This window comes from Lolium rigidum, chromosome 3 (assembly GCF_022539505.1).
Source record: "Lolium rigidum isolate FL_2022 chromosome 3, APGP_CSIRO_Lrig_0.1, whole genome shotgun sequence".
In the NCBI taxonomy this organism is placed as follows: domain Eukaryota; kingdom Viridiplantae; phylum Streptophyta; class Magnoliopsida; order Poales; family Poaceae; genus Lolium; species Lolium rigidum.
Window position 1 is genome coordinate 279,862,120 of NC_061510.1, and position 72,089 is coordinate 279,934,208.

The following is a 72,089-nucleotide window of genomic DNA, read 5'->3' on the forward strand; positions in this document are numbered from 1 at the left end:
AGTACTCTATGCAGTTGACTATGTCAAGCGGCAGCGCGCTCGGCGTAACCATCGGAGCATGCTCACGCAAAGACCTCGCCCACGCGCAGCGACGGGAATGATCAGGGGAGTCGACGGCAATGAGAACCCGGCCGATGAGGGCACTTTTCTGATGGAGAAGTCTTAAGACACCAAAAGTTATGTGCGAGGATGAGCTTTTTCAGTAGATTGGCACAGAACGATACTCTGCATGTTTTCCTTAAAAGCCAAAATCAGTGGATGTTCTCTTCATTTTTATTTGCCATCCTAGAACTGTTCTTATTGCGTCCAGTTTATGCTGATGGAAATATATGCTTATAGATATCCTACAAAATCAGTGGAGCACAATATATGATGTAGCTGTAGTTACAACAAATCTTCTTTTTATTATTCCTTTCCTTTAGTCTTAGCAACCCAAATTATGTATACACCATTCAACAAAAATTTGTAATACCATCTTGTTACTTTATTGCAAAACCTTATACTCCCTCGTTGCCACAATGTAGTGCATATAAGACTTTTAAAAAGTTAAACAATGTTAAGTTTGACCAAGTTTTTTGAGAAAATTATCTAAATCTACCATACCCAATATATATACCATATAAAAATATACATTGTGATGAATCTAATGGTATTAATTTGGTATTCTAGATGTTGATACTTTTTCCTAAATACATGGTCAAACTTTATATCGTTTGACTTTTTAAAATTCTTATATGCACTACTACATTTTGGTATGGAAGGAGTATAATTTAAAACGCATAACATGCTTTCAAACTGCTATTGAATAGTAACTGTGAGAAACAACTTGCTACATGCCACAGACACATGCCCAACTCCACCTCGCAGCAACCCGGCCATCCACCACTTCCCACTCTTTGTCAACCAAAAAGAGGCGATGTTTTCTCTATCTCTACTACTTAAAAAGACTAAACATAATCCTTATTCTGCCCATCCTTAATACGTCAAGCGCTTCCGTCGTACCTTTTCTCCCTACCCACCGGTACGTCAACCCTTTCGTCGTCATGGTCGATTTCTTGGTCGCGCCCGTTCGCCCCACGCCAATTCCGATTAATTCGCTTCAGTGGACGCCCACGGGTAAGCGCAAAAAGTCTACGGACTATCACGGTGCGCCCGCTACTGCCGCCGCGCCGCCGCATCAAGAGCAGCCATGGCTGGGGGCGCCTTCACCGCATGAATTATCCCGCCACTGCAGCTCCGTTACCCCTCTCCCCATTATTTGCCCTGCCCGGACCGCCTCTATCACCTCCGGCGAGGTCCATGGAGCGCTGCAACCTTCTTCAGCGACTTGGTCTCCCAAGCAGCAGAGGTCCATCGAGATCCGGGGGAAGGAGTCGGCGGGCGACGAGGTCCTTGGGGATTCGCACGCATCCGGCGAGGACGTGAGGAGCCCCGCGCATCCGGCGAGGTCCAGCGCGAGGCAGGAGAAGGGATGGGCGCCGATGCTGGGGAGGGGCTTCGGAGGCGACGGCCCCGTCGTTCGCGGCCGGGCTCGCCCCGCGCGCCGCGGTGCTGCTGCTGAAGCGTCTACTTGTTGGGTGCGGTCGTGAACGTAATCGCGTGGTGGCCGTCTCGCCGGAGAGCAAGCAGCAGTTCGTCTTGACTTTTTCAACAGCAACAGCGGGATGCAGGTCCTTCTTTGGCAAGCTGACGGACGCCGCTACATTAGAGCGGGATTTAGTGAGCATAATCCATACTTCCGTTTGATCAATCGGGCTCAAGCGGCAAGCCCAAGGACAGCCGTGGGTCTGTCCACTTACAGGCTTAGGTGGTAGGAGATGGCACAACCTGGAACGGTCGACGGAGGGCCAGCGGTACAACGTCTTTCCAGACCATCCTCCGCCGCCGCCCGGCGTCACCCCATTGGCCTCTCCCTCAATCATCTACCTCCCCGTCTTCGAGTCCTGCCCTCGACGAACCATCCACTGAGCCGCCGTTCTCCAACGTCTCCCTCGAGGCGTCGTGCGCCGGCGAGCGGCGGCGAGCGTTGTTCCCCTGCGGCCACGCGTTCCACGCCGCCTGCATCGACAATTCACCGCCAAGTCACGCGTGTACCCTGTCTGTAGAGTGATCAGCAATGAGGTTCGGCCTGACAAGTTCATCTTACCTTTGCAACTGCCAACTACCCTAAATAGTTTAGCTGAACAGTTTACTGGTCCTAGGCAATGTGAGTACACTACACTCTAGAGAAGTTGGTTTTTGCTCTTCCATCTCAGTTCTGGCCATGTCTCGGGAGCAGAATTGTCTTCAAGGTTTTCAGCGTTTCACTTGACACTGACTTCGTATGTCTGAAATTTTCAGCAGAAGGTACAGTTTATGGGATTGTATGGTCACGCATGGTTTGAAGTACTTGCCACAGAGATCTCCAACCCAGGGACACACGGAATTAACATAGTGAACAAAATCTCTGCTCCTTGGGATAAAAAGAGAAGAACATCACAGCGAAAGCAATCTCCATGGGCAGGCTGATGCACTCACTGAGCTTCAAAGAATGGCAAAGAGGAGTGGAAGCCACAGGTTCAGTGGAGCTTAAGAGCATGCCGACTGCGATAAGCATTGTCGATGACCGGAGAAATTCAGATCTTTCCATGGCGTCGAGCCCCAATGTTTCATCCAGCCCAAAGTGTGAACTTGATGCCGCGTCTGTGAAGGTTCAGAAGGTTTACAAGAGTTACCGCACCACGCGAAACCTCGCTGATTGCGCGGTCGTTGTAGAAGAGCTATGGTACGCGTCTATTTTCTTTAGTTGTTGAGCATTGGAACTGTAAGCTAGCCTTGGTGTTGAATGATTCAGTAACTTTTGTTTCAGAAAAGAAAGAATCAGAAACTATGTTTTGACTCATTTCAGGTGGAAAGTACTGAACTTTGCATCACTTAAGCACAGCTCGATATCATTCTTCAACGGCGAAATATTGTTTAGTGATGTTACCTTTATACATTTGACATATATATCTGAGGCATCCATATGAGCACAATTTGCATATCTATTATGATGTATGGTCCATGAGTGAGAGTACAGAACCATTTTTCTATTGACCTTATTATACCTATTTTATAGGCTTTAAATTAGTGGTAATTTAAGAACCTATAACTAATGATGTGTTATTATCTAACATAATCAACAGGTTATACATTGGGGAGATGCAAACAAATAAATCTTGAGAAGTGCCCCAGGAGTAAACTTCATAGCCAGTGCATCAAGTACCTTGGACCAGTATGTTCCTCAACTCTAATATGAAAAAAAAGAGTTCTTAGCACAAGTTTATTCAAAACATCATCTGATCATTACTTATGTGTCTCCTGTACTGAATTACAGAAAGAAAGGCAACTGTATGAAGTAGTTGTGGAGAGTGGTAAACTTGTCTTCAAACAAACTGGCGTTCTTGCGCACAGTTAAGATGACTCCAAGTGGATTTTTGTCCTCAGCACCACCAAGGCATTCTATGTTGGCTAGGTAGGTATTTTTTTCTTTTCACTATCTTGAAATCTATAGTACCAACTGGAGATTGATGCGCATGACGTTTATTCAACGGTCGATACAGTTCTCTTCCTTCGTTCTGAAGTTTTCGTGTCTGCTTTGACCATGCAGAAGAAGAAAGGATCGTTTCAACACTCCAGTTTTCTAGCTGGTGGAGCAATAACGGCTGCTGGAAGATTAATGGTCAAAGACGGAATTTTAAAGGTATGTTCATATCGAGAAAAATAATGCATCTGGTTTTTTATAGTACCATAACAAGCAACATTAGGGGTGGACCGACTTTTGCCAGGTGTAACTGATACCTGATGATGTCCTATTTCTTCAGGCAATATGGCCATACAGTGGCCACTACCTTCCGATGGAAGAGAACTTCGGAGACTTCGTCCGCTACCTTCAGGAGAACAACGTCGAGCTCACTGATGTCAAGGTAAAATGCAAGGCCATGCCCAAGTCACTAGCTACATAGTTCGCCTGGTTGGCCTCTACAACGCCGTCTCCAGTCTCAAGGCCCTGTCTGAGCTGGAGCTGCTCGCCCGCGTCAAGCATCTCCCGGCTGTCCGCACCAAGACAAGGCAGGTCGAGGCTGGACCACCCCTCGCCGGGAGATCAACTCCCACCTCGCCATGGAGGGCACTGAATCTGGGCCTACAGATTGTTTGGCACCTTGAGTCAGGTAAGAGTATGGTAAAGGGGATGCCCAAGTCAAGACCAACGAAGTGGCAGGCTGGCAGCCAAGGTTGTCTTGGACCCTTCGGTCTCTGGCACCGTAGACCCCGCTGCGCCGAGGCGCTCTCATTGACCAGCGAGTACCACCAATTCATGGTTTGTCCTCGTGTATCCTCGCAGCTTCTTTGAGAATTTTGTGGAGCACGTATGTTCTAAGGCATCCTCTGGTCCTAATTTTTTTATCTTTTCCACATCTAGGGATAGAGTCTTTCAAATATGTACAACAAGCCAGCTATGGAGAAATTCACTAACATGTCAAGGTCTACGCGCCTGACATTGATATTGAGAAGTTGTTGAAAGATGCCGATCTATTTAGTAATTATTTTATACTGCATTCTAGGGCGTTGTTACCATGTTCCAATTGTCAGTATTGAGGTATCTTTCTTTCTACTAAATCCATTGACTTGATTTTGAGAATTTGGCATAGGATACTTTGTCAAAGAGCAGATTTTGCTTTGGCGTACAGCTATATGATGATTCAATGGTGAATACTATGCAACTCAATCTGTCGTAGTTGTGAAGCAAAAGCCTAGCTACTCCCGCGAATTTCCTAAGACACTATCTTGTGGAGTTTGGTTGGAGGAAAGCATAGTTAGATAATTTCAGAATGCAATTCTTTTCACTAGATGTGTCTACACGTTGTAGAAACATTGTTGCATTTTGTTGCATTTTATATTTTGGGTTTGAAGAACAGCAAATTTGTTTCTGAAATGATTTTGAACTAAATTTGTTTTCTTGTAGATGCTTCAGAAGTAATATAATTGTGACCTCAAATAATTGAGCTTCTTTAACTTATGGTTTCTTATTATTTACCATTTTATCTGTAGATTTTTTTCTTTACAAATGTAAGTTCCTCTATCAATGTACACAAAAAATTTCATTTCGAGTTTTTATTCAGGTACATTCACTTTGTGTTGTTTTTCAGGTGCCTCTACATGGAGGGACCAGAAGCAAATATAGAATTCCGAAGTAGTTGAACCGGATGGAAAGGTAATCCTTGTTTCTTTCTTTTATTGTATATCGTGGCATGAAACTTTGCATCATCTCCGCATCTTTCATTTGTCTGCAATAGGCCATCAAGAAGCAGCATACACCGTTATCAAAAGGGAGCAAAATTAAATTGAAGAGGTATGGCACTTAATCACTACAATCTTGGGTACCTTTGGTATTTCTCAAGTTAAATGCAATATATGATGGATGTTGAGGATTTTAACTGTCCTGGATATGACATATGGTGCAATCAATTTTGGAAAATTATACGATGGAGGAAGCTGCTCGTGATGAGGACAGACATGCGGTCACGACATAATTGGGCTGTTTAGGTTGACCATTTGGTTGCGTATGCTTGCCATTAATCAGATTAGTACATGGCCAGTGGAGAAGAACATCACAATGGAGAAAAACTTAGCTCGTTGCTTCTGTACAGTGATGCCAAACAAATAATGCACAGCTGCTGCTCATTTCTCTTACTATTAACTCAAATCCTCGCAGAATTAGTTCAGATGCAATTGAGAAATCATTATCTGTTTATACTATTGTTCTATTGCCGGAAAACATACTTATTCCACTGCGAGAAATTTTGATGATGAGTTCTCCTGATATAGGGTGACGGGACACCTCGAAGAAGAAGCCGTTCTCTGCACGCCTTAAGCAACTTACGCCATGAAGTTTGTGGGGATATCCAACTCTATGTTCCTAATACCACCCGGCAGGAGCTACGCCATGCTATTTCACAATTTTTCTTCATGGATGGATACGGATGGGTTGTACCTGTGTTTTCACTGATTGGTTATTCATAGATATGTATTGGTTGTCAATGGATCCAGGACGTGCTGCAACTCAACTGAATCCAACACCTGCTCATTTTCTTCTTCTGAATTTTTTCCCCCATTCCTGATTGTGATCCATTTTCTGAACGAATTACTAAAAAAATGAGCAGAATTGCACATATTTCTAAAAAGTCCCCATTTTCTTTGTAAAGATAGGAAATTAAGCTAAATACAGCTGTAGTTTTCCCTCTTGTTACCAGAAATGATTCCCTTATTGTATTTAGATATTTAAAAGGGTGCGGAGCATATGGGAGTGCGGAGGCAGCATCTACTTGTGTCAAGGGGGCGTAGAGAGGAGGCTTCCTCTGGGGAACGTGGGAACATGATTATATGTTTGGGGTGATGCATGCTCAGAATTGCCCTGACGATGGCAAATTGGCTTGGAATTCCTGAACTTTGGTATTGATTGATGTTCGAATAGTGCTCGAAAGAAAGCACTAAATTGTATGGAACCACATGGAGGGCAAAAGTTTATTGTATGGAACCACATGGAGGGCAAAAGTTTATTGACTTATACATATGGTTATCGTGCTTTTTTTTTCTCAGAATAGTGAATTATATATGTGTGAAATGAAATTTGAGGACCCGTAGCAACGCACGGGCATTTGTGCTAGTTCAACTAAAAGCTAATTTAACTCCTGATCATCATTTTCAATCAATAAATTTGTCACGGAACAAAATATGTAGATCAAACAACGGTATTGTGCACCAGCATGAAAAGTCCAGAATCAAAATATGGGGATAGAGCATGAACCAAATTAAAATTACATATCATGTTTGACATGAACAAGAGAAACCATAATCGATTGTCCCACAAAGCAGAAGCGTCATCACGGATGATGGGTTTGAGCATTTTATACGTTTGTCCCGGTGCAACGCACGGGTATTTTTCCTAGTCCTATCCAAAGTCAAATTCTCATGAGACATCCATACATAGGTAGCTCACTCTGAGTCCTGGTGCTTCACATATTTTTCTCATGGACCGTGAAATGTGAGAAATGGAATCAGGTGCATGCTTGAATTGTTCATAAAGAAGTATGGTTTGCGGCCTGGTTGAATGGAATCACTACGGGAACGCGTCGCGGTGCCGACGGCCAGACCATGTGCCGACGGCAAAATATCGAGGCTGTTGGCACAAGGCTCGTTCCGGCCAGGCCAGCAGGTAAACCGTCGGCACAGGAAAACCGTCAGCACAGGAAGTTTTGTGCCGATGACAACCGTCGGCATAGTTTCGGCCGTCGGCACAGCCTCTTCGCCGTGACGGCGAGGTAACAGTGTCAGGCATGTGCCGACGGCTTCGGCACATATTTTAGCCCTGTGCCGACAGCAAAGCTGTCGGCATAGCTATTTTCCATTTTACCATATTAATCTTCAAAAAATCATAACTAAATCGTTATAATTCAGAAAATACAAATATTATATCAAAATTTATAGAAAAATAAGATCTATCTTGAAAAAATTATCAAACTTGGAATATTACAAATATCTCAAAAAAACTTCTAAAATATGAGTTATCATGTCCGATGTTTCATGGCTTTCACGCCGAACAACCAATGTATGGCTAAAATTGTCGCATAGTTTGTGGTAATGTGCCCATATTGTGCACACATGTGCATCTTGAGATGTCTTACGATGTTGCAGGAGAAAGTTTTCCATTTCATTGCACGAAAAACTATTTTCTATTTTTGAGGTGCAAAAAACGGGGTGTTTTATGAAGTAACCACCAAATTAAAGTTTCACATTGGTACCAACACATTTTTAAAAAATACTAGACCACCTAATATGGACAATTTCTCAACCGGCGTATCTGGAACCTTTCCGTCCACCCCTCATAAAAAAGACAAATTCCTGCCGAATCGGTAGGAGGCCGACCAGATTTGAACTACAGGTACATGATATAATGCTCAAGATTTTTTGTAAAAATCATTTTTAGGTTCATAACATGCTATTTCATCAGAGATCCAGTTCAAGTTTAGCGAGCCTCAGCCCTGGACAAAAGATCTTCATGCCCGCCGTTTTGACTATAGTTTAAAACGGGCATAACAAATTCAGAAACAATCCAAACAATGTGAAACCTTCGAGTTGTGTCAAATTATGTGTCATAGTTGGAAGGAAAAATATTAAAATTCGAAAATTGCAAACATCGCAAGAAATCCTTCATAAAATGAGCTATCACGTTCGAGGTTTCATGATATTTAGGTCAAACGACCAATGTTATGGATAGAATCGCGGCATAGTTTGTGATGATGTGTCCATATTATGCACACATGTATATCTTTGGATGTCTTACGATGTTACAGGAGGAAGTTTTCCTTTTTCATCGCACGAAAAGCTATTTTCCATTTTTGAGGTGGCGAAAACGGGGTGTTTTATGAAGCAACCACCAAATTAAAGTTTCACATTGGTAGCAACATATTTTTCAAAAATACTAGACCAACTAAGATGAACAATTTCTCAACCGGTGTATCTGGAACCTTTCCATCCACCCCTCATGAAAAAGATAAATTCCTGCTGAATCGGTAGGAGGCCGACCAGAATTGAACCACAGGTACATGATATAATGCTCAAGATTTTTTTGGTAAAATTCATTTTTAGGTTCACAACATGATGTTTCATCAGAGGTCCAGTGCAAGTTTAGAGAGCTTTTGCCCCGGGCAAAGGATTTTCATGCCCGCCGTTTTGAATATAGTTTGAAACGGGCATAACAAAATAAAAAACGATCCAAACAATGTGAAACCTTCACGTGATGTCATATTATGCGTCATAGTTGCAAGGAAAAATATTAAAGTTAGAAAATTGCAAACATCACAAAAGTCCTTCACATAAATAGCTATCACGTTCGAGGTTTTATGACATTTAGGTCAAACGACCAATGTTATGGATAGAATCACGGCATAATTTGTGATAATGTGCCCATATTATGCACATATGTGCATCTTGGGATGTCTTACGATGTTGCGGAGGAAGTTTTCCCTTTTCATTGCACGAAAAAGCCATTCTTCATTTTTGAGGTGTCGAAAATAGGGTGTTTTATGAAGCAACCACCAAATTAAAATTTCACATTGATAGCAACATATTTTTCAAAAATAGTAGACCACCTAAGATGGACTATTTCTCAATCGGTGTATCTAGAACCTTTCCGTCCATCCCTCGTGAAAAAAACAAATTCTTGCTGAATCGGTAGGAGGCCGAACAGATTTGAACTACATGTACATGATATAATGCTCAAAATTTTTTGTAAAAATTATTTTCAGGTACACAACATGCTATTTCATAAGATATCCAGTACAAGTTTAGCGAGCTTCAGCCCCGGGGCAAAGGATCTTCATGCCCGTCGTTTTGAATATAGTTTGAAACGGGGATAATAAATTCAGAAATGATCCTAACAATGTGAAACCTTTGCGTGGTGTCATATTATGTGTCATAGTTGCAAGGAAAAATATTAAAGTTGGAAAATTGCAAACATCACAAAAAATCCTTCACAAAATGAGCTATCACGTTCGAGATTTCATGACATTTAGGTCAAACGACCAATGTTATGTATAGAATCGCGGCATAGTTTGTGATAATGTTCTCATATTGTGCACACATGTGCTTCTTGGGATGTCTTACGATGTTGCAAGAGGAAGTTTTCATTTTCATCGCACGAAAAGCCATTTTTTATTTTTGAGGTGGCGAAAACGAGGTGCTTTGTGAAGCAACCACGAAATTAAAGTTTCACATTGGTACCAACGTATTTTTTAAAAAATACTAGACAACCTAAGATGGACAATTTCTCAACCGTTGTATCTGAAACCTTTCCGTATACCTCTCATGAAAAAGATAAATTCATGCCGAAACAGTAGGAGGCCGGCTAGATTTGAACTACAGGTACATGATCTAATGCTCATGATTTTTTGCAAAAATCTTTTTTAGGTTCAAAATATGATATAGATGTCATATTTGGATTCCTCTCATTTTTCTGATCGATTTAGACATGTTATTTGTCAAATTATGATTTACAGATTTAAAGATATTAATTATTCCATATTAAATAGAAAAGAAAAAAATAAAATCATTTATTGTCCATTTGAATTCAAGATTAATATAATTATTCATTGTAGTTTATGTAGGTAATTGTTGGAATTCAAAAATAGAAAGATGTGCAACATCAAGAAATAGGTGTTAATAAGATTGATGTGGTAGTATTATCAACAAGTTGTCATTTCTTTCATGAAAACTAGGTTAGAAGGAATAGAGAAGTTAAACGTGCTAGGGGTGGAGTAGTGTGAGGATGGGTGACCGGCCGGAAATTTTGAGCACGAGTGGAATTTGACGTAATATTGTAGTTAGAGTTAAAATGGTCCACGTGAGAGATTTTTATTTTTATTTTTTTTAAATTCGAGCCAGAATTGCCATCCTTCCGTTTTTCTATGCCGACGGCAACTTGATCTGTGCCGAGGCATTATTGTGCCTACGGCCGCCGGCCATCATCACCTTAACTGGTTCCCGTAGTGAATGACCTGACAGCCAGAACATGTTGGCTGGATCACTTGTTGTTTCTGTACCATCTGTTTTCTGGAATGGCCTTGCAGCCACAGTGTGTCGGCTATATATCTTTATCGCAATAAATCAGGTGGGTGCATTGAGAGACGACAGTCTCTTTTGCTTTGGGTGGTTATATTTGTTTGACGGGTTCTGTCAGTTGTGAGATCTCAGCCAAAAAATTGGAATTAGTTACAGATGCACTTACGTATAATAGTGATCTCTTTATGTCTAGGAAATTCAATGATTTGACATTTGAGATTCTTCTGAAACAATATAATATACTCGTACTTATTAAGATTGAAGGCAAATCATCCACTTTAATCTTTATACATAGATTTTCTGTTTAGCTTTCATAGATGGGTAGCCCACCCACCTCCGGCTTAGACATTATGTCTGTTTTGTATTTTCACTTTCGTGTGCACTTTTTAGTTTGTGATTGTAATAACTGTACTGTTACGGCTGCGTGCATGCTAGCTATACAGATGCTGGATTTTTTAAACTAATAAAGTGCCATTTATCAAAAACAAAAGATGGGTAGCCCACCCACCCCTTAAAAAACTATCTCAATCGTTGTAGCGGGACTGTAAAATGGAAGGGACTGTAAGATGGAAGCAGAAATACTACAGTTTACCAGTACGTTGGCGGAAGATATTGAGATGGCAGTCCTACTAGCGATCTGGCTCACTCCAACACAAAGGAAGGGAAGAATCAAGCAAACACGGAGACCAAGTTCCCGTTCGGCGCGAGAACCTCCCTTGTCCCTGTGACTTCAGGAGCGTGACGAATTTGGTAATTTGCCTTCGAACTTGAGTTTTGTTTGCTTAGACCACATTGAAATCAAGATAAGATTACTACTCAACCAATCGATCAAAGCCCGTTTGCGGTGAAAGTGTGAAACATGGCGCTTGTTGACCACACGTTCAAGCATGCTCCGATGATGTTCTCTGTTATATTGTGATTTAAATTCATTTTAAAGGAAGGCTAACTTCTGACGAGCAGAGCGAGGCCCGTCGTCGATAGGCTTGGGCCGAAACATAGGGTGTATCATATTATAAGATAACCCACAATGTTTGTAAACACTCTCCAATGTAGTGAAATTTTGCTGGCTGGCGCCCGTGATTTTTTCCTCTCTGCGTTGGAGGGACAATGCAATAACGCCCTTTTTTTTTTCCTTTATACCATATCACGCATACCATACGTATGTGTATGGATACCGGCTCATGTGTTTCCTTTATTCTAGTTTGGCCTATATCAACATGCAACCAATGCTAGGTCACTCACCGTTCCAGTCTAGAACTTCAATATTTTTATCAGTGCTCTCCCTTCTGAGACCTAGTTGCCGTACATAGAAATCCGCCGCTGCCTCCACTGACAAGACGCCGCCGCATGTTCTCTGCCGCAGCCGCCCCAAAACGCCCAACCAAAATCTTCCGGCACCGCTGTTGTTAAGCCGCCGCCGCAGCTTCTCTGCTCTTTCTGTATATCGTGTATGGAGCTTATGGGAGCTAGATGCCAAGAACACGTTTCTTCATGGCGTTCTGGAAGAGGAACTAGTAGAAAATGAGGCTTCCATCCACCCCATTAGTCCCCAAATCTTTCGAACCGCGACTAAAGGGGTCTTTAGTTGCGGTTCGGGAGGCGACCCGCGACCAAAGGTCTGGGCCCAGCGGGCTCGGTCAACAGCTGGGGGACGGGAGGGGCTTTAGTCGCGGTTGGCCAGGCCAACCGCGACTAAAGCTGCCCGAACGCCTTTAGTCGCGGTTGGCCAGGCCAACCGGGACTAAAGGTCCATCCCTATAAAAGGCAGCTCAGCTCACTTCACTTAGCCATTTGGTGCCACTTCTCTTCACAATCTTCACAAGGGGTGGTGGATTTGCTTTTGGTTCCTCTTATGCACACAAGATGTTCGATGAAATGCCCGAGAGCATGAAACAAACATGATATGAAGTGTCCGAGCCACACTTGAGCTTTCTCATTTATTTTTCCTCCTCGATCGCGGTTAGCAACTTGAACCTTTCATGTGTCATTGATAAAATATGCATGTGTGTAGTTCATTGTTTAATTTCTATTATTTCTAGCTACTTAATTAGTTTAACTAATGCATGATGGTTAATTATATACTTTATATAATAATAATGCAGATGAATCGGCAATGGATGTACGGTAACCGACTCTCCGGCGAGTTCACTACGGGTTTGAAAGATTTCCTCGTAGTGGCTAATGCGAACAAGCAGGGGGGTTTTGTTATCTGTCCATGTGTTGGCTGTAAGAATCAGAAGGGTTACTCTTCCACAAGAGAAGTTCATCTACACCTGCTTCGGCACGGTTTCATGCCAAGCTATAATTGTTGGACCAAGCATGGAGAAAAAGGGGTTATAATGGAAGAAGATGAAGAAGGGGATGATATCATCGATGACAACTATCCTGATCATTTCGGTGATACTTTCATGGAGGATGCAGAAGGTGGGGAAGGTGAAGGGGAAAGTCAAGGGGAAGGTGAAGAAGAGGCACGTGATCAGCCCGCTGATGATCTTGGTCGGACCATTGCTGATGCACGAAGACGCTGCGAAACTGAAAAGGAGAGGGAGAATTTGGATCGCATGTTAGAGGATCAAAAAAGTCGTTGTACCCAGGATGCGATAATGGTCTGAAAAAGCTGGGCTGCACACTGGATTTGCTGAAATGGAAGGCACGGGAAGGTGTAGCTGACTCAGGATTTGAAAACTTGCTGAAAATGTTGAAGAATATGTTTCCAAAGAATAACGAGTTGCCCGCCGATACGTACGAAGCAAAGAAGGTCGTCTGCCCTCTAGGTTTAGAGGTTCTGAAGATACATGCATGCATTAACGACTGCATCCTCTACCGCGGTGAATACGAGAATTTGAATGAATGCCCGGTATGCACTACATTGCGTTATAAGATAAGAGGCGATGACCCTGGTGACGATGTTGAGGGCGAGAAACCCAGGAAGAGGGTTCCCGCCAAGGTGATGTGGTATGCTCCTATAATACCACGGTTGAAACGTCTGTTCAGGAACAAAGAGCATGCCAAGTTGTTGCGGTGGCACTGATACGTCTCCAACGTATCTATAATTTCTTATGTTCCATGCTAGTTTTATGACAATACCTACATGTTTTATATGCACTTTATATCATATTATGGCATTTATTGGACTAACCTATTAACAAGATGCCGCAGTGCCAGTTTCTGTTTATTATGTCTGTTTAATGCAGAAAAGGCCCGAAAACCAAAGTGCTCGGAAAAAATCCAGAAAAATTACAGAAATTCTATTTCGCCAGAAGACCCACGGAGCCAGAAGGGCTAGGCCAGAGGAGGCCCACGACCTCCTCCCCATCCACTGGCGCGACCAGGAGGGGGGCGGCGCCGCCCTATGGGGTGGGCCCCTCGGGCACCCTATCACGCTGCCCCTTCGCCTATATATTGCCCCAGATGCGAAAACCCTAAAAAAGCCACTCATATTCCACCAAGGGTTCCGCAGCGCCGCCGCCATCGACGACAAGTTTCGGGGGACAGAATCTCTGTTCCGGCACGCCGCCGGGACGGGGAATTGCCCCCGGAGTCATCTCCATCGACACCACCGCCATCTTTATCGCCGCTGCTTGACTCCCATGATGAGGAGGGAGTAGTTCTCCCCGAGGCTGAGGGCTCTACCGGTAGCTATGTGGTTCATCTCTCTCTCCCATGGTGTGATCTTTATGTGATCATGAGCTTTGTAATCTAGTTGAATATGTAGATGTTACTCTTGTCTATTATGCACTCTAGAGGTTACTTTAATATGAACTCCGGAGTCACTCTCCACGGTGTGATGGTGACGAGTGTGCGCATCGTGTGTGATTCCTTTATGACGTTGTGGAGCTTGTTTACTCCGGCTTGAGGTGTGCTTTTGCAGCCCTACACAATGAATGGTGTTTGTTATCCAACAAGAGAGTATTTGAGAGTAGCATTTATTTATTCAATTATGTGATCATTGTTGAGAGTGTCCACTAGTGAAAGTATGATCCCTAGGCGTTGTTTCTAAGCATTGAAACACCGTTTCCAACAAGTTCTGCTACATGTTCCCTTGCTGCCATTTTTATTTCAGATTGCAATTGCTACTTATAATCATCCATATTACTTGTATTTCACTATCTCTTCGCCGAACTAGTTCACCTATACATCTGACAAGTGTATTAGGTGTGTTGGGACACAAGAGACTTCTTGTATCTTAATTGCAGGGTTGCTTGAGAGGGATATCTTTGACCTCTACCTCCCTGAGTTCGATAAACCTTGGGTGATTCACTTAAGGGAAACTTGCTGCTGTTCTACGAACCTCTGCTCTTGGAGGCCCAACACTATCTACAGGAATAGAAGCGTGCGTAGACATCAAGCTATTTTCTGGCGCCGTTGCCGGGGAGGTAAGGTAAAAGGTATTCACATCCTTCGACTACTAAGCTATTTCCTAGCACTGTTGCCGGTTGTAAGGGTATTTTACCCTTATCCATTATTTTGGTAACAATGACACCGTGCTAGAGTATTTGGCCTAATATGTTTATAAGGATAATCTCAGGTATTAGGCAAAGAGGCATAAATGGTGTATCAAAGGAACAAGAAGGCTAAAGGAGAACCCCCACTTCAACAACAATCGAAAAGGGGTCTACAGCAGAAATCCGGTCTGCAGCCCGGCTGGACCGGCCCACAGACCGGCAACCCCGGCGCGCTGCCCGGTCGACCGGTCGCCAACCGGTCGCCAACCGGGCGCCAACCGGCTCCTGGACGACGCAAAGATGGTCCGGCCTACCGCCCGGTCAGCCGGCCTACAGACCGGCGGGTCCGGCGCACAGCCCGGTCGGCCGGTCGCCAACCGGGCGCCAACCGGGCGCCAACCGGAGGAGCCCCTGGACGACGAAAAGAAGCTCCGGTCACTGGTCCGGTCCGACCGGCCTCTGCACCGGGCAGTCCGGTCCCTGGTCCGGTTGACCGGTTTTGTCGAAGAAAAGCTGAGGTGGCAAGTGGCCAACGGCCATATTTCGAAGAACACTATAAATAGCCCTTCTCCTACCTCTAGACAGTCAGGCACTACACTACAAGCTGTTCTTGAGCTCCTTCTCTCCTACTCCATTATTAGAAACACCAAAAGCCTCAGATCTCCCTCCTCCTCCACCCAAACTCAAATCCCTCTGGGGAATCGTTAGAGGAGGACCCGATCTACCGTTCTACCAAGCCAAATCTCATTCCCCTTTGTATTCATCAAGAAGCTTGCTTCCTAGGGTTCCTTGGAAACCTTAGGTGGGTAAGAGGAGTCCGGAAGCATCCGGGCTGTGGATTTGCTCCGGGCAAGATTGTGAAGGTTTGGAGGCTACCTCAAAGTCTACCACAAGTGAGAGAGCTATTCCTTCGTGGGATAGGCTCCGGAGAATAGGGTGAGCCTTCGTGGCGCGGGGAATCCTTCGTGGGACCTCCACTCCTCCAAACGTGACGTACCTTGTTGGAAAGCAAGGGAACACGGGAATACATCCTCGTCTCCGCGTGCTATCGGTTATCTCTAACCGAACTCCTTACTTGTGATTTAAGCAGCTTGTGAGAGCCTTCGTGCTCGAGTTAGTTGTATCCTCATATAGGTTGCTTCACCTAGTTTGCATTAGGCTCACCTTTATATTCCGCAAAGCCTAATATTGCAAAGAAAGAATTAAAATCTTTAGAAACCTATTCACCCCCCTCTAGGTTTACCATCTCTATACTTTCAATTGGTATCAGAGCCTGGACTCTTTTTAAGGGCTTCACCGCCTTAAGAGTGAGATGGAAAAACTATTCGAGGGTCTAGATGATGACTCTAACCTTTCGGTTAAAGAAATGAAATCTAGATTCTTGGCATATGATGTCGAGAAGAAGAAAAAGGAGGATGAACTACAAAGCCAAATGGCAGAAATGTCTGCCATGCTTAAGAACCTAACTGCTAGTGGAGCTCCTAGTGGGGCTTCGGGCTCTAAGGAAACTTACAATGAAGTTAACCATGACTATCCTAGAAACACCTCACCCATGCCTCATATAAACCATAGTGGGACCGTTCCCCATTTTGATGGAACTCACTTTCCACATTGGAAATCTTCTATGGAATCTCATATTCGCAGGCATGCGGTGTGGAGCTATGGGAGATCATTCTTCATGGATACCGGGAGCCACAAGATCCCGTTCGGTTGACCTCCACCGAGTTCTACAACCGGCAACTCAATGCCTCCGCACGTGACAAGATTAGAAGTGGCATCAATCGCAAGCTCCTTGATCAAGTCAATGACATCGGCTCCGCTAAAGAGTTGTGGGATCGAATCGTAGTACTCCAAGAGGGAACCGATTTGATCCAATCAGCTCTTTATGAGACCGCAAAGCAAGAGGCCCACCGGTTCATGATTCGTGAAGGAGAATCCGTGGCCGATGCCTATGCAAGGCTTGGTGCTCTTAGAGTAAGGATCGAGGGACTTGGTGTTGAGAAGTATGATGACAGTTTCGAGATGAATGAAGGATTCATAAAGTCCAAGGTCATTGCTATGATTGCTGTCAAGCAAGAAGACACCAACCTTGCACTCAACTTGCAAATCATGACCAAGAGTGCCGATCTGAACTCCGATGATCTAGTCTCCTATGTGGCCGCCAATGAAAACATGGCCAAGGCAGGAAAGAGGCTCATGGCAATGAACCGTGTTGATGAAGCCTCATACAATCATGAAGCATCACACAACCTTGCTCTCAAGGCTAGAGCTGACCATGGAGGAGAAGAAGAATATGAAATTGAAGAAGATGAGGAGATGACTTCAACTAGTGACATTGCTACCGACTTTGCCTTCTTTGCCAAGAAGTACAAGGGAAAGTTGCCTATTCTCCTCAATGACAAGAAGAAGAAGAGAACTTGCTACAATTGTGATGAAGAGAGCCACTTTGCAAATGAGTGCCCTTATGAGAAAAGGGTAGACAAGCCAAAGTTCATCAAAGGGGTCAAGCCAAGATTGAAGCCAAACCCAATCAACGATCGATACAAGAGGAACAAGGGAAGAGCCTTTGTTGGGGCCGAGTACTTGTCCGATGAAGAAGAGGAAGATGAGGAGAAGGAGGCCGGAGTGGCCGGCTTGGCTTTCTCTAAGCCCGGGTCACTCTTCACATATGACTACTCCAAGGATTACTCCACAGAGAATGATGTTGGTTCTTCCTTCATGGCAAGAACAACTCAAGATGATGACTCCGATGACTCTACCTCATCTACAATCGTTGGCTCTTGTCTTATGGCAAGAGAAACCAAGGTAATGGACCCCCCACCTTCTTTATCTAGTGTCCTTGATGATGAAGCTAAAAATCAAGAAGAATTAACTGTGCTTAAGGAACTTTACAATGTTAGATGCACCCTTCATGGTGAAGCTCTTGTCAATTTTGATTTCTTGATGGACTCTCTCAAAGAAAAGGATGAGTCCATTGAGGAATTAGAATATCATTTGAATGATAAGGAAAGGAGATTCAATCTCCTAAGCCAAGAGCTAAAAACCGAAAGGTGCATATCTCAAGGTCTTAAGCAACAAATTGAAACTTATGAACTAGATAAAGTTAAGGATCTTGAAACTATTGAAAGGGCTCAATCATTGACCCAAGAGCTTAATGCCTCAAAGGAGGAGCTTGAAGTTGCTCATGCTTCTCTCACTAGGGATCTTGACCACCTTGAAAGAGCTAACAAGCTTGTCAAGGATGAGCTCAAGAAACTTGGAAAGAACCATGACCTACTCCAAGAAACCTACTCTAAAGCTCTTGAATCAATGAATGATTCTATTGTTGATAAAAATGTTGCTAGTTCCTCCACCACCTTTACTAATGAGCATGCTAAGCTTGTTGCGGAACATGTTCGTTTACAAGAGGAACTATCTTTGCATGTTGAGACTGATACGTCTCCAACGTATCGATAATTTCTTATGTTCCATGCTAATTTATTGATGATATCTACATGTTTTATGCACACTTTATGTCATATTCGTGCATTTTCTGGAACTAACCTATTAACAAGATGCCGAAGTGCCAGTTCCTGTTTTCTGCTGTTTTTGGTTTCGGAAATCCTAGTAACGAAATATTCTCGGAATTGGACGAAATCAATGCCCAGGTTCCTATTTTGCCCGGAAGCATCCAGAACACACGAGAACCGCCAGAGAGGGGGCACAGGCCCACCTAACCACAGGCCGGCGGGGCCAGGGGGGGCCCGCGCCACCCTATGGTGTGGGCACCCCTTCGACCCTCCTGCGCCGCCTCTTCGCCTATTTAAAGCCCCTGCATCGAAAACCCTTAAGAAAGAAGCCACGGTACGCGAAACCTTCCAGAGCCGCCGCCATCGCGAAGCCAAGATCTGGGGGACAGGAGTCTCTGTTCCGGCACCCTGCCGGACGGGGAAGTGCCCCGGAAGGCTTCTCCATCGACACCGCTGCCATCTCCACCGCCATCTTCATCACCGCTGCTGCTCCCATGAGGAGGGAGTAGTTCTCCATCGAGGCTCGGGGCTGTACCGGTAGCTATGTGGTTCATCTCTCCCATGTACCTCAATACAATAATCTCATGAGCTGCTTTACATGATTGAGATTCATATGAGTTTGTATCACAATTTATCTATGTGCTACTCTAGTGATGTTATTAAAGTAGTTTAATTCCTCACCGCACGTGTGTAAAGGTGACAGTGTGTGCACAGTGTTAGTACTTGGTTTATGCTATGATCATGATCTCTTGTAGATTGCGAAGTTAACTATTGCTATGATAATATTGATGTGATCTATTCCTCCTACATATGCATGAAGGTGACAGTGTGCATGCTATGCTAGTACTTGGTTTAGTCTTTTGATCTATCTTACACTAAAGGTTACTAAAATATGAGCATTATTGTGGAGCTTGTTAACTCCGGCATTGAGGGTTCGTGTAATCCTACGCAATGTGTTCATCATCCAACAAAAGTGTAGAGTATGCATTTATCTATTCGTTATGTGATCAATGTTGAGAGTGTCCACTAGTGAAAGTGTAATCCCTAGGCCTTGTTCCTAAATATCGCTATCGCTGCTTATTCTTGTTTCTATCGCGTTACTACTGCTGCGTTACTATCGCATGTTTACTTCCCGCAATATTACTACCATCAACCGCACGCCGGCAAGCACTTTTACGGCGCCGTACTACTGCTCATATTCATTCATACCACTTGTATTTCACTATCTCTTCGCCGAACTAGTGCACCTATTAGGTGTGTTGGGGACACAAGAGACTTCTTGCTTTGTGGTTGCGGGGTTGCATGAGAGGGATATCTTTGACCTCTTCCTCCCCGAGTTCGATAAACCTTGGGTAATCCACTTAAGGGAAACTTGCTGTCTGTTCTACAAACCTCTGCTCTTGGAGGCCCAACACTGTCTACAAGAATAGAAGCACCCGTAGACATCAAGCACTTTTCTGGCGCCGTTGCCGGGGAAGGAAGGTAAACGGCACTCACACATTGGCAAGCCCGGCAACTAAGCACTTTTCCTCCCTCGTCAACTACGCGCCAAGCACTTTTCTGGCGCCGTTGCCGGGGAGGAAAGGTAAAAGGCACTCATACTCCGGTTCCGAGTAACGAGTACTTTTACGGCGCCATTGTGTGTGTGCTCGAAGCTATTTCCTTTAGACTCTGCAATTGCGACATTTGGTTTCTTGTTTACACTAGTTAGGCATAATGGACAACAAAGAGCTTCTTATTCTATTTCCTGATTTAAGACATGGATGGTTTGATGCGAAAATTAAAAAACCCATGGAACATATTAATATGAATGCTTTGAACACTATTGTTGCTAATGCTATGGAAAATTCTAAGCTTGGGGAAGCTGGCTTTGATGAGCATGATATTTTTAGTCCCCCAAGCATTGAGGAGAAAATTTACTTTGATGATACTATACCTCCTATATTTGATAGCTACTTTGTTGAATTTGCTCCCACTACAATTAATAAGAATGACTATGCTTATGTTGGGAGTAGTAATTATTTTATGCATGAGACTCATGATAAGAATGCTTTATGTGATAGTTATATTGTTGAGTTTTCTCATGATGCTACTGAAAGTTATTATGAGAGAGGAAAATATGGTTGTAGAAATTTTCATGTTACTAAAATGCCTCTCTATGTGCTGAAATTTTTGAAACTACACTTGTTTTATCTTCCTATGCTTGTTACTTTGCTCTTCATGAACTTGTTTATTCACAAGATTCCTATGCATAGGAAGCATGTTAGACTTAAATGTGTTTTGAATTTGCCTCTTGATGCTCTCTTTTGCTTCAACTTCTATTTCTTCCGAGTGCATCATTAAAGCTGCTTGAGCCCATCTTAATGGCTATAAAGAAAGAACTTCTTGGGAGATAACCCATGTGTTTATTTTACTACAGCAATTTTTGTTTTGTTGAGTCTTGGAAGTTGTTTACTACTGTAGCAACCTCTCCTTATCATGTTTTTTGTGCCAAGTAAAGTTTCTATGTTAAAGTTGATGTTATATTTGGGATCGCTGCGCAGAAACAGCATTGCTGTCTGTCACAAATCTGGGCACAGGCCTCTGTAGAAAATTCGAAAAAATCTGCCAATTTACGAGCGTGATCCTCAGATATGTACGCAACTTTCATTAGTTTTGAGTTTTTCCGTTTGAGCAAGTCTGGTGCCAACTTTAAATTCGTCTTTACGGACTGTTCTGTTTTTGACAGATTCTGCCTTTTATTTCGCATTGCCTCTTTTGCTATGTTGGATTTATTTCTTTGATCCATTAATGTCCAGTAGCTTTATGCAATGTCCAGAAGTGAAAAGAATGTTTGTGTCACCTCTGAACATGTGAATTTTTGATTATGCACTAACCCTCTAATGAGTTTGCTTGAAGTTTGGTGTGAAGGAAGTTTTCAAGGGTCAAGAGAGGAGGATGATATACTACGATCAAGAAGAATGAAAAGTCTAAGCTTGGGGATGCCCCGGTGGTTCATCCCTGCATATTTCAAGAAGACTCAAGCATCTAAGCTTGGGGATGCCCAAGGCATCCCCTTATTCATCGACAAAGTATCAGGTTCCTTCTCTTGAAACTATATTTTTATTCGGTCACATCTTATGTACTTTACTTGGAGCATCTGTGTGTGCTTTTATTTTTGTTTTGTTATCTTAGTTCTCTGAATAAGTTCATCCTTGTGTGGGAGAGAGACACGCTCCGCTGGTTCGTATGAACACATGTGTTCTTAGCTCATAATATTCATGGCGAAGTTTCCTCTTCGTTATATTGTTATATGGTTGGAATTGGAAAAATGCTACATGTAGTAATTGGTAAAATGTCTTGGATAATGTGATACTTGGCAATTGTTGTGCTCATGTTTAAGCTCTTGCATCATATGCTTTGCACCCATTAATGAAGAAATACATAGAGCTTGCTAAAATTTGATTTGCATATTTGGTCTCTCTAAGGTCTAGATAATATCTAGTATTGAGTTTTGAACAACAAGGAAGACGGTGTAGAGTCTTATAATGTTTACAATATGTCTTTTATGTAAGTTTTGCTGCACCGGTTCATCCTTGAGTTTGCTTCAAATAACCTTGCTAGCCTAAACCTTGTATCGAGAGGGAATACTTCTCATGCATCCAAAATATTTGAGCCAACCACTATGCCATTTGTGTCCACCATACCTACCTACTACATGGTATTTCTTCGCCATTCCAAAGTAAATTGCTTGAGTGCTACCTTTAAAATTCCATCATTCACCTTTGCAATATATAGCTCATGGGACAAAATAGCCTTAAAAACTATCGTAGTATTGAATATGTACTTATGCACTTTATCTTTTATTAAGTTGCTTGTTGTGCGATAACCATGCTTCCGGGGACGCCATAAACTATTGTTGAATATCATGTGAGTTGCTATGCATGTCCGTCTTGTCTGAAGGATCTATCACCTTAATGATTGGAGCATGCAAAATTGTTAGAGAAGAACATTGGGCTGCTAACTAAAGCCATGAATCATGGTTGAAGTTTCAGTTTTGGACATATATCCTCAATCTCATATGAGAATAATAATTGTTGCTACATGCTTATGCATTTAAGAGGAGTCCATTATCTGTTGTCCATGTTGTCCCGGTATGGATGTCTAAGTTGAGAATAATCAAAAGCGAGAAATCCAAAATGCGAGCTTTCTCCTTAGACCTTTGTACGGGCGGCATGGAGGTACCCCTTTGTGACACTTGGTTGAAACATGGCATGCAAAGATCCGGTAGTCCAAGCTAAGTAGGACAAGGTGCGGGCACTATTAGTACACTATGCATGAGGCTTGCAACTTGTAAGATATAATTTACATAACTCATATGCTTTATTACTACCGTTGACAAAATTGTTTCATGTTTTCAAAATAAAAGCTCTAGCACAAATACAGCAATCGATGCTTTCCTCTTTGAAGGACCATTCTTTTACTTTTATGTTGAGTCAGTTTACCTATCTCTCTCCACCTTAAGAAGCAAACACTTGTGTGAACTGTGCATTGATTCCTACATACATGCATATTGCACTTGTTATATTTCTTTATGTTGACAATATCCATGAGATATACATGTTATAAGTTGAAAGCAACCGCTGAAACTTAATCTTCCTTTGTGTTGCTTCAATACCTTTACTTTGATTTATTGCTTTATGAGTTAACTCTTATGCAAGACTTATTGATGCTTGTCTTGAAGTGCTGTTCATGAAAAGTCATTGCTTTATGATTCACTTGTTTACTCATGTCATTACCATTGTTTTGATCGCTGCATTCATTACATATGTTTACAAATAGTATGATCAAGATTATGATGGCATGTCACTTCAGAAATTATCTTTGTTATCGTTTTACTACTCGGGACGAGCGAAACTAAGCTTGGGGATGCTGATACGACTCCAACGTATCGATAATTTCTTATGTTCCATGCTACTTTATTGATGATATCTACATGTTTTATGCACACTTTATGTCATATTCGTGCATTTTATGGAACTAACCTATTAACAAGATGCCGAAGTGCCAGTTCCTGTTTTCTGCTGTTTTTGGTTTCAGAAATCCTAGTAACGAAATATTCTCGGAATTGGACGAAATCAACGCCCGGGTTCCTATTTTGCCGGAAGCATCCGGAACACACGAGAACCGCCGGAGAGGGGGCACGAGGCCCACCAAACCACAGGCCGGCGGGGCCAGGGGGGCCCGCGCCACCCTATGGTGTGGGCACCCCTTCGACCCTCCTGCGCCGCCTCTTCGCCTATTTAAAGCCCCTGCATCGAAAACCCTTAAGAAAGAAGCCACGGTACGCGAAACCTTCCAGAGCCGCCGCCATCGCGAAGCCAAGATCTGGGGGACAGGAGTCTCTGTTCCGGCACCTCGCCGGACGGGGAAGTGCCCCGGAAGGCTTCTCCATCGACACCGCTGCCATCTCCACCGCCATCTTCATCACCGCTGCTGCTCCCATGAGGAGGGAGTAGTTCTCCATCGAGGCTCGGGGCTGTACCGGTAGCTATGTGGTTCATCTCTCCCATGTACCTCAATACAATAATCTCATGAGCTGCTTTACATGATTGAGATTCATATGAGTTTGTATCACAATTTATCTATGTGCTACTCTAGTGATGTTATTAAAGTAGTTTAATTCCTCCTGCACGTGTGTAAAGGTGACAGTGTGTGCACCGTGTTAGTACTTGGTTTATGCTATGATCATGATCTCTTGTAGATTGCGAAGTTAACTATTGCTATGATAATATTGATGTGATCTATTCCTCCTACATATGCATGAAGGTGACGAGTGTGCATGCTATGCTAGTACTTGGTTTAGTCTTTTGATCTATCTTACACTAAAGGTTACTAAAATATGAGCATTATTGTGGAGCTTGTTAACTCCGGCATTGAGGGTTCGTGTAATCCTACGCAATGTGTTCATCATCCAACAAAAGTGTAGAGTATGCATTTATCTATTCCGTTATGTGATCAATGTTGAGAGTGTCCACTAGTGAAAGTGTAATCCCTAGGCCTTGTTCCTAAATATCTGCTATCGCTGCTTGTTCCTGTTTTCATTGCGTTACTACTGCTGCGTTACTCTTGCATGTTTACTTCCCGCAATATTACTACCATCAACTGCACGCCGACAAGCACTTTTCTGCGCCGTACTATCTGCTCATATTCATTCATACCACTTGTATTTCACTATCTCTTCGCCGAACTAGTGCACCTATTAGGTGTGTTGGGGACACAAGAGACTTCTTGCTTTGTGGTTGCGGGGTTGCATGAGAGGGATATCTTTGACCTCTTCCTCCCTGAGTTCGATAAACCTTGGGTAATCCACTTAAGGGAAACTTGCTGCTGTTCTACAAACCTCTGCTCTTGGAGGCCCAACACTGTCTACAAGAATAGAAGCACCCGTAGACATCAGAGACCAACACATATCTTGAATCTTTGGTAACCAAATATGGTCTCAACTATTATCCTAATGAATCGGCTTGTGAGCAAGCAACTACTCTTGAGGAGAATGTTAGGTTGAAGAAAGAACTTGCCAAGTTCACCACAACCAAGAGTAAGATGGGATTGGATGACCTCTTGAGTAAGAAAATGTCAAACAATCAAAAGTATGGACTTGGGTATGATCCCAAGCCCTACAAAAAGAACAACTACAAGAAAGAGAAGCCCGCTCAAGAAAAGAACAAGAAGGTCACTAATGATGGCAAAGTCCCAAAGGGCAAAGCCACTAGTGGTGACCGCACGGGGCCAAACAATCACTATGCTTTATTTGTTGATTATTATGGTGATGTTTATGCTAACTATGTTGGTCCTCGTAATGGCTATGCTTATAGAGAGTACTCGATTTGGGTACCAAAATATCTTGTTGCCATGACTAGGGAACCCATTAATCAATGGGTTCCTAAATCCTCTACTTGATTTTGTAGGGGTATTCCTCCGGTGGTCCAAAATGGGTGTTTGATAGTGGATGCACCAATCATATGACCGGAGGAAGAGGTGTGCTTGACCAATTCATTGAAGATATTAACAAGAAGTCAAGCATTACCTTTGGTGACAACTCAAAGGGAAAGGTACTTGGGTATGGCAAGGTGGCAATCTCTAAGGACTTGTGCCTTGAGACGGTCATGCTTGTTGAACACCTTGGTTATAACTTGCTTTCTATATATCATCTTGCCGATGCCGGTTACAATTCATATTTTACTAAGTATTATGTGCAAGTCTTTAGGAGTGACAATCTCAAATTGGTCCTTGTTGGATATGTGGAGAACAACCTTTACGTGGTTGACCTCTCGAAAGAGAGCCCCTCTCCCTCCACATGTCTAATGGCGGCCAAGCATGACGAAGGTTGGTTGTGGCATCGCCGCCTTGGTCATGTTAACATGAGGAATCTTAAACAACTCCTAAAGGGTGAGCACATTGTTGGACTAACCAACATTTCTTTTGAGAAAGATCGTGTATGTAGTGCATGTGTAGCCGGAAAACAACTCAAGAAGAAACATCCTATCAAGAGTATCGTCACCACATCTAGGCCTTTGGAGCTCCTTCATTTGGATCTCTTTGGGCCATCACATTATGATACTCTTGGTGGGAGCAAGTATGGACTTGTCATTGTTGATGATTACTCAAGATACTCTTGGGTCTTTCTCCTTAAGTCTAAGGATGAGACCCATAGAGAGTTCATCACCTTCGCCTAGAAAGCTCAACGTACATATGAATCCGAGATCAAGGCGATTAGGACCGACAATGGCACCGAGTTCAAGAACTACACTATGCAAGAGTTTGTTGATGATGAGGGCATTAAGCATGAGTTTTCAGCTCCATATACCCCTCAACAAAATGGTGTTGTTGAAAGGAAGAACCGGACTATCATTGAGATGGCAAGAACCATGTTGAGTGAATTCAACTCTCCCCACAACTTTTGGGGAGAAGCCATCTCTACAGCTGTCCACTACTCCAACCGGCTCTTCCTCCGCCCCTCCACAACAAAACTCCATATGAGCTTCTCACAGGTAACAAGCCTAATGTCATGTACATTCGTGTCTTTGGATGCAAATGTCTTGTTAAGAACAATAAAGGGAAGCTTGGTAAATTTGAAACTAGAACTATAGAGGGCATTTTTGTTGGATATGCGGAGAACTCCCACGCCTATAGATACTACAACCGGTCCACTGGGACTATTGAAGTATCTTGTGACGTGGTGTTCTTGGAGGATAATGGCTCCCAAGTGGAGCAAGTTGTTCCATGTGTTGCGAGGTAATGATGATGATCCATCTAGTGCCATCAAGCATGTGGGCATTGGACACATCCGGCCCATGGAAGTTCATAGTGATGATCAAGGTGATGGAATAGAAGTATCAAGCTCACCTCAAGTTGAGCCTAGCTCAACTCAAGTTGAACCATCAAGTGCAACCCAAGATGTATCCTCCACTCAAGATGAGCCACATCCCGAAGAACAAGAAGAAAGCCCTCAACCCACTGAGCAAGACCATGATGATGATCAAGAAACATCCTCAACTCATGTTCAAGCTCAAGTTGTCCCTCATGATCAAGTATTAGCAAGAGATGAATTCATTGATCATGAAGGAACCATTCGGAAGATCAAGGCTGCTACAAGGGCAAGTGACATGAAAGTAGATCAAGTCCTTGGTAGCATCTCAAAAGGAGTGGTAACTCGTAGACACCATGCATTACTTATCACTTATTGTCAACATCATGCTTTTGTGTCTAGTTTTGAACCACTCAAGGTACATGAAGCCTTGGTTGATCCGGATTGGGTTATTGCCATGCAAGAAGAATTGGAGTGTTTCACTTGTAATGAAGTATGGTCTCTAGTTGAGAGACCCAAGGATCATCGCATCAATGTTATTGGGACCAAATGGGTATTCAAGAACAAGCAAGATGAGAATGGCATTGTCATTAGAAATAAAGCAAGGTTAGTGGCGCAAGGGTTTGCCCAAATAGAAGGTATGGACTTTGAGGATACCTTTGCGCCGGTAGCCCGTCTTGAAGCTATTCGTCTTTTGCTTGCATTTGCATCTTTCCACAATTTCAAACTATATCAAATGGATGTGAAAAGTGCATTTTTGAATGGCCCTCTAAAAGAAACCGCATATGTAGCTCAACCCCCGGGTTTCGAAGACCCATGCCGACCCAACCATGTGTATTTACTCCGTAAGGCACTCTACGGTCTCAAGCAAGCTCCACGTGCTTGGTATGAGTTCCTTAGGGATTTTTTATTACAAGATGGGTTTTGCATGGGTACGGTCGATTCCACCCTTTTCACCAAGCGGGTTAAAGGGGGTGGCTTGTTTATATGTCAAATATATGTTGATGATATTATATTTGGTGGAACTAACCCCAATCATAACAAAGCTTTTGAGCTATTGATGACTAGGAAATTTGATATGTCCATGATGGGGGGGTTGAAGTTTTTCCTAGGATTCCAAGTGAGGCAACTTGCAAAAGGCACCTTCATCTCTCAAGAAAAGTATGTGAAGGACATGCTCAAGAAATTCAACATGACCAATGCAAGCCCAATGAAGACACCCATGCCTGTAAAGGGGCAACTTGGCTCATGTGACTGTTACCCTCCAAAACCCACCGACGGGCGTTGGTTAAGCAACACGAAGAGCCGGGAAGCTCCCAGGGCCGCTTAGTGGATCCCTGGCACCTCGCGTCGTCCCGCAAATCTTCTGGCCAACGTCCTGGCGGTTGCTAGGTCGTGCCACCTGACCTAGACCCGATCGGGAGGGTGTTAGTGCTTCGATTGTTCCTGCATGGTAGACACGTAAACATTAAATACGAGCCCTATCGGCTCTCGGGTTTCCACTGTGGATCGGCTCAAGGAGCCGATCGCCCCATGTTTCATGTTGGATTTACAATGGCATGGGGATCACCTGCTGATCGGGACAAAGCTAAAACGATCCACGACGGTTTAGGGTTTTCACCGCATAACCGGAACGTCCTACGTGCGATCGGGCCTAGCAACTACGGAAGATGATGCAAACCACCCCTACGAGAGGCCTAAAAACCAACATAACGTCGATTCCGGAACATCCCTCGCGGGGACGATGAACAACATCTAGCGCACTACCGGATCCTCCGACCCCGACATAAGGCCTAACTATGCGGATATTAAACTAATCCTTGCGGAGCAAGGAGCAACTATGACGGATCGGATCTACTAAGTAAAGAACAAGCAAGATGATGCCCTTACGTACGGATAGACGTAAGGGCAGCTAGGTGTCGAGGACGGCATTGCCACGCGGATATGCACGTGAAAGCATCAATGCAAAACCCTAAACACCTAAGGATAAATAATACTTGCTCGCCATCAACAAGGCTTCGGCACGAGCGGTACAAGGTTGACGAATAAACGTATCTTGCCTAGATCGCTAGATGCGATCTAGGCAGACATGGTGCTTACCGGGAGAAACCCTCGAAGAAAGGGGTGGCGATGCGCCTGATTTGTGTTGGTTGAACGATGATTGTCCTCCTTTTCCGGTAACCCTAGATACATATTTATAGTCCAAGGGACTTTCTAATTGAGGCGTGCACCTAACCGTGCACGGGCCAGACTCTATCTCTTTAATCTAAATTACAATGCGATCTACTATATTACAGATACACGGGCCACTTAGCCCAAACTCTTAGCGTGAGGCCGCTTCGAAGATGCTCCACGTGTACGTCCTTCAAGCCCATCTTCACTTACGGCCCATCTCCTGATTTGGCCAAAATCGGGTGGTAACACATGCCCCCCTGGTTTTGATAATGATAATTGCAAAACCATCTGTCTCCTTCGAAGGGTCATGTCGTGGTAGAACCGTCGCAGTTTTCTTCCTGATGACGTCTTGCCTTCTCAACTTCTCTGCACGATTTGACGGCTCTGGCACCACGTCCTTGGGAACTGCTTAAGCATTAAACCACTATATCCCCTTTTTATTTGGCCACTTCCGGTAGTTCTCTTCCTCATCCCCCTGCTCCACAGTAGCCATCGGCAAACCCAAAAACCCTCCTTAGCCCCCATGGATTCTTCCTCCTCCTCCGTTTCCTCTGGCCTGTCTCTCCAGTCCTCCTCCTCCAGCGAGCTTGAGCAGGAGGTCGATCTGATGGCCATCTACGAGGCCCGCGCCCCAGAGCATTGGGACGCGCGGGACTGGGACTCCTCCAACGAGTCGGAAGACGACGAACCCCTCACCGACGGGGAAGAAGATCTTCAGTTCCTCATTGACCTGGAGCTGGAGGCAACAAGCGAGGACGACCTCTTCCCCTGGGAGGGGAGCTTTTCCTCCGACGAGGAGGAAGAAGAAGAGGAAGAAGACGACGACTCCCTCGAGGGTTACCCACCAGCGAAACGCCTCCGTATGTGGTGGGACGACGACGACAGCGATGATGAAGAAGAGGATGAAGCTCCCGCAGAGGGCTACGGGATCAGCGACGAGGAGCCTGTCGGCAGCAGCGCCGATGGGAGCTTCGAGGATGATGATGAGGGCAGTGACGGTCCGTAGGCTAGGATCTACTAGTGTAGGCCTAGCAGTAGCAGATTGGTCAATAGACCCTTCTTTTGTTCTCCCCTTCTCAAGCAATCGGCTCTTCCCTTGTAAGAAATCTGGTTTATCAATGAAGAATTTCTCCAATTCGATTTTACCGACTCCTTTTTTTTAATGCTAATTTAGCCGATTGTCAACTCGATCGATGTTTACTGAACCGATGTCAACGCATCGATCCTACGTAATCCATCTTTCCATTCCTCAACTGACGACTTTGAGACCTGGTAATCTTCAATAATTCATCATTTGTTGAAGAAAGTTGCGGTGAAGGATCAGCCGATGATCTCCCAATCGGCTTCTAAAACAGAATATCCACCAGACCAGCTGCCCCCCGAGCCTCAGTCAAGGCGAGACTAGCGGCGAGGATGCGCAGATCGAAGAAAGGGCTTTGCAGATAGTTTGAGGCAGGCACTAGGCAGAACCAGCCAAACTTGCCCCCATTGATTACCTTCCCTCCACTGAAAGCCAATGTTGCAGATGAATCACCAACAGCTTAACTGATGCTCCTGACAGTACTGCCGAATTCGCATCTTGAACATGCAGCTGGTAGCTCTGGTGTAATTGTACTAGAGTCGATGGTTGTGTATCGGCTTTGCACCATGAGACACCTCAAACAACATCATGACTCGTACCAGCCAACCCAGCGGGTTGGTAATCTGATTTTGGGCAGGTGTCTATAACAGAGCTCTGGGCTTGTCGCCCCATTGACTTGTATGCGGAAACTGATATTTTTGCGACATCAGCACCATTCCTCAGACAAGCTGTGATGCAGAGCCAGTTGATTCCGAAAAAATCGGCTTCCTTTAGCAAAGGATCCTTCAGGGTAAACTGCCCCCCGAGCTTCTTCCGCTCAAGTCCTGCGCCTTGCTGATCAGATTGGCTCATCACCTTTAGCAGGCTAATGCAGCTCCTGTGGTTGATCAGGGTCGTGATCCCTCAAACTTGCCCCAACCGATATCGCCAACACACGTCTGCCACTTCTGCTAGCACTGCTGGACTTGAAGGTTTGCTAACGGAGCCAACAACACTTCCAATGAGGGGCTCCTTCAATAGAGCCTCGCTACATAATTTGATTACTGCTCCATTAGGCCTCCGCTTGTAACAGTTGCATCCCTTGAGTCGATGGCCGTGCATCGGCTTTTTATTCTTAAGTCGATGTCTACGCATCGGCTGTGCCCAAAAATTTCTGTATTTTTGGATTTTTTTTACGACCGATTTGCTTACGTATCGGCCCCCCATATTTGAGCTGTTCTGCTGGGCATTCGATATCCACTCCAAGCTCCGTATCCTCATGTCTTATCCATCTATGTGCCCCCCGAGCCGATTCTGTCAAGTAATTGATGGTATCGGCTCTTCAGGCCTCTGTTGGATCAATGCTGAACACAGACAAAGGGATGTTGAGGATAATTTTGGCCGATTGCGGGAATCGGCCTCCTTTTCCGTTGCACTGCTTGACGATGGTTTGCAACTTCTTGGATTTCCATTGTAGCTACGTGGCATGCTGGAGATAAGATCCTTTGCTTTTTTTTTTTTGAGGGCCGATCTCAGGGATCGGCCTTGCCACGTATGTCCAATGTCTTGGACTTGCTACTCCGTCCGGGTCAAGGATATCATGTTTGTATCAGCCGATGCCTCTGCATCGGCATCAGCCGATGCCTGTGCATCGGCTTTCGCCTGTTTTGGGCGCCATACTTTCTTTGGCGGGCGCGCCTTTGTCTCCACTGTTTGCTGAATTTTCACGGCCAGATCGGGCCGTGCTCTTCTCAACGTGTACAGGTACTGTGCCTCGGCTTCTTCCAGGTTTCGCAGCCGCTGCACTCTACGTTTCTGAGAATGGCTGAGTCCGTCAGGGCACCACCTTGGCCGGTGATACCTATCTTCTTCTCCATCTGACTCCTCAAAGTCTTCTTCTTGAGAGGACTCAGCTCGTTTGTTATGTGGTGGGAGAGGTCCTAGACGCTCGAACACTGAAACTTCGTTCGTCCTTCTCCTTCGCTGTTTGCACTCTGGGCAGTTCTCGATTGTTGGCAATCGGCTCATTCCTGAGTCCCAGCAATGTTTGAAGAACAGACAGTCCCAGTGCTTATCCATGTCATCTTGCTCCCTTGACCTCCCTCCAGCGTGACGTTCGTACCCGTCGTTGTCCCTGTCGTTCTGACGATACCTCCTGTTTGCATCAGACCGTCGATATCTTTCATCGTCGTCGTCGTAGCGGCGACGTCGGTCGTACTGCTGCTCATATTTGTTGAGGAGATGCACGGATAATGGGCGTTGATACCGTATGCTTCTCACCTCCTCCTCGGTTAGGTACCGTCTATCATCATCTTGGGGCCGGTCGCGTGGAACGGCCTCCTCTTTATCCTTGCCACGAGAGTGGCTGCCCTCGGCTTTGTCCACGCTATGGCAATTCACCAGCCTGGCCATGTTGACACTAAAGGAGAACCCTGGTTCCCTTATGGAGTGGCTGAGATCTACTGTGTTGACGCCATGCGACAGACGCGTGTCTCCTTTGAGCTTGATGCTGTGAGAACGGGTCGTCTCAAAGGATCCGATGAACTCGGCTTCACAGATGGCCTTCAGCTCATCGTGTTTCTTCTTGTGCTCCGCAGGGAGATCCTTGTAAGTGATCTGTTCCTCTGCCATCTCGGGTGTCGTTGTTGACGTGGATGTTGCAGAAGATTGTCCCACCGGGCGTGCCAGAATGTGTTACCCTCCAAAACCCACCGACGGGCGTTGGTTAAGCAACACGAAGAGCCGGGAAGCTCCCAGGGCCGCTTAGTGGATCCCTGGCACCTCGCGTCGTCCCGCAAATCTTCCGGCCAACGTCCCGGCGGTTGCTAGGGCGTGCCACCCGACCTAGACCCGATCAGGAGGGTGTTAGTGCTTCGATTGTTCCTGCATGGTAGACACGTAAACATTAAATACGAGCCCTATCGGCTCTCAGGTTTCCCTGTGGATCGGCTCAAGGAGCCGATCGCCCCATGTTTCACGTTGGATTTACAATGGCATGGGGATCCTGCTTGATCAGGACAAAGCTAAAACGATCCACGACAGTTTAGGGTTTTCACCGCATAACCGGAACGTCCTACGTGCGATCGGGCCTAGCAGCTACGGAAGATGATGCAAACCACCCCTACGAGAGGCCTAAAAACCAAAATAACGTCGATTCCCGGAACATCCCTCGCAGGGACGATGAACAACATCTAGCGCACTACCGGATCCTCCGACCCCAACATAAGGCCTAACTATGCAGATATTAAACTAATCCTTGCGGAGCAAGGAGCAACTATGACGGATCGGATCTACTAAGTAACGAACAAGCAAGATGCTGCCCTTCCGTCTGGATAGACGTAAGGGCAGCTAGGTGTCGAGGGACGGCATTGCCACGCAGATATGCACGTGAAAGCATCAATGCAAGCCCCTAAACACCTAAGGATAAATAGTACTGCTCGCCATCAACAAGGCTTCAAGCACGAGCAGTACAAGGTTGACGAATAAACGTATATCGCCTAGATCGCTAGATGCGATCTAGGCAACATGGTGCTTACCCGGGAGAAACCCTCGAAGAAAGGGGTGGCGATGCGCCTGATTTGTGTTGGTTGAACGATGATTGTCCTCCTTTTCCGATAACCCTAGATACATATTTATAGTCCAAGGGACTTTCTAATTGAGGCGTGCACCTAACCGTGCACGGGCCAGACTCTATCTCTTTAATCTAAATTACAATACGATCTACTATATTACAGATACACGGGCCACTTAGCCCAAACTCTTAGCGTGAGGCCGCTTCGAAGATGCTCCACGTGTACGTCCTTCAAGCCCATCTTCACTTACGGCCCATCTCCTGATTTGGCCAAAATCGGGTGGTAACAGTGAAGGTGAGAAGGATGTGGATATAAAGGTATACCGTTCCATGATAGGATCCTTGCTCTACCTTTGTGCCTCTAGGCCGGATATCATGCTAAGTGTAGGGATGTGTGCTCGTTTTCAATCCGCTCCTAAGGAGAGCCATTTGATGGCGGTCAAACGGATTCTAAGATACCTTGTTCTCACTCCTACTCTCGGGCTATGGTATCCAAAGGGGTCAACCTTTGAACTCATTGGCTACTCGGATTCCGATTGGGCCGGTGATAAGGTTGACCGGAAGTCTACCTCCGGGGCTTGCCAATTTATTGGCCGGTCATTGGTGAGTTGGTCATCCAAGAAAGAAAACTCCACCGCTTTATCCACCGCCGAAGCCGAATACATATCCACGGCATCTTGTTGCACTCAATTGTTATGGATGAAGGAAACCTTGAAAGACTATGGTGTGTCTCTTGGTACGGTGCCTCTTCTATGTGACAATGAAAGTGCAATAAAGATCGCCAATAACCCGGTTCAACATTGTCGCACCAAACATATTGACATTCGCCATCACTTCCTACGTGACCATGTTGCCAATAAGGATATTGATCTCACTCATGTGGGAACAGCCTACCAATTGGCGGATATTTTCACTAAGCCTTTGGATGAAGCCCGGTTTGTAAACTTGAGAGGAGAACTTGGTATTCTTGATCCTAAAAACTTGGATTGAATTAACTTCTTGCACTATATTCTTGCATTTATCTAACTATCTAGCTTAGAGGCATAGCACATATGGGGATAGTCATCTTACCATGTCTTGGTATGATGCATACCCATGTGTGAAACATAAATAGACCCAATGTCATTATATGGACCCAAGCACGTCTCTTCGAGGTCACATGACATTTGCGCTTTCACATAGGGGGAGTAATCCCCCGCCCCTCATTTAGCCTCAATTGCAACTTGATTTGACTATACAAGGCTAAATGATCTTATTGCAAAAATCACTTCAAAATGACTTATGATTCTTGATATATATACTTCGAATCACGCCCATTGTTGCTATTTACTTCGAATCACGCCCATTGTTGCTATTTACATGTCATCATCTGAGCATCCACACACATTTACACAAAATATAGGGGCAAAACGAGGCAAAACGAGACAAAACTGGGCAGTTTGTCCCTGGCCGGTCTCTGGCCCGGTTGGACCGGCCTCTGGGCCGGACCAGCCGGCGCCAGGTCCGGTCGACCGGGCGCCCGACCGGCCGTGCGGCCTGTTATGTGCTGGGAGAGGATACCCCTTGGGGTCTTCTTCCTCATTCCCCCCATCTCCCAAACCTCCATGGCCGCCGCCTCCACCACCTCCACCATGCTCTAGACCTTTCCCACCACAAGAACCCTCCCAAACTCCACCAAACCATAGATCGGGCACCTTGGAATAACTCCACCAAAGGGTTTGGTCCCTCTCAAGCTATTTTGGGAAATTTTGGCGTTCTTGGGTTTCAAACCCTACCTAGTCTTCTTCTTGCTCTTTTGATCAAGAAGGACCATGTATTCGGGTAATGTACTCTCCCCTTCTCCCTATTCTCTAGTCCTCCTCACACATTGCAATGTCTTGACAAGATTTGAGGAAAATTTTAGGGTTAGGGTTAGGGTTTGTAAGTCCTCATGTCCTTTAGAGTGTCTCACAACACAATGCACATACTCCACTCTATTGCTATAGTCTATATTCAAGTTTATGAGTGTTTGCATGATTTTGTGGTAGAAATTCTGGGCAACCTCTCACAAATCGACAGATCCGGTCACCAGCCCGGTCAACCGGCCCCTCAACCGGCCAGCCCGGTGTGCGGCCCGGTCAACCGGTCGGCAACCGGCTCGTCCGGTCTGTCACCCGGTTGGACCGGCCTGTGCGCCGGATCGCCCAGTTTTTCGCACAACTTCGTCAAACCACTTGAATATATACTATGCTTTTTGGCTTCCCTCTTATTGATGACTGATGTCTACGGGTGCTTCTATTCTTGTAGACAGTGTTGGGCCTCCAAGAGCAGAGGTTTGTAGAACAGCAGCAAGTTTCCCTTAAGTGGATTACCCAAGGTTTATCGAACTCAGGGAGGAAGAGGTCAAAGATATCCCTCTCATGCAACCCTGCAACCACAAAGCAAGAAGTCTCTTGTGTCCCCAACACACCTAATAGGTGTACTAGTTCGGCGAAGAGATAGTGAAATACAGGTGGTATGAATAAGTATGAGCAGTAGTACGGCGCCAGAAAATAGCTCGCTGGCGTGCAGTTGATGGTAGTAATATTGCAGGAAGTAAACATGCAATAGTAACGCAGCAGTAGTAACTCAGTAAAACAGTAAACAAGCAGCGATAGCAGTATTTAGGAACAAGGCCTAGGGAATAGACTTTCACTAGTGGACACTCTCAACTTTGATCACATAATAGAATAGATAAATGCATACTCTACACTCTCTTGTTGGATGATGAACACATTGCGTAGGATTACACGAACCCTCAATGCCGGAGTTAACAAGCTCCACAATTCAATGTTCATATTTAAATAACCTTAGAGTGCATGAAAGATCGAAACGACTAAACCAAGTACTAACATAGCATGCACACTCGTCACCTTCATGCTTATGTAGGAGGAATAATACACATCAATACTATCATAGCAATAGTTAACTTCGCAATCTACAAGAGATCATGATCATAGCATAAACCAAGTACTAACACGAGTGCACACACTGTCACCATTACACCGTGTAGGAGGAATAAACTACTTTAATAACATCACTAGAGTAGCACATGGATAAATTGTGATAAAAAACACATTGCAATCATTAAGAGATATAAATAAGCACTTCACTATGCCATTCATAACAGTGAATAAGTATTCTGTGAAATATAGCCTAAGAGACCCACACGGCGCACACACTGTCACCTTTACACACGTGGGACAAAGAGTCTCCGGAGATCACATAAGTAAAACTCACTTGACTAGCACAATGACATCTAGATTACAAGCATCATCATATGAATCTCAATCATGTAAGGCAGCTCATGAGATTATTGTATTGAAGCACATAGGAGAGAGATGAACCACATAGCTACCGGTACAGCCCCGAGCCTCGATGGAGAACTACTCCCTCTTCATGGGAGCAGCAGCGGTGATGAAGATGGCGGTGGAGATGGCAGCGGTGTCGATGGAGAAGCCTTCCGGGGAACTTCCCCGTCCGGCAGGGTGCCGGAACAGAGACTCCTGTCCCCCAGATCTTGGCTTCGCGATGGCGGCGGCTCTGGAAGGTTTCGCGTACCGTGGCTTCCTCCGTAAGGGTTTTCGATGCAGGGGCTTTATATAGGCGAAAGGGCAGCGTCAGAAGGTCGAAGGGGCGACGACACCATAGGGTGGCGCGGGCCCAGCCCTGGCCGCGCCACCCTATCATCCGGGCCCACGGGGCCCTCCTCCGGCGGCTCTCGGGTGTTCTGGATGCTTCCGGGCAAAATAGGAACCCGGGCGTTGATTTCGTCCAATTCCGAGAATATTTCGTTACTAGGATTTCGAAACCAAAAACAGCGGAAAACGAGAACTGGCACTTCGGCATCTTGTTAATAGGTTAGTTCCGGAAAATGCACAAATATGACATAAAGTGTGCATAAAACATGTAGGTATCATCAATAAAGTAGCATGGAACATAAGAAATTATCGATACGTTGGAGACGTATCAGCATCCCCAAGCTTAGTTCTGCTCGTCCCGAGCAGGGAAAACGATAACAAAGATAATTTCTTAAGTGACATGCCATCATAACCTTGATCATACTATTGTAAGCATATGTAATGAATGCAGCGATCAAAACAATGGTAATGACATGAGTAAACGAATGAATCATAAAGTAATGACTTTTCATGAATAGCACTTTCAAGACAAGCATCAATAAGTCTTGCATAAGAGTTAACTCATAAATCAATAAATTCAAAGTAAAGGCATTGAAGCAACACAATGGAAGATCAAGTTTCAGCGGTTGCTTTCAACTTGTAACATGTATATCTCATGGATAGTTGTCAATGCAAAGTAATATAATAAGTGCAATATGCAAGTATGTAGGAATCAATGCACAGTTCACACAAGTGTTTGCTTCTTGAGATGGAGAGAAATAGGTGAACTGACTCAACATAAAAGTAAAAGAAAGGTCCTTCAAAGAGGAAAGCATCGATTGCTATATTTGTGCTAGAGCTTTTATTTTGAAAACATATAGAGAGCATAAAAGTAAAGTTTTGAGAGGTGTTTGTTGTTGTCAACGAATGGTAGTGGGCACTCTAACTACCTCATCAACCAGACTTTCAAGAGCGGCTCCCATGAAGGACGTTATCTCTACCAGCAAGGTAGATCATCCCTCTTCTCTTTTGTTTACACATGTACTTTAGTTTAGTTTTTCTTATTTATGGATGAAACTCCTCCCAACCTTTTGCTTACACAAGCCATGGCTAACCGAATCCTCGGGTGCCTTCGAACATTCACATACCATGGAGGAGTGTCTATTTGCAAATTTAAGTTGCTTACTGATGAATCAGAGCAAAACATGTGAAGAGAATTATTAATGAAAGTTAATTAATTGGGGCTGGGAACCCCATTGCCAGCTCTTTTTGCAAAATTATTGGATAAGCGGATGTGCCACTAGTCCATTGTGAAAGTCTGTCAAAAGTAAATGACAAGATCGAAAGATAAAACACCACATACTTCCTCATGAGCTATAAAACATTGACACAAGTAAGAGGTGATAAATTTTGAATTATTTAAAGGCAGCACTCAAGCAATTTACTTTGGAATGGCGGAGAAATACCATGTAGTAGGTAGGTATGGTGGACACAAATGGCATAGTGGTTGGCTCAAGGATTTGGATGCATGAGAAGTATTCCCTCTCGATACAAGGTTTAGGCTAGCAAGGTTATTTGAAACAAACACAAGGATGAACCGGTGCAGCAAAACTCACATAAAAGACATATTGTAAACATTATAAGACTTTACACCGTCTTCCTTGTTGTTCAAAACTCAATACTAGAAATTATCTAGACCTTAGAGAGACCAATTATGCAAACCAAATTTTAGCAAGCTCTATGTATTTCTTCATTAATGGGTGCAAAGTATATGATGCAAGAGCTTAAACATGAGCACAATTATTGCCAAGTATCACATTATCCAAGACATTTTACCAATTACTACATGTAGCATTTTTCCAATTCCAACCATATAACAATTTAACGAAGAGGAAACTTCGCCATGAATATTATGAGCTAAGAACACATATGTTCATACGAACCAGCGGAGCGTGTCTCTCTCCCACACAAGGATGAACTTATTCAGAGAACTAAGATAACAAAACAAAAATAAAAGCACACACGGACGCTCCAAGTAAAGTACATAAGATGTGACCGAATAAAAATATAGTTTCAAGAGAAGGAACCTGATACTTTGTCGATGAAGAAGGGGATGCCTTGGGCATCCCCAAGCTTAGATGCTTGAGTCTTCTTGAAATATGCAGGGGTGAACCACGGGGGCATCCCCAAGCTTAGAGCTTTCACTCCTCTTGATCATAGTATATCATACTCCTCTCTTGACCCTTGAAAACTTCCTTCACACCAAACTTCAAGCAAACTCATTAGAGGGTTAGTGCATAATCAAAAATTCACATGTTCAGAGGTGACACAATCATTCTTTACACTTCTGGACATTGCATAAAGCTACTCGGACATTAATGGATCAAAGAAATTCATCCAACATAGCAAAAGAGGCAATGCGAAATAAAAGGCAGAATCTGTCAAAAAATAACAGTCCGTAAAGACGAATTTTAAAATGGCACCAGACTTGCTCAAATGGAAAAACTCAAAACTAATGAAAGTTGCGTACATATCCGAGGATCACGCTCGTAAATTGGCAGATTTTTTAGAATTTTCTACAGAGACTTGTGCCCAGATTCGTGACAGACCAGCAATGCTGTTTCTGCGCAGCGATCCCAAATATAACATCAACTTTAAAATAGAAACTTTACTTGGCACAAAAACATGATAAGGAGAGGTTGCTACAGTAGTAAACAACTTCCAAGACTCAACAAAACAAAAATTGCTGTAGTAAAATAAACACATGGGTTATCTCCCAAGAAGTTCTTTCTTTATAGCCATTAAGATGGGCTCAGCAGTTTTAATGATGCACTCGCAAGAAATAGTATTTGAAGCAAAAGAGAGCATCAAGAGGCAAATTCAAAACACATTTAAGTCTAACATGCTTCCTATGCATAGGAATCTTGTAAATAAACAAGTTCATGAAGAGCAAAGTAACAAGCATAGGAAGATAAAACAAGTGTAGCTTCAAAAATTTCAGCACATAGAGAGGTGTTTTAGTAACATGAAAATTTTTACAACCATATTTTCTTCTCTCATAATAATTTTCAGTAGCAACATGAGCAAACTCAACAATATAACTATCACATAAAGCATTCTTATCATGAGTCTCATGCATAAAATAATTGCTACTCTCAACATAAGCATAGTCATTCTTATTAATTGTAGTGGGAGCAAATTCAACAAAGTAGCTATCATTATTATTCTCATCATCAAATATAGGAGGCAAAGTATCATCAAAGTAAATTTTCTCCTCAATGCTTGGGGGACTAAAAATATCATGCTCATCAAAGCCAGCTTCCCCAAGCTTAGAATTTTCCATAGCATTAGCAACAATAGTGTTCAAAGCATTCATATTAATATGTTCCATGGGTTTTTTAATTTTCGCATCAAACCATCCATGTCTTAAATCAGGAAATAGAATAAGAAGCTCTTTGTTGTCCATTATGCCTAACTAGTGTAAACAAGAAACCAAATGTCGCAATTGCAGAGTCTAAAGGAAATAGCTTCGAGCACGCACACAATGGCGCCAGAAAAGTACTGTTACCTAGAACCGGAGTATGAGTGCCTTTTACCTTTCCTCCCCGGCAACGACGCCAGAAAAGTGCTTGATGTCTACGGGTGCTTCTATTCTTGTAGACAGTGTTGGGCCTCCAAGAGCAGAGGTTTGTAGAACAGCAGCAAGTTTCCCTTAAGTGGATTACCCAAGGTTTATCGAACTCAGGGAGGAAGAGGTCAAAGATATCCCTCTCATGCAACCCTGCAACCACAAAGCAAGAAGTCTCTTGTGTCCCCAACACACCTAATAGGTGTACTAGTTCGGCGAAGAGATAGTGAAATACAGGTGGTATGAATAAGTATGAGCAGTAGTACGGCGCTGTAAAATAGCTCGTCAGGCGTGCGATTGATGGTAGTAATATTGCAGGAAGTAAACATGCAATAGTAACGCAGCAGTAGTAACTCAGTAAAACAGTAAACAAGCAGCGATAGCAGTATTTAGGAACAAGGCCTAGGGAATAGACTTTCACTAGTGGACACTCTCAACTTTGATCACATAACAGAATAGATAAATGCATACTCTACACTCTCTTGTTGGATGATGAACACATTGCGTAGGATTACACGAACCCTCAATGCCGGAGTTAACAAGCTCCACAATTCAATGTTCATATTTAAATAACCTTAGAGTGCATGAAAGATCGAAACGACTAAACCAAGTACTAACATAGCATGCACACTGTCACCTTCATGCTTATGTAGGAGGAATAATACACATCAATACTATCATAGCAATAGTTAACTTCGCAATCTACAAGAGATCATGATCATAGCATAAACCAAGTACTAACACGAGTGCACACACTCGTCACCATTACACCGTGTAGGAGGAATAAACTATTTTAATAACATCACTAGAGTAGCACATGGATAAATTGTGATAAAAAACACATTGCAATCATTAAGAGATATAAATAAGCACTTCACTATGCCATTCATAACAGTGAATAAGTATTCTGTGAAATATAGCCTAAGAGACCCACACGGTGCACACACTCGTCACCTTTACACACGTGGGACAAGGAGTCTCCGGAGATCACATAAGTAAAACTCACTTGACTAGCACAATGACATCTAGATTACAAGCATCATCATATGAATCTCAATCATGTAAGGCAGCTCATGAGATTATTGTATTGAAGCACATAGGAGAGAGATGAACCACATAGCTACTGGTACAGCCCCGAGCCTCGATGGAGAACTACTCCCTCTTCATGGGAGCAGCAGCGGTGATGAAGATGGCTGTGGAGATGGCAGCGGTGTCGATGGAGAAGCCTTCCGGGGCACTTCCCCGTCCGGCGGGTGCCGGAACGGAGACTCCTGTCCCCGGATCTTGGCTTCGCGATGGCGGCGGCTCCGGAAGGTTTCGCGTACCGTGGCTTCCTCCGTAAGGGTTTTCGATGCAGGGGCTTTATATAGGCGAAAGGGCAGCGTCAGAAGGTCGAAGGGGCGACGACACCATAGGGTGGCGCGGGCCCAGCCCTGGCCGCGCCACCCTATCATCTGGGGCCCACAGGGCCCTCCTCTGGCGGCTCTCGGGTGTTCTGGATGCTTCCGGGCAAAATAGGAACCTGGGCGTTGATTTCGTCCAATTCCGAGAATATTTCGTTACTAGGATTTCGAAACCAAAAACAGCGAGAAAACGAGGACTGGCACTTCGGCATCTTGTTAATAGGTTAGTTCCAGAAAATGCACAAATATGACATAAAGTGTGCATAAAACATGTAGGTATCATCAATAAAGTAGCATGGAACATAAGAAATTATCGATACGTTGGAGACGTATCAATGACATGTACACTTACCCCCTGCTATCCTCGCTCTACTTGCTTATTCATAGGTGGTTCGAGTGACGATGATGGTGGTGGCCTTGCCAAGCGAGGTAGGACTGCACCAAGGCCTCCTGGCTGCCGTACTAGCAACCGCAAGCCTACTAAAGCACCTCAGCCTACTGACATTGGCAGCTCAGCTAGGGGAAGAAACAAGTCAACTGCAAATAAAAGGAAAGAAAAACAAGCAGCCCAAGAAGAGGATGAAATTGTACTGGATTTCAATGTTGTGGATGCAAATCGTCTTGATTGGCAGGACTTGAGGACAGTGAATCCTTATCGCTATGAGCAACGGACTTACACTGGTGGGGACAGGTTCTTCTGGACCAAGACACAAGCAGCCCTATGGGTTGGTTACTATGATAACACTCACGAGTGTATGAAGAATGGTGCTGTTGTGAAGCCAAAGGCCATCAATCCTGAAGAGCTTGCCTTGCATGAAGCCACAAAGTACCGCTTTGTGGTTCAAACCTTGAAGGGTATGAGACTATATGACCTTGTGTGCCTAAAGCCCGATGATGACCAAGAAGATCCCACCTATTGTCCCCTTCTAGTCCGTCAGTTCCATTGCACTGTCTTCTTCCATGATGATGCGGACCGCACTATGACTTGGATGACTGGCAGGGAGAAGTACTCCTACACTTAGACTCAGTTCTGTGAGGCCATGGGTTATGATGGTGGCCGTTCTACAGGGTACAGAATTCATACTCGGCCTAAGCTCGCAAGTGGTGACATCTCCTTCTGCTATCCCACTGGCCCCACAGCTGGACCTCCCACTATCTCTGGGATGTACTACTCATATCTTGTCCTTGCCAAGATGTTCCGTGAGAGTCTCATCAGCAAGTCAGGCGACTCTAGTGAAGTCAGGAACTATCACCTGAATCTGATGTACTATTGCAACCCTGCCAGGATAAGGAAAATTGATGGCTGTGATCTTATTGACTGTGAACTGAAGCGTGCAGTTATGGACCGCATGACTCCCAACTATACTCAGTATGTTCAGCGGCTCATCAACCACATTGTCCCTGCTCCTCTCAACACTCGTGATGAAAGAGTCATCATGGCACCATTCAAGTTCCCTGCTCCGGAAGGTCGCCCGGAAGTCCCTTCCATGATGCCCGCCAATGAGCGCCGTTCCAAGGAACACCATGATCCTGCAGCTAGCTCTAGCTACTCCCGGCGCCCCAAGCACGGTGCCGCTCGCTTCTTCTCCAGCATGTGGCAAATGTGCAAGAACACAAATGATGTTGCACATCAGAGTCTTGCTTTGAACCAGGAGACCAGGAGGCGACAGAACGAGTTCATGGCTACTAGGAATGTCCCTGTTCCTCCTCCTGGACCTGAGTTGGCGCCTGTGGTTGCACCTCAGTGGGAGATGCCTCCCCTCACCGATGAGATGATCAAGAACTTTGACTTCTCCATGTATGCTCATGGTGGCCTTCCTCCTAGGACTGCTCGTACTCCTACTCCTCCTGCTGATGATGGTGATGGTGATGGTGATGAGGATGAAGGTGATGCGGCTGCGCGTGATGATGACGAGAGCTCCTACTCCGCCGGGCATGAGTTCTATTGATGGGTGCGATAACATCTCTCCTCTTTTCTTCGCCTTTTTGGTGTTCCGATGCCAAAGGGGGAGAAGAGAGTAGAGTCTAGGACCACGGGGTACTTTGGTTGTCACAAGCCATGGGTGTTGCTTTATTTGATTCTTATATGGCTTGTGCTTATTTGCTTTGATTTCTCAAGAACCATTTGGATTTGCTACTTCGAATAATTCGTGTATGGACGAATATTATGTGTGCTACTCTATGTTAGGATGATTATGTGTGCTATGCTTACATATATGCTTATATATCTTGACATGCACATCTCCATACCATGCTTGTTTCCTAAAGATATTGGGGGAGCTTCTCATGTTCCACAAATGGTGCACTTTGCATTCAAACGCAAATTCTCCAAGTGCATACATTATGGGGGAGCTGTCGTAATATCTTATATGGAATCAAGGCTTAAAGCTTATCATAATATCTCTATATGACTCTAGCTCGGTTTGTCATCGTATACCAAAAAGGGGGAGATTGTAAGGGTATTTTACCCTTATCCATTATTTTGGTAACAATGACACCGTGCTAGAGTATTTGGCCTAATATGTTTATAAGGATAATCTCAGGTATTAGGCAAAGAGGCATAAATGGTGTATCAAAGGAACAAGAAGGCTAAAGGAGACCCCCCACCACTTCAACAACAATCGAAAAGGGGTCTACAACAGAAATCCGGTCTGCAGCCCGGTTGGACCGGCCCACAGACCGGCAAACCTGGCGCGCTGCCCGGTCGATCGGTCGCCAACCGGTCGCCAACCGGGCACCAACCGGCTCCTGGACGACGCAAAGATGGTCCGGCCTACCGCCCGGTCAACCGGCCTACAGACCGGCGGGTCCGGCGCACAGTCTGGTTGGCCGGTCGCCAACCGGCCGCCAACCGGGCGCCAACCGGAGGAGCCCCTGGACGACGAAAAGAAGCTCCGGTCACTGGTCCGGTCCGACCGGCCTCTGCACCGGGCAGTCCGGTCCCTGGTCCGGTTGACCGGGTTTGTCGAAGAAAAGCTGAGGTGGCAAGTGGCCAACGGCCATATTTCGAAGAACACTATAAATAGCCCTTCTCCTACCTCTAGACAGTCAGGCACTACACTACAAGCTGTTCTTGAGCTCCTTCTCTCCTACTCCATTATTAGAAACACCAAAAGCCTCAGATCTCCCTCCTCCTCCACCCAAACTCAAATCCCTCCGGGGAATCGTTAGAGGAGGACCCGATCTACCGTTCTACCAAGCCAAATCTCATTCCCCTTTGTATTCATCAAGAAGCTTGCTTCCTAGGGTTCCTTGGAAACCCTAGGTGTGCAAGAGCAGTCCGGAAGCACCCGGGCTGTGGATTTGCTCCGGGCAAGATTGTGAAGGTTTGGAGGCTACCTCAAAGTCTACCACAAGTGAGAGAGCTATTCCTTCGTGGGATAGGCTCCGGAGAATAGGGTGAGCCTTCGTGGCGCGGGGAATCCTTCGTGGGACCTCCACTCCTCCAAACGTGACATACCTTGTTGCAAAGCAAGGGAACAGGGGAATACATCCTCGTCTCCGCGTGCTATCGGTTATCTCTAACCGAACTCCTTACTTGTGATTTAACTGCCTGTGAGAGCCATCGTGCTCGACTTAGTTTTATCCTCATATAGGTTGCTTCACCTAGTTTGCATTAGGCTCACCTTTATATTCCGCAAAGCCTAATATTGCAAAGAAAGAATTAAAATCTGTAGAAACCTATTCACCCCCCCCCTCTAGGTTTACCATCTCTATACTTTCACCGGTGTGTGAGTGCTCGAAGGTATCTCTTTTAGATTCTGCAATTTTATCTTTTTGTCTCTTGTTTTTATTTTCACTAGTTAGGCTTAATGAAAAACAACAAAAAAAATTAGAGATCTTTATGAACTTTATATTGAATTAGGACATGATGTGTTTGAAGAGAGAATTAAAAAACCCATGGAACTTTGTTTGCAAAATAGTTGTAGCAATGTTTTTAGCATGAATTCTTTGAACACTATTATTTTTAATGCTATGGAAAAGTCTGAGCTTGGGGAAGCTGGTTGTGATATTTTTAGTCCCCCAAGTTTTAAGGAGAAAATTTTCTTTGATGATACTTTGCCTCCCATTTATGATGATTATAATGATAGTGGTATTTTGGTGCCACCTACTATGGAGGATAAAGTTTATTATGATTATACCATGCCTGCAATTTATGATGATTACAGTGATGGTTGTGATAGTTTTACTCCCACTATTACTAATAAAATTGATTATGCTTATGTGGAGAGTAATGATACTTTTATGCACGTGGATTATGATAAGAATGCTTTATGTGATAGCTATATTGTTGAGTTTATTCATGATACCACTGAAAATTATTTTGAGAGAGGAAAGTATGGGTATAAAAATCTTCATGTTACTAAATTTCTTCTCTTTATGATGAATGTTTTGCGCTTTCTCTTGATTTGCTTTTATTTTCTGGGTACTTTAAGACCTACTGGTCCTTATGAGAGAGGGAGACACGATTTCATATATCACAATAATATTAAGTCTCCTCTCCTTGTGTTGAAATTTTTGAAGTTACACTTGTTTCGTCTTCCTATGCTACTCACTTTGTTCTTCATTGACTTGTTTTCTTACAAGGCTCCTATGCATAGGAAGAGTGTTATATTTAAACATGTTTTATATATTCTTCTTGATGCTCTCTTTTCAACTCTCATCTTTATGTGAGCATCATAAAAATCACTATGCCTAGCTAAAAGGCGTTAAAGAAAAGCGCTTATGGGAGACAACCCATTATTTTATTTCTGCAATTTTTGTTTTATATTTGAGTCAAGGTGCTTGTTACTACTGTAGCAATACCTTTGTATCTTTATTTTCTTACATTATTGTGCCAAGTAAAGTCTTTGATAGAAAGTTGATACTAGATTTGGATTTCTGCGCACAAACAGATATTTAGCTGTCACGAATTTGAGTTTTTCTCTCTGTAGAAGAATCAAACAATTCTGAAAAAAATCATGAGTAATACTCAGATATGTACGCAACTTTCATTCAACTGGAGCTTTTCCATCTGAGCAAGTTAAGTGCCTCGAAAAAATTCTTCTTTACGGACTGTTCTGTTTTTGATAGATTCTGCCTTTTATTTCGCATTGCCTCTTTTACTGTGTTTGAGTGGATTTCTTTACTCCATTAAATTTCAGTAGCCTTGGGTAATGTCCAGAAGTGTTAGGAATGATTGTGTCCTTGCTGAAAATGTGAATTTTTTATTATGCACTAACCCTCTAATGAGATTTCTTTGAGTTTGGTGTGAATGAAGTTTTCAAGGATCAAGAGAGGAGGATGATATAATATGATCAAGAAGGGTGAAAATTCTAAGCTTGGGGATGTCTCAGTGGTTCATCCCGGCATATTTCAAGAAGACTCAAGCGTCTAAGCTTGGGATTGCCCAAGGCATCCCCTTCTTCATCAAACTTATCAGGTCACCTCTAGTGAAACTATATTTTAATTCTGTCACATCCTATGTGCTTTACTTGGAGCGTCCGTGTGCTTTTATTTTCGTTTTGTTATTTTAGTTTTCTGAATAAATCGGATCCTAGCATGCTTGTGTGGGAGAGAGACACTCTCCGCTTTTTCATTTGAACACTTGTGTTCTTCGTTTTATTTTTCATGTTCATGGCGAAAGCTGAAAGCTGCAGCACTTATTGTTATTTGGTTGGAAAAAGAAAATGCTTCATGTGGTAGTTGGTATATTGTCTTGAATAATTTGGTAATTGGCAATTGTTTTGAGCTCTCAAGTAGATCATGTTTAAGCTCTTGCATCATGTAGTTTAAACCTATTAGTGGAGAACTACCGTAGAGCTTGTTGAAATTTGGTTTGCATGATTGGTCTCTCTAAGGTCTACATATATTCTGGTAAAAGTGTTTGAGCAACAAGGAAGACAGTGTAGAGACTTATAATGCTTGCAATATGTTCTTATGTAAGTTTTCCTGTACCGGTTTATACTTCTGTGTGCTTCAAACAACCTTGCTAGCCAAAGCCTTGTACTGAGAGGGAATGCTTCTCGTGCTTCCAAAACCTTGAGCCAAAACCTATGCCATTTGTGTCCACCATAACTACCTACTATGTGGTATTTTTTTTATCGCCACTCCAAAGTAAATTGCTTGCGTGCTACCTTTAAAACCTTTCAAAAATCCATTCCTTGTTTTTGAAGTATTGTGGGAAAGTAGCATAAAAACTATTGTGGTAAGAAATATGTCGCTTGTGTATCTTAGTTCTTATAAGTTGCTTGTTGAGCGGTAACCATGTTATCTGGGGACGCCATCAACCTGTCACACCTTTGTTGAATATCATGTGAGTTGCTATGCATGTTTGTCTTGTCTGAAGTAAGGGATATTTTCCATGAGTTGAAATGGTTTGAGTATGCATATTGTTAGAGAAGAACATTGGGCCGCCAACCAAAGCCATGTATCATGGTGGAAGTTTCAGCTTGGACATTAATCCTCGAATCTCTTATGAGAATATTATCTGTTGTTGAATTCTTAAAGCATAAAAGAGGACTCCATTATCTGTTTTCTATGTTGTCCCGGTATGGATATCCTCAAGTTGAGATCTATCAAAATCGAGAAATCAAATGCGATTTATCTCCTTGGACCTTTGTACAGGTGGCATAGAGGTACCCCTTTGTGACACTTGGTTGAAACATATGTAATGTTGATACGTCTCCAACGTATCTATAATTTCTGATGTTCCATGCTTGTTTTATGACAATACCTACATGTTTTGTTCATACTTTATATCGGCTTGATGCATTTTCCGGAACTAACCTATTGAAGAGATGCCGAAGTGCCAGTTCCTGTTTTCTGCTGTTTTTGGTATCAGAAATCCTAGTAAGGAAATATTCTCGGAATTGGACGAAATCAACGCCCAAGATCTTATTTTTCCCGGGAGCTTCCAGAACATCAAAGAAGAGTCGGAGACGAGCCAGGGGCCCACACGCCAGGGCGGCGCGGCCTAGGGCCTGGGCGCGCCCCCTATGGTCTGGTGGCCCCAGGTCCCCTCCGAGGCTGCCCTTCCGCCTATATAAAGCCCCTGACCTAAATATTCGATACGGATAAGCCACGGTACGAGAAACCTTCCAGAGCCGCCGCCATCGCGAAGCCAAGATCTGGGGGACAGGAGTCTCTGTTCCGGCACGCCGCCGGGACGGGGAAGTGCCCCCGGAAGGCTTCTCCATCGACACCACCGCCATCTTCACCGCCATCGCTGTCTCCATGATGAGGAGGGAGTAGTTCTCCCTCGAGGCTAAGGGGCTGTACCGGTAGCTATGTGGTTAATCTCTCTCTCTCTGTACTCCAATACAGTGATCTCGTGAATTGCTTGCATGATTGAGATCCATATGATGAGCTTTGTATCGCTACTAGTCTATGTGCTACTCATGTGATGTTATAAAAGTAGTCTATTCCTCCTGCATGGTGTAATGGTGACAGTGTGTGCATCGTGTGGTTCTTGTCGTAGATTATGATCATAATCTCTTGTCGGTTATGGAGTTAATTATCGCTATGATAGTATTGATGTGATCTATTCCTCCTTTCATAGTGTAATGGTGACAGTGTGTATGCTATGTTAGTACTCGGTTTATTTTGCAAAGATCTATTATGCTCTAAGGTTACTTAAATATGAATGTTGAATGTTGTGGCGCTTGTTAACTCCGGCTTGAGGGAGCTCTTGTAGCCCTACACAATGAATGGTGTTTGTCATCCAACAAAAGAGTGTATGTAGCACAAATGAGAGAAGTTATTATTTATTATGCGATCAATGTTGAGAGTGTCCACTAGTGAAAGTATGATCCCTAGGCCTTGTTTCCAATACTGCAAACACCGCTTACTTACCGTTCTGTTGCATGTTTACTCGCTGCCATATTTTATTCAGATTTCTATTACCACTCATATACATCCATATTACTTGTATTTCACTATCTCTTCGCCGAACTAGTGCACCTATACATCTGACAAGTGTATTAGGTGTGTTGGGGACACAAGAGACTTCTTGTATCGTGATTGCAGTGGTTGCTTGAGAGGGATATCTTTGACCTCTTCCTCCCTGAGTTCGATAAACCTTGGGTGATCCACTTAAGGGAAAACTTGCTGCTGTTCTACAAACCTCTGCTCTTGGAGGCCCAACACTGTCTACATGAAAAGAAGCGTGAGTAGACATCAAATGTGCAATGATAATCCATGGAAATCCGAGCTAATTAGGACAAGGTGCGGGCACTATTAGTATTCGATGCATGAGGCTTGCAACTTATAGGAAGTTTTGTACATAACCCATATGAATTATTACTACCGTTGACACAATTGTTTCCATGCTTTCAAAATAAAAAGCTCTAGCACATGAGTAATCGCTGCTTCCCTCTGCGAAGGGCCTTTCTTTTAATTTATGTTCAGTCAGTTTACCTACTTCTTTCTATCTTAGAAGCAAACACTTATGTCAACTGTGTGCATTGATTCTTACATGCTTACTTATTGCACTTATTATATTACTTTGTGTTGACAATTATCCATGAGATATGCATGTTGAAGTTTAAAGCAATTGCTGAAACTTAAATCTTCCTTTGTGTTGCTTCAAAACCTTGTATTAAGAATCTATTGCTTTATGAGTTAACTCTTATGCAAGACTTTTGATGCTTGTCTTGAAAGTACTATTCATGAAAAGTTTTTGCTATATGATTCAGTTGTTTAGTCATTATCTATTTGTTAGCAAACTATAGACCATTGCTTTGAGTCACTTCATTCATCTCATATGCTTTACAATAGTATTGATTAAGATTATGTTGGTAGCATGTCACTTCAGAAATTATTCTTGTTATCGTTTACCTACTCGAGGACGAGTAGGAACTAAGCTTGGGGATGCTTGATACGTCTCCAACTCCAACGTATCTATAATTTCTTATGTTCCATGCTAGCTTTATGACAATACCCACATGTTTTATATGCACTTTATATCATATTATGGCATTTATTGGACTAACCTATTAACAAGATGCCACAGTGCCAGTTTCTGTTTATTATGTCTGTTTAATGCAGAAAAGGCCCGAAAACCAAAGTGCTCGGAAAAATCCAGAAAAATTACAGAAATTCTATTTCGCCAGAAGACCCACAGAGCCAGAAGGGCCAGGATAGAGGAGGCCCACGGCCTCCTCCCCATCCACTGGCGCGACCAGGAGGGCGGCGGCGCCGCCCTGTGGGGTGGGCCCCTCGGGCACCCTCTCACACTGCCCCTTCGCCTATATATTGCCCCAGATGCGAAAACCCTAAAAAAGCCAGTCATATTCCACCAAGGGTTCCGCAGTGCCGCCGCCATCGACGACAAGTTTCGGGGGACAGCATCTCTATTCCGGCACGCCGCCGGGACGGGGAATTTCCCCCGGAGTCATCTCCATCGACACCACCGCCATCTTCATCGCCGCTGCTGACTCCCATGATGAGGAGGGAGTAGTTCTCCCCCGAGGCTGAGGGCTCTACCGGTAGCTATGTGGTTCATCTCTCTCTCTCTCCCATGGTGTGATCTTTATGTGATCATGAGCTTTGTAATCTAGTTGAATATGTAGATGTTACTCTTGTCTATTATGCACTCTAGAGGTTACTTTAATATGAACTCCGGAGTCACTCTCCACGGTGTGATGGTGACAGTGTGCGCATCGTGTGTGATTCCTTTATGACGTTGTGGAGCTTGTTTACTTCGGCTTGAGGTGTGCTTTTGCAGCCCTACACAATGAATGGTGTTTGTTATCCAACAAGAGAGTGTTTGAGAGTAGCATTTATTTATTCAATTATGTGATCATTGTTGAGAGTGTCCACTAGTGAAAGTATGATCCCTAGGCCTTGTTTCTAAGCATTGAAACACCGTTTCCAACAAGTTACTGCTACATGTTCGCTTGCTGCCATTTTTATTTCAGATTGCAATTGCTACTTATAATCATCCATATTACTTGTATTTCACTATCTCTTCGCCGAACTAGTGCACCTATACATCTGACAAGTGTATTAGGTGTGTTGGGGACACAAGAGAATTCTTGTATCTTAATTGCAGGGTTGCTTGAGAGGGATATCTTTGACCTCTACCTCCCTGAGTTCGATAAACCTTGGGTGATTCACTTAAGGGAAACTTGCTGTTGTTCTACGAACCTCTGCTCTTGGAGGCCCAACACTGTCTACAGGAATAGAAGCGTGCGTAGACATCAAGCTATTTTCTGGCGCTGTTGCCGGGGAGGTAAGGTAAAAGGAATTCACATCCTCCGACTACTAAGCTATTTCCTAGCACTGCTGCCGGTGTGTGAGTGCTCGAAGGTATCTCCTTTAGATTCTGCAATTTTATCTTTTTGTCTCTTGTTTTTATTTTCACTAGTTAGGCTTAATGGAAATCAACAACAAAATTAGAGATCTTTATGAACTTTATATTGAATTAGGACATGATGTGTTTTAAGAGAGAATTAAAAAACCCATGGAACTTTGTTTGCAAAATAGTTGTAGCAATGTTTTTAGCATGAATTCTTTGAACACTATTATTTTTTAATGCTATGGAAAAGTCTGAGCTTGGGGAAGCTGGTTGTGATATTTTTAGTCCCCCAAGTTTTGAGGAGAAAATTTTCTTTGATGATACTTTGCCTCCCATTTATGATGATTATAATGATAGTGGTATTTTGGTGCCACCTACTATGGAGGATAAAGTTTATTATGATTATACCATGCCTGCAATTTATGATGATTACAATGATGGTTGTGATAGTTTTACTCCCACTATTACTAATAAAATTGATTATGCTTATGTGGAGAGTAATGATACTTTTATGCATGTGGATTATGATAAGAATGCTTTATGTGATAGCTATATTGTTGAGTTTATTCATGATACCACTGAAAATTATTTTGAGAGAGGAAAGTATGGGTATAGAAATCTTCATGTTACTAAATTTCTTCTCTTTATGATGAATGTTTTGCGCTTTATATTGATTTGCTTTTATTTGCTGGGTACTTTAAGACCTACTGGTCCTTATGAGAGAGGGAGACACGATTTCATATATTACAATAATATTAAGTCTCCTCTCCTTGTGTTGAAATTTTTGAAGTTACACCTGTTTTGTCTTCCTATGCTACTCACTTTGTTCTTCATTGACTTGTTTTCTTACAAGGCTCCTATGCATAGGAAGAGTGTTAAATTTAAACATGTTTTATATATTCTTCTTGATGCTCTCTTTTCAACTCTCATCTTTATGTGAGCATCATAAAAATCACTATGCCTAGCTAAAAGGCGTTAAAGAAAAGCGCTTATGGGAGACAACCCATTATTTTATTTCTGCAATTTTTGTTTTATATTTGAGTCAAGGTGCTTGTTAGTACTGTAGCAATACCTTTGTATCTTTATTTTCTTGCATTGTTGTGCCAAGTAAAGTCTTTGATAGAAAGTTGATACTAGATTTGGATTTCTGCGCAGAAACAGATTTTTAGCTGTCACGAATTTGAGTTTTTCTCTCTGTAGAAGAATCAAAAAATTCTGAAACAAATCATGAGTAATCCTCAGATATGTACGCAACTTTCATTCAACTGGAGCTTTTCCATCTGAGCAAGTTAAGTGCCTCGAAAAAATTCGTCTTTACGGACTGTTCTGTTTTTGACAGATTCTGCCTTTTATTTCGCATTGCCTGTTTTACTGTGTTTGAGTGGATTTCTTTACTCCATTAAATTTCAGTAGCCTTGGGTAATGTCCGGAAGTGTTGGGAATAATTGTGTCCTTGCTGAACATGTGAATTTTTTTATTATGCACTAACCCTCTAATGAGATTGCTTTGAGTTTGGTGTGAAGGAAGTTTTCAAGGATCAAGAGAGGAGGATGATATAATATGATCAAGAAGGGTGAAAAGTCTAAGCTTGGGGATGTCCCCGTGGTTCATCCCTGCATATTTCAAGAAGACTCAAGCGTCTAAGCTTGGGATTGCCCAAGGCATCCCCTTCTTCATAAAACTTATCAGGTCACCTCTAGTGAAACTATATTTTAATTCTGTCACATCCTATATGCTTTACTCGGAGCGTCCGTGTGCTTTTATTTTCGTTTTGTTATTTTAGTTTTCTGAATAAATCGGATCCTAGCATGCTTGTATGGGAGAGAGACACACTCTGCTTTTTCATTTGAACACTTGTGTTCTTCGTTTTATTTTTCATGTTCATGGCGAAAGCTGAAAGCTGCAGCACTTATTGTTATTTGGTTGGAAACAGAAAATGCTTCATGTGGTAGTTGGTATATTTTCTTGAATAATTTGATAATTGGCAATTGTTTTGAGCTCTCAAGTAGATCATGTTTAAGCTCTTGCATCATGTAGTTTAAACCTATTAGTGGAGAACTACCGTAGAGCTTGTTGAAATTTGGTTTGCATGATTGGTCTCTCTAAGGTCTAGATATTTTCCGGTAAAAGTGTTTGAGAAACAAGGAAGACAGTGTAGAGTCTTATAATGCTTGCAATATGTTCTTATGTAAGTTTTGTTGTACCGGTTTATACTTGTGTTTGCTTCAAACAACCTTGCTAGCCAAAGCCTTAAACTGAGAGGGAATGCTTCTCGTGCATCCAAAACCTTGAGCCAAAACCTATGCCATTTGTGTCCACCATAACTACCTACTATGTGGTATTTTTTTCTCGCCACTGCAAAGTAAATTGCTTGCGTGCTACCTTTAAAACCTTTCAAAAATCCATTCCTTGTTTTTGTAATACATAGCTCATGGGAAAGTAGGATAAAAAACTATTGTGGTAAGGAATATGTCGCCTTTGTATCTTAGTTCTTATATGTTTCTTGTTGAGCGGTAACCATGTTATCTGGGGACGCCATCAACCTGTCACACCTTTGTTGAATATCATGTGAGTTGCTATGCATGTTCGTCTTGTCTGAAGTAAGGGAGATTTTCCATGAGTTGAAATGGTTTGAGTATGCATATTGTTAGAGAAGAACATTGGGCCGCCAACCAAAGCCATGTATCATGGTGGAAGTTTCAGCTTGGACAATAATCCTCGAATCTCTTATGAGAATATTATCTGTTGTTGAATTCTTAAAGCATAAAAGAGGACTCCATTATCTGTTTTCTATGTTGTCCCGGTATGGATGTCCTCAAGTTGAGATCTATCAAAATCGAGAAATCAAATGCGATTTATCTCCTTGGACCTTTGTACAGGTGGCATAGAGGTACCCCTTTGTGACACTTGGTTGAAACATATGTAATGTGCAATGATAATCCATGGAAATCCGAGCTTAGGACAAGGTGCGGGCACTATTAGTATTCGATGCATGAGGCTTGCAACTTATAGGAAGGTTTATACATAACCCATATGAATTATTACTACCGTTGACACAATTGTTTCCATGCTTTCAAAATAAAAAGCTCTAGCACATGAGTAATCTCGGCTTCCCTCTGCGAAGGGCCTTTCTTTTACTTTATGTTGAGTCAGTTTACCTACTTCTTTCTATCTTAGAAGCAAACACTTGTGTCAACTGTGTGCATTGATTCTTACATGCCTACTTATTCCACTTATTATATTACTTTGTGTTGACAATTATCCATGAGATATGCATGTTGAAGTTGAAAGCAATTGCTGAAACTTAAATCTTCCTTTGTGTTGCTTCAAAACCTTGTATTAAGAATCTATTGCTTTATGAGTTAACTCTTATGCAAGACTTTTTGATGTTTGTCTTGAAAGTACTATTTATGAAAAGTTTTTGCTATATGATTCAGTTGTTTATTCATTATCTATTTGTTAGCAAACTATAGACCATTGCTTTGAGTCACTTCATTCATCTCATATGCTTTACAACAGTATTGATTAAGATTATGTTGGTAACATGTCACTTCAGAAATTATTCTTGTTATCGTTTACCTACTCGAGGACGAGTAGGAACTAAGCTTGGGGATGCTTGATACGTCTCCAACATATCTATAATTTCTTATGTTCCATGCTAGTTTTATGACAATACCTACATGTTTTATATGCACTTTATATCATATTATGGCATTTATTGGACTAACCTATTAACAAGATGCCACGAGTGCCGGTTTCGTTTATTATGTCTGTTTAATGCAGAAAAGGCCTGAAAACCAAAGTGCTCGGAAAAATCAAGAAAAATTACAGAAATTCTATTTCGCCAGAAGACCCACGGAGCCAGAAGGGCCAGGCCAGAGGAGGCCCACGGCCTCCTCCCCATCCACTGGCGCGACCAGGAGGGGGCGGCGCCGCCCTATGGGGTGGGCCCCTCGGGAACCCTCTCACGCTGCCCCTTCGCCTATATATTGCCCCAGATGCGAAAACCCTAAAAAAGCCAGTCATATTCCACCAAGGGTTCCGCAGCGCCGCCGCCATCGACGACAAGTTTCGGGGGACGGAATCTCTGTTCCGGCACGCCGCCGGGACGGGGAATTTCCCCCGGAGTCATCTCCATCGACACCACCGCCATCTTCATCGCCGCTGCTGACTCCCATGATGAGGAGGGAGTAGTTCTCCCCCGAGGCTGATGGCTCTACCGGTAGCTATGTGGTTCATCTCTCTCTCCCATGGTGTGATCTTTGTGTGATCATGAGCTTTGTAATCTAGTTGAATATGTAGATGTTACTCTTGTCTATTATGCACTCTAGAGGTTACTTTAATATGAACTCCGGAGTCACTCTCCACGGTGTGATGGTGACAGTGTGCGCATCGTGTGTGATTCCTTTATGACGTTGTGGAGCTTGTTTACTCCGGCTTGAGGTGTGCTTTTGCAGCCCTACACAATGAATGGTGTTTGTTATCCTACAAGAGAGTGTTTGAGAGTAGCATTTATTTATTCAATTATGTGATCATTGTTGAGAGTGTCCACTAGTGAAAGTATGATCCCTAGGCCTTGTTTCTAAGCATTGAAACGCCGTTTCCAACAAGTTCTGCTACATGTTCGCTTGCTGCCATTTTTATTTCAGATTGCAATTGCTACTTATAATCATCCATATTACTTGTATTTCACTATCTCTTCGCCGAACTAGTGCACCTATACATCTGACAAGTGTATTAGGTGTGTTGGGGACACAAGAGACTTCTTGTATCTTAATTGCAGGGTTGCCTGAGAGGGATATCTTTGACCTCTACCTCCCTGAGTTCGATAAACCTTGGGTGATTCACTTAAGGGAAACTTTCTACTGTTCTATGAACCTCTGCTCTTGGAGGCCCAACACTGTCTACATGAATAGAAGCGTGCGTAGACATCAGGCACAAAGAGGACCGTAAGTCGGACGGGGAGTTGAGACACCCCGCAGATGGAACGCAATGGAGAAAGATCGACAGAGAGTTCAAAGATTTTGCAGCTGACGCAAGGAACATAAGATTTGGTCTAAGTACGGATGGCATGAATCCTTTTGGCGAGCAGAGCTCCAGCCATAGCACCTGGCCCGTGACTCTATGCATCTACAACCTTCCTCCTTGGTTGTGCATGAAGCGGAAGTTCATTATGATGCCAGTGCTCATCCAAGGTCCGAAGCAACCCGGCAACGACATCAATGTGTACCTGTTATCACCGGATTTTGGCCAAATCAGGAGATGGGCCGTGATGGAGATGGGCTTGAAGGATATACGCGTAATGTGTTTCTGAATCGGCCTCGTACGAGAGTTTGGGCTAGATTGCCCATGTATCTGTATATTATAGTAGATTGCATCTTAGTTTAGAATTAAGAGATAGATTTAGCTCGTACACGATGAGGTGTATTTCCAAAGATAGAAAGTCCACGGACTATAAATATGTACCTAGGGTTATTGAGAAAGGAGGACGATCACGTTCACAACAAACACAATCCAGGCGCATCGCCACCCCTTGTTTCGAGGGTTTCTTCCGGCTAAGCGTCATGCTGCCTTGCGATCTAGGCAGTATCTGTTTATTCGTTGTTTGGTGTTGCTCGTACTGAAGCCTTTTTGATGGCGAGTAACACTGTTTATCGTAGATGTTTTAGGGCTTGCATCGATGCTTTTCTGATACGTTTACGTAGCTGTGCTGCCCCTAGATATCTAGCTGTCCTTACACCTATTTTAGGTGTAAGGGCAGCACCCTGCTTTATCTTTGTTTAGTAGATTCGATCTGTTATAGTTGCTCCTTGTTCTTCGAGGATTAGTTCGATATCTGCATGGTTAGGCCTTGCAAACGGGTTGAACGATCCAGTAGTGCGTAAGGTACGATTTGGCCGATCCAAGAAGGGATGTTCCGGGAATCGACTCCGTGTTGGTTTTTAGGCCTTGTTTTGGGTTAGTTTGCCGTTATCTTTCGTATCTGCCAGGCTCAACTACGTGTAGGATGTTCCGGTTATGCGGTGAAAACCCTAAACTGTCGTAGATCAATTTAGCTTAGCTTTGATAAAGTAGAAACCCCATGTTATTGCATATCCATTATGAACCATGGGTTGATCGGATCTTTGAGCCGATTCACACGGTAACCTGAGAGCCGATCGAGGCTCGTTTAATGTTTACGTGTCTACCATGCAGGAAACTAATCGAAGCAATCCAGCACCTTCCTGACCAGGTATAGGTCAGGTGGCACGCTGATACGTCGCAAACGTATCTATAATTTCTTATGTTCCATGCTACTTTTATTACAATACTTGAATGTTTTATACATACTTTACATCATTATTATACATTTTCCGGCACTAACCTATTAACAAGATGCCGAAGTGCCGATTCTGTCGTTTTCTGCTGTTTTTGGTTTCAGAAATCCTAGTAAGGAAATATTCTCGAAATTGGACGAAATCAACGCCCAGGGGACTATTTTTACACGAAGCTTCCAGAAGTCCGAAGAGGAAACGAAGTGGGGCCACGAGGCGACGACACACTAGGGCAGCGCGGCCCAGGTGCTGGCCGCGCGGCCCTGTTGTGTTGCCCCCTCGCGTCGCCCTTTGACCTACCCTTCCGCCTACTTAAAGCCTTCGTCGCGAAACCCCCTGTACCGAGAGCCACGATACGGAAAACCTTCCAGAGACGCCGTCGTGGCGAATCCCATCTCGGGGGATTCAGGAGATCGCCTCCGGCACCCTGCCGGAGAGGGTAATCATCACCGGAGGGGCTCTACATCATCATGCCCGCCTCCGGATTGATGCGTGAGTAGTTCATCCTTGGACTATGGGTCCATAGCAGTAGCTAGATGGTTGTGTTCTCCGCTTGTGCTATCATTGTTATAGATCTTGTGAGCTTCCTAACATGATCAAGATCATCTATTTGTAATGCTACATGTTGTGTTTGGTGGGATCCGATGAATATAGAATATTATGTTAAGTTGATTATCAGTCTATCATATATGTGTTGTTTATGTTCTTGCATGCTCTCCGTTGCTAGTAGAGGCTCTGGCCAAGTTGATACTTGTAACTCCAAGAGGGAGTAATTATGCTCGATAGTGGGTTCATGCCTCCATTTAATGCGGGACGTGTGACGAAAGTTCTAAGGTTGTGGATGTGCTTGTTGCTACTAGGGATAAAACATTGATGCTTTGTCTAAGGATATTTGTGTTGATTACATTACGCACCATACTTAATGCAATTATCTCGTTGTTTACAACTTAATACCGGAAGGGGTTCGGATGATAACTCGAAGGTGGATTATTTAGGCATAGATGCATGCTCTGGATAGCGGTCTATGTACTTTGTCGTAATGCCCTGATTAAATCACATAGTAATCATCGTTGATATGTATTGAATCTTTATTTGTCAATTGCCTGCCTGTAATTTGTTCACCTAGCATGTTAGTTATCTTATTGGAGAGACACCTCTAGTGAACTGTGGACCCCGGTCCATTCTTTTGCATCTGAATACATTCTACTGCTTTTACTGTTCTTTGCAAACAAACACCATCTTCCACTCGATACGCTTAATCCTTTGTTTTCAGCAAGCCGGTGAGATTGACAACCTCACTCGTTACGTTGGGGCAAAGTACTTTGATTGTGTTGTGCAGGTTCCACGTTGGCGCCGGTTTCACTGGTGTTGCGCCGCACTACATTCCTCCACCAACAACCTTCACGTGCTTCTTGGCTCCTACAGGTTCGATAACCTTGGTTTCTTTCTGAGGGAAAACTTGCTGCTGTGCGAATCACACCTTCCTCTTGGGGTTCCCAACGGACGTGTACATCTACGCGCCATCAAGCACGTTTTCTGGCGCCGTTGCCGGGAAGATCAAGACACGCTGCAAGGGGAGTCTCCACTTCCAATCTCTTTACTTTGTTTTTGTCTTGCTTTATTTTATTTACTACTTTGTTTGCTGCACTTAAACAAAACACACAAAAATTAGTTGCTAGCTTTACTTTATTTACTATTTTGTTCTCTATATCAAAAACACAAAAAAATTAGTTACTTGCACTTAGTTTACTTTTGTTATCATGTCAAGTTCCGTACCTGTTACTTCTTCACCTGAAGAATTAGTCTTTACTTTTAAACAAGGGGATGAGGAGAGTTTTAAAGATGCTTGGTCTAGAATTTTTGATGCTTATCGTAAAGTTGAACCTCAAATGACTCTAAGTTTGCTCCTTAGTAATTTTTATTTTGGGCTTATGATTCGCTATAGATATGCCTTAGATGCTATAGTGGGAGGAGATTTCCTTCATTGCAACGATGATCAAGCTTTTAATGCCATAAAAAAATTGGTTGCATCACATAGTTCGGCTAATAACTTTGATTCAGCTCTTATTAGCATTTATAATAGATTAAACACTCTTGAGACAAATGCATCTTACTTGAAGGAAAGTTGTGGTTATGTTCGAAACCGTCTTGATGAAGTTTTAGTGAACTACGAACCCTCAATGTGGAATCCTACTATCAAAGTTACTATTGGTGGTGAAACTTTTCATGCCCGTTGTGATATTATGTCTGAATTTTGTCTTATGCCTGAGAGTATTTATAAATCTTTGACACTTTGGGGACTTGTTGAAGGGGGAGAAGGAATAAATATTATTGATAACTCCGTTATAATTCCTAAGGGAATAGCTGAGGGTGTGCACACAACCATTCTTGGAAGAACAGTATCCACTGATTATCTTGTTATTGAATGTGTAGGAACAGGACAAATCACACTTGGAAGATCCCTGCTGAAACTATTGGGAGCAATCATAAATACGGGAGAAGGCACCCTAAAAATCCCACTAGGAGGCCGACATGTATTCCCTAAACCAAAGAGTAAGAAAAAGAACAAGAAGGGTAAGCGTAAGGCCCGAGGTAATGTTGATGCTCCATCTCTTGAAAATACTTGATTTGCACTTCTGCGCCTAGCTGAAAGGCGTTAAAGAAAAGCACTTCTTGGGAGATAACCCAAGTTTTATTTTATTTACTGTATTTTTGAGTCTTGGAAGTTGTTTACTACTGTAGCAACCTCTCCTTATCATGTTTTTGTGCCAAGTAAAGTTTCTATGCTAAAGTTGATGATAGATTTGGATCGCTGCGCAGAAACATCATTGCTGTCTGTCACGAATTCTCGCAGAGCTCTCTGTAAAAAAATCAAAAAATCTGCAAATTTACGAGCATGATCCTCAGATATGTACGCAACTTTCATTAGTTTTTAGTTTTTCCATTTGAGCAAGTTAAGTGCCCCTGCCAGATTCATCTTTACGGACTGTTCTGTTTTTGATAGATTCTGTCTTTTATTTTGCATTGCCGCTTTTGCTATGTTGAATGAGTTTCTTTGTTCCATTAACTTTCGAAGCTTTGTGCAATGTCCGAAGTGTTAAGAATGATTGTGTCACCTCTGAATATGTGAATTTTTGGTTATGCACTAACCCTCTAATGAGTTTGCTTGGAGTTTGTGTGAAGGAAGTTTTCAAGGGTCAAGAGAAGATGATGATATACTATGATCAAGAAGAGTGAAAGGTCTAAGCTTGGGGATGCCCCGGTGATTCATCCCTGCATATTTTAAGAAGACTCAAGCATCTAAGCTTGGGGATGCCCAAGGCATCCCCTTCTTCATCGACAACATTATCAAGTCACTTCTAGTGAAACTATATTTTTATTCCGTCACATTCTTATGTTCTTTACTTGGAGCGTCGGTTTGTTTCTATTTTTGTTTTGTTTTGAATAAAGTTGGATCCCACCATTCCTTTTATTGGAGATATTACGCTCCGCTTTTTCATATGGAACACTTGTGTTCTTAATTGTGCTTTAATGTTCATGGCGAAGTCTAATTGCTTCGTTAGATTGCTATTTGGTTGGAATTGGAAAATGCTGCATATGGTTTGGCAATTTGGCAATTGTTTGAGCTCTCATTAGATCATGTTTAAGCTCTTGCATCATGTAGTTTAATCTATTAATGAAGAACTACCGTAGAGCTTGTTTAATTTGGTTTGCATGATTGTTCTCTCTAAGTCTATATATTTTCGGGTAAAGTGTTTGAACAACGAGGAAGACAGTGTAGAGCTTTATAATGCTTGCAATATGTTCTTGTGTGAGTTTTGTTGTACCTGTTCATACTTGTGTTTGCTTCAAACAACCTTGCTAGCCCAAACCTTGTACTGAGAGGAAATTCTTCTCGTGCATCCAAACACCTTGAGCCAAACCCATGCCATTTGTGTCCACCATATCTACCTACTATGTGGTATTTTTCTGCCATTCCAAAATAAATTACTTGAGTGCTACCTTTAAAATTTCATTCCTTTACCTTTACAATATATAGCTCATGGGACAAATAGCTTAAAAACTATTGTGGTGATGAATATGTAGTTATGTGTCTTAATTCTTATAAGTTGCTTGTTGAGCGGTAACCATGTTTTATGGGGACGCCATCAACTTTATCTTTGTTGGATATCATGTGAGATGCTATGCATGTTCGTCTTGTCTGAAGTAAGTGGACTTCATGATCAAATGGTTTGAGTATGCATATGTTAGAGAAGAACATTGGGCCGCTAACTAAAGCCATGTATCATGGTGGAAGTTTCAGTTTGGACATACAACCTCAATCTCTTATGAGAATATTAACTGTTGTTGAATGCTTAAGCATTAAAAGAGGATTCCATTATCTGTTGTCTATGTTGTCCCAGTATGGATGTCTAAGTTGAGAATAATCAAAAGCGAGAAATCCAATGCGTGCTTTCTCCTGAGACACTTGTATGGGTGATACGTCTCCAACGTATCGATAATTTCTTATGTTCCATGCTACTTTATTGATGATACCTACATGTTTTATGCACATTATATGTCGTATTTACGCATTTTCTGGAACTAACCTATTAACAAGATGCCGAAGAGCCGATTCTTTGTTTTCTGCTGTTTTTGGTTTCAGAAATCCTAGTAAGGAAATATTCTCGGAATTGGACGAAATCAACGCCCGGGGTCCTATTTTTGCACGAAGCTTCCAGAAGACCGAAGGAGAGTCGAAGTGGGGCCACGAGGTGGCGACACCACAGGGCGGCGCGGCCCAGGCCCTGGCCGCGCCGACCTATGGTGTAGGCCCCTCGTGCCGCCTCTTGACCTGTCCTTCCGCCTACAAATAGCCTCCGTCGCGAAACCCCCAGTACCGAGAGCCACGATACGGAAAACCTTCCAGAGACGCCGCCGCCGCGAATCCCATCTCGGGGGATTCAGGAGATCGCCTCCGGCACCCTGCCGGAGAGGGATTCATCTCCCGGAGGACTCTTCATCGCCATGATCGCCTCCGGAGTGATGAGTGAGTAGTTCACCCCTGGACTATGGGTCCATAGCAGTAGCTAGATGGTCGTCTTCTCCTAATTGTGCTTCATTGTTGGATCTTGTGAGCTGCCTAACATGATCAAGATCATCAATCTGTAATACTATATGTTGTGTTTGTCGGGATCCGATGGATAGAGAATACTATGTTATGGTGATTATCAATCTATTGTTTATGTGTTGTTTATGATCTTGCATGCTCTCCGTTATTAGTAGAGGCTCTGGCCAAGTTTTTGCTCTTAAATCCAAGAGGGATTATTTATGCTCGATAGTGGGTTCATGCCTTCATTGACACCTGGGATCGTGACAGTAGGTTCTAAGGTTGTGTTGTGTTGTTGCCACTAGGGATAAAACATTGATGCTATGTCTAAGGATGTAGTTGTTGATTACATTACGCACCATACTTAATGCAATTGTCTGTTGCTTTGCAACTTAATACTGAATGGGGTTCGGATGATAACCTGAAGGTGGACTTTTTAGGCATAGATGCAGTTGGATGGCGGTCTATGTACTGTGTCGTAATGCCCAATTAAATCTCACTATATTTATCATATCATGTATATGCATTGTTATGCCCTTCTCTATTTGTCAATTGCCCGACTGTAATTTGTTCACCCAACATGCTTTTATCTTATGGGAGAGACACCTCTAGTGAACTGTGGACCCCGGCCCTATTCTTTACATCGCATACAATCTATCGCAATACTTGTTTTACTGTTTTCTTGCAAACAATCATCTTCCACACAATACGGTTAATCCTTTGTTACAGCAAGCCGGTGAGATTGACAACCTCAGCTGTTTCGTTGGGGCAAAGTACTTTGGTTGTGTTGTGCAGGTTCCACGTTGGCGCCGGAATCCCTGGTGTTGCGCCGCACTACATTTCGCCACCATCAACCTTCAACGTGCTTCTTGGCTCCTACTGGTTCGATTAAACCTTGGTTTCATACTGAGGGAAACTTTCTTCTATACGCATCATACCTTCCACTTGGGGTTCCCAACGGACGTGTACATCTACGCGCATCAAGCTAAATTTCTGGCGCCGTTGCCGGGGAGATCAAGACACGCTGCAAGGGGAGTCTCCACTTCTCAATCTCTTTACTTTGTTTTTGTCTTGCTTTATTTTATTTACTACTTTGTTTGCTGCACCTAAACAAAACACAAAAAAATTAGTTGCTAGTTTTACTTTATTTACTGTCTTGCTCTCTATATCAAAAACACAAAAAAAATTAGTTACTTGCATTTACTTTATCTAGTTTGTTTTAATTACCGTTGCTAAAATGAATACCCCTGAAAATACTAAGTTGTGTGACTTCACAAACGCAAATAATAATGATTTCCTATGCACACCTATTGCTCCACCTGCTACTACAGCAGAATTCTTTGAAATTAAACCTGCTTTACTGAACCTGGTTATGAGAGATCAATTTTCTGGTGTTAGTTCTGATGATGCTGCTGCCCATCTTAATAATTTTGTTGAACTATGTGAAATGCAAAAGTATAAGGATGTAGATGGTGATATTATTAAATTGAAAGTGTTTCCTTTCTCATTAAGAGGAAGAGCTAAAGATTGGTTGCTATCTTTGCCTAAGAATAGTATTGATTCATGGACTAAATGTAAGGATGCTTTTATTGGTAGATATTATCCTCCCGCTAAAATTATATCTTTGAGAAGTAGCACAATGAATTTTAAGCAATTAGATACTGAACATGTTGCTCAAGCATGGGAGAGAATGAAAACTTTGGTAAAGAATTGCCCAACCCATGGACTGACTACTTGGATGATCATCCAAACCTTCTATGCAGGACTAAATTTTTCTTCGCGGAATTTATTGGATTCAGTCTACTGGAGGTACCTTTATGTCCATCACTTTGGGGGCGGCTACAAAACTTCTTGATGATATGATGATAAATTACTCTGAATGGCACACGGAAAGAGCTCCACAAGGTAAGAAGGTAAATTCTGTTGAAGAAACCTCTTCCTTGAGTGATAAGATTGATGTGATTATGTGTAACATCCCAAATTTCAATCCAAATGAACAAGAGAGGGATTCAGGAATCCAAAAATCAGAGTTAACAAAAACTTTTTCTCATCATATAGGACTATGCATATTAGCTCACCTTATTAATTTTGAGTGTGCTTTTGCCATGATGCTTGTTTATGTGTTACCCTCATTCCAAAAACCCTAGCAATGATCACTTGATCACCCAAAGTCAAATAAAAGTGAAATAGAAAAGAAATTCTAAAAACTCACTCCACACTCACAAAAGGCCTATGCCATTTTTACAATTCTTTGATCTAGGCCAATTTGGTTTGCACCATCACTTGTAAATGGTTACTAAACACTTATTAACCCCTTTGAAATCAAGCCAACTCAATTCAAAACAAATTTGAATCAAAATGGAGCTCACGTGTGATTATGGTCATATGTGCCATTTTTACCCTGATGCCCACTTTGAGTCCCTGGATTTTTACTTTTCACTTCTACACTTGGTCAAACCTTTTCACCTCATCCAAGACAACATCAAGCACTCCAACTTTGCCCAAAACCATCACCCCAAATTCTTTACCAAATTCAAATGGGAAGCAAGCAAAGTTGGAACAAACTCACATATGCAAGATCATATGCAAAATGTGATTTTGCATCTCAATTCTATTTTGACCACCACCACCACCAAAATGCTACATTTAATATATGATTCCAACCCACCAAAAAGAATGTCAAAATTCAAAAATTATTTTCTTTCGGGCATTTGATCGAACACTTGGCAGGCAGGGTATCAAATGATGCCCATGCTGGAAAATGGGAGAGACTTGGTCCAACCCTGGCCCTCCTCTGAGGTTCTGGAGACTCTCTCAATCCTGCAGCACCAGTGTCACCTCTTGTCACCCCTCCACTTGACCAAAATCGGCTAGAGCAAGACCATGCCGTGGCATGGCATGGCCAGCTCGTGCCATCGCCTTCACCTCTCAACTCCAGCCTGTTCCACCATGTCCATCACTCTCCCCTGACTCCCATGAGCACGACCAGACCCTCCCCCGACGAAAAATCGCATCGCAACGACCGGAACGCGTCGTGGCCGGTGGCGCCCGAGCGCGTCCATGCACGCGCCGGGACGCGCACGGCGAACGCCACGGGCACGCCGGAGCGTGACGACGCTCGACGCACCTCGCCTCCACTTGCCGGCCCAGCTCGCCGGTCGGCTGCGCCGGACCACCAGGAGGCGCCCAGACACGACCGTTTGACCGCCGGAGCGCTGTGGCCGTCGTCACCGTCGACGTGACCCACCGCGGCATGGACACTTCCCGTCAAGCTCCCCATCGCCACAGAGCCTCTGCCGCGCCACGATCACGCTCGTCGTCATCACCGCAGCAGCGGCAACCCGGCGCACCCATCCCTTGCCCCTTCGCAGCCGTTGGAACGACGGCGACGATCGGTGACCTTAGCTCCGCCCCACGGCCACCCTTCACTGCTATAAAAGGAGGACTCCTCCACTCAATCCGAGCACACCAATTGCTTCCTCACCTCACCACAGCTCTCCTCGCCACCTCAATTTGGTTGATTAGCCACTCCATCGCTTCAATCGCAAGCTCGAAGCCGCCGCCGGTACACGGAGTTCGCCGGAGCAGGAGGCCACCCCAGGACGCGCCGCTGCTACCAGGGAGATCCTCGTCCTCGACAACGACGCGGCGCACCCCTCCGACGCTCGCCGGAGCTCCGACGCGCCCTCCGACCCCCTACCACCGTCGCCGGTGAGTTCACCTCTCGTCGTCGACGACGACGCTTGATACGTCCAAAACGTATCTACTTTCCCGAACACTTTTGCTATTGTTTGGCCTCTAATTTGTGTATTTTGGATGCAACTAACACGGACTAACGCTGTTTTCAGCAGAACTGCTCTGGTGTCTCGTTTTTGTGCAGAAATCCAACTTTCGGGAAAAACCTCGGAATTTATGCAGAAGGCCCTATTTTCCCGGGGAAACTAACGGAGCCAGAAGGGCAATTGAAGTGGAGGCCCGAGGGCCCCACACCACCGGGCGGCGCGGCCCAGGGGGGGCCGCGCGGCCAGGTGGTGTGGCCCCCTCGGCCGGCCTCCGACGCCCCCCTTCGGACTACTTATTCGCCTCGACCTAAAAACGCCTGGAGAGAAGTCGAAGTCGCCAGAAACCCTCCAGAACGCCGCCACATCGCGAAACTCCGTCGCGGGAGTCAGAAGTCTCCGTTCTGGCACTCCGCCGGGACGGGGAATTGGAGGAGATCATCACCGCCATCACCGCCAACGCCTCTCCATCAACCAGCCATGTTTCCCCCATCCATGTGTGAGTAATTCCCCCGCTGTAGGTGAAGGGGATGGTAGGGATTGGATGAGATTGGTCATGTAATAGCATAAGATTGTTAGGGCATAGTGCCTAGTATCCAGTAGATGGTACTTTTATGATATTGTTGCAACTTGTTATGCTTAATGCTTGTCACTAGGGCCCGAGTGCCATGATCTCAGATCTGAACATGTTATTGTTTCATCATGATATTCATTGTTTATGGTCTTACCTATAAGTTGTATACACATGTCGTTGTCCGGAACCAATGGCCCCGAAGTGACAGAAATCGGGACAACCGGGAGGGAATGGTAGTGATGTGAGGATCACATGTGTTCACGGAGTGTTAATGCTTTGCTCCGGTACTCTATTAAAAGGAGTACCTTAATATCCAGATAGTTTCCCTTGAGGCCCGGCTGCCACCAGGCTGGTAGGACAGAAGATGTTGTGCAAGTTTCTCATTGCGAGCACGTACGACTATAATTGGAACACATGCCTATTGATTGATTAGTACTTGGATACCGTTTTATTATTATCTGCAAATGCCCTGCTATGATTGTTACATGAGTTTCTCTCATCCATGCAACGCCCGTCATCCGTCCCCGTGCCTACGGTATTTTAATCCTGCTTGTTTACTAAAATCACTACTTGCTGTCTTTGTTACTCTGCTGTCATGTTATTTCACTCATCATACTTGCTATAAAGCTGTACTACTTGATAAACTCTTGCGAGCAAGTCTGTTTCCAGTGCAACTGAATTGACAACTCCGTTGTTAAGGCTTCCAAGTATTCTTTGTCTCCCCTTGTGTCGAATCAATAAATTGGGTAATACTTCCCTCGAAGACTGTTGCGATCCCCTATACTTGTGGGTCATCAAGACTATTTTACTGGCGCCGTTGCCGGGAGCATAGCTTTATTTGGAAGTTCACTTGGATTGATATTGTTCGCTGCAAATTCTCCATCATGGGTAAACCTCGCGATACTAAGATCGCCATATTACCATCCACTACAAGAAAAGGTACAATTACGAGTACCTCCGCTACACTAGATTCACCATCCGTGATTGATAAACTTGTTTCACCGCCACATGCTTCGCATGCGGGTACATCTGTCTGAATCCGAACACTCTCATAATACTCGATAATATTTCTAGCTGTGCTTGATGATAGTGGTTCATTGGGAACTTTTCTAGATGCTTCCATTGCTAGGTCTAGACAAATTGAAAATGCTGAAATTCCTGATGTTACTACACCTGTTAATTCACCTGAACTTGAATATTCTAGTGATGATCTTGATGAAGATTATGTGGAGCTTGATGATGATTTTATTGAAAAATGCCATGCTACTACTGATGCAAGAAAAATTAAAAAGTTGCTTGCAGAACATACTGTTAGATATAAAGCTGTCTCCACGATCCTAAATTTGCCACATCTCCTATAAACATTAGGGATAAAGATTATGATTTTTCTCTTGATCTATCTCATATAGCTATTGTTGAGAAAACACCTTTTTGTGGTACTCGAAAAAGAAAGTCGTTGTTGAACACATGACTGAGTTATCTACTTTGAGTAGCTTGTTTTCGATGATGTTAAGAAGCGTACTTACTTTGTTGCTAAAATATTTCCATTCTCATTGAAAGATGACGCTAAGACTTGGTATAATAATTTGCCACCTGGTTCTATTAAAAGTCCGAAAGAATTGCTTGATGTTTTCTTCCGCAAATACTTTCCTGCTAGTGCTCAACATGCTGCTTTGCAGAGCGTTTATAGTTTTGATCAGGGAGATGAGGAGAAATTGCCTGAGGCTTGGGCAAGATTTTGCTCTCTTATTAGAGCTTTGCACGACCATGATTTAGAAAAGCATGAATTACTTGATATATTTTATAGTGGACTAACCATTGATTCTAGGGCATACCTGGATAGTTGTGCTTGGTTGTGTTTTCGGGAAAAGAACTCAGGACGACGCTGAAGAATTATTGGCTAAAATAGGCCGGAATTATGATGATTGGAATACGCTCGAACCAACTCCAACGCCAATAGTGAAGAAGAGGGGTTTAATTAAATTGAATGATGAAGATATGAGGGAAGCCAAGAAGTCTCTCAAGGAGAAAGGTATTAAATCTGAAGATGTGAAGAATCTACCTCCAATAGAAGATATATGTGAGATAATTCCCCCTTCATCCATGATTGAGGTAAACTCGCTTCAACGCTTTACTAGGGAAGATATTCCATATTCGAAACCTCTCTGCGCAATGCTTAGATGAGTTTGATAATTATATTGTTAAGCAAGGAAATTTTAATATGAGAGTAGAGAATCATCTAATGGAAAATTCTCAAGCTATTAGTCAATTGCATGATATTATGGAGAGAACCTCCAATGATGTTAAGATGCTTGTTAAACATTTTCAAATGATTCAAACTCAAATTGATCAACTCACTAAAGTGCAAAATGACTTGTTAGGGAATAATTCTAAAGAGAAACATGCTTATGAAGTAACGACTAGAGGTGGTGTCTCTACCCGGGATCCTCTATATCTCGAAGGGCATCCCAAAAGAATTGAACAAGATTCTCAACGCATTGAACCTAGTGCTCATTCTAAGAAGAAAAAGAAGAAGAAACATAAAAATGTTGTAGAATCCTCTGAACACTGTTAATGATCCTAATAGTATTTCTATTTCGATGCTGAAATCGAAAGTGGTAATGAACATGATAATGATAAAGATAATGATAAGAATGATACTCTCGATAAAGAAGAGGTGGAAGAAGAACCTGAAAAGCATGCTAAAAATAAAAAGTATACTAAAGAAGATTTTATTACGAGAAACATGGTAATGAAAGAGAACCTTGGGTGCAAAAGCCAATGCCTTTTCCTGCTAAGAAACGAAAATCAAAGGAAGAGGAACACTATAATAAATTTTGTGATTGGATGAAACCTTTATTCTTGCAAATCCCTTTAGCTGATGCTATTAAATTGCCTCCTTATTCAAAGTATATGAAAGATATTGTTACTAACAAAAGGAAAATCCCCAATGAGGAAATTTCCACTATGCTTGCTAATTACTCTTTCAATGGCAAAATTCCAAAGAAGTTGGGCGACCCAGGTATACCTACTATTCCTTGTTCTATTAAGAATAATTATGTTAAAACTGCTCTATGTGACTTGGGAGCTGGTGTTAGTGTTATGCCTTTTTCTCTATACAAGAGACTTTACTTAGATAAGTTGATACCTACTGATATATCTTTGCAAATGGCGGATAAATCTACTGCTATTCCTGTTGGTATATGTGAGAATGTTCCTGTTCAAGTTACTACTAACTGCTTGATATTAAGCTGATTTTGTTGTATTGGAAATGCTCGAAGATGATAATATGTCTATTATTCTTGGGAGACCTTTTCTTAACACCGCAGGGAGCTGTTATTGATTGCAACAAAGGAAAGGTTACTTTCAATGTTGATGATAGGGAACACACTAGTCTATTTCCCCAAGAGGATTGAAAAAGCGTGCGGAGTTAATACTATCTCTCATGTGAGAACTATCAAAGTGGGAACCATCGATTGTCCTATATATGAGCCTAAAGAAGAATATCAAACTCTCGTGATTGGATCCATATCAATACAATTCAAGGTAACATGATTGATTTAAGGTTTATTTCTTCTTATGCTATGTAAAATTTATTTGGTGGCAAGACTTGATCAACCTTGTTAACAAATACCTT